Below are 72,089 nucleotides of genomic sequence, written 5' to 3'. Positions count from 1 at the left end.
TAAGGGCTTACATCGTGATTAGTGATTTATGTAAATTGTCTCATTACTGCTTTCCTTTGAGGTAGGTGCTCTTAGTTCCATTTCACTCATTATTTCTATCAGAGTGGAAAACTGAGGCTCAGAGGGATGACACTCACTAGCAATAATGAGAGGCAAGATACATTCTTACAGTGGAAACAAACAGGCCATCTGGAGGAGAGATACAAAATTGGTATTAACATACAGGACAGAAGTGCTTATCTGTGACTAATTCATTAAATTGAGATTTCTGGTAAAATTCATGCAACAGCAGTATGCACAATATCCCAGTAATGGGTATCTATTTTGCATTGTGCTTAATTTCTTCTGTTTATTCTCTAGTCTAGCAAAGATCAGCAAGTGGCAAGTAGGTTAAAAGGATTTTTATTTGAAAAAGTCCTATAAAGCATATATCCACAAGTTTCATGTTGTTAAAATTAGTAATGAATCAATTAGTCCATAGTATTAATTTTTCCTTAATCTTTCTTGATGTTGACCACGGTATTGGCGACTGAAGACAGAAGTTCAAAGTTGGTAACTTTCTGTTTATAAAAATGTGAACACCACACCCTATCATGTATGATTTTGTAAAATGATTTTATTTACTGATTGATGAGATTAGCTGAACCAAACACTATATAAGTATAGTATTGTTCCATGGGCAAAGGGTTCACCTATAATCTTTAGATCCTTTTAGTTACCTTACAAATGCAGATTACAGGAGTCAGTCAGAAAGGCAAATTAAGCGAAATAATGAATCCATTATTATTCTTGGAGGAAAAAGTGCTAGACCAGGTAGAGACTGACTGAGAAACACAGAGGATTCGTAGTTTGAAAGTGTATGATTTTTACATTGGGTTTAATAATGTATGGGGACGTACTACAATATTTTCTACTGTTGAGTAAGAAGGCAACAAACCTTTAGAAAGCATTGTATAATGGGTTAAATAATATTTATGGGTTCATAAGTATTATGCAACCCATTTGAACCAATGGCTACAGTTTCAGATAAACACTAGCTTGTCCTAAGGGTCTTTAAATGTGTCTCCTTTTCTATTTGCTTCTGAAGAACGAAGCCAAACTTTAATGGAGATATTTTTATGTGTGGCTAATTAGCATGAGGCCAAAGAACAGCGCTGTGCTGCTTGCTGTATATATTAGTGCCTTTGCCACTTTTCCTAGCATTAATAAGCATTTTAATATTTTATAAGGCGAGCTCTAAATTATGGAAAGTAAATCTGAACATTATTAATACCCAGTGGGACAGCATTAAAAAAGGGGGACAGCATAAATTACTGTATAACTGAGTACTTAGCTCAAGAAATTGTCATTTCTTACTGATGTTGGAGACCTCAGTGAGGCTTAAGAGAGCCTTTGGGTGTTCCAGAAAATAACGGGTAAGTCATGAATGAATTGAACATGTTGAAAAGGATAAAAACTCATGCCCAATTCAGCATGCTGTTGTATCCAAGAGGAGCAGTTGCAAAAGCTGTCTGAAATCAGAGGGTGCTTTCATACATCACATGTCAGGATTTTCTTTGAGCCTTAAAAAACCGGTATCACTATTTTCAATCATATCTTGACAGGTGCCGGAAAGAGGGCAATACATAGACAGGAAAATACTTCAACACACATTTGGCTCCAAATTGGAGGCAAAGAGTTGAATATAACGATGATGAGACTCATCTTCCAGCTCCACTTGCCATCAGAATATTCATACAAGGACATGCTTAGAGCCATGTGAGTATAATTCATCATCAGTGGGTTGAGACTGAACAGTTACGTGTGTGGCTGGGTACTTCTGTGTTGTGTCTGTAAGGATCAACTCAACATAAATATTTCACAGAAACCGATGAGAAGACTCTTAATTATAACTCCTTTTAATTAAAAATAAAAGCAGGAAAAAAAGTGTATTGATCTCATATATTTCTGCCAGAATCCCTAAAAAAAGCATCTGATCATTTATCTCTCTTCTACATTTCTGTTGCTATCTTCCAATGAAGAATTTTTATTCTATCTCCATTTTAACACCAGAACTCTTCTGTACAATGTAAGAACAGAAACTTCACAACAAAGTGACTGAACCACTGAGCCAGTTTTTTAAAAATTTATTTTATTTTATTGATTTCAGAGAGGAAGGGAGAGGGGGAGAGAGGGAGAACAACAATGATGAGAGAAAATTATAGAGTGGGTGCTTCCTGTATGCCCCACACTGGGGATTAAACCTGCAATCAGGGCCATGACCACTGAGCCACATCAGTTGGGTCTAAGCCAGTTTTTGATTGAACACAGGCATGCATCCAATCACAGTGGACTCCTTAAGAAAAACTTTAGCGCTGTTTCTTTACTAAATAAAAGTGAGATGGTTGGTTTTTCTGGCTCTCTCTCTTTTTTTTAATAGGTAGCAAGAAGAATCCAGGAGGTAATTTTAATATTTTATCTGGAAAATTTATTATAATTAGGTATATTTTCTATATTGTATATTACTGCAAGTGACAGTTTTGCTAAAATTTCTGCCACTACATAACAAGGATCTATTTTTCAGTTTTCAATATCATGTTCTTATTTTCCCCGAAGCCCACAATGACAACTTGTTCATTAAAACTCTGCTCACAGCCTTACAGCTCTTACTAGTAACTCTTTTTAAGACATTTCCATTATGCACCTACCATGAACTTCCAAATTCATGGCCACATATTGCAGACTTTTAAGAAGGAAATCTCCCACCCTTTCCCATACACACAGATATAAAATAAAATTTTATTTTCTATTGCATTAAAAAGTAGAGCACTGTTTTAGTGACTTAAAACAACCACAATTATACATATATTTGCTCATGAATCTGTATTTGGGAAGAGCTTGTCAGGCAAAGATTATGTATACCCCAGGGCTGGCTTGATAGGGGACTAGAGAATCCACAATTTAGATGTCTCATTGGACATTGAGAGTGATTGTTGGCCAGATGCTCAGATGCAGCTAAGGGCTGGGGACTCCATCGGACTTTTCCATATAAGCCTTTCCATGCACTGCTTGCACTTCCTTGGATTTAAAAAAATCAGTGTTCGAAGGGACAGCAACTAGAAACTTTCAATTTTTTTAAGTTAAGAAACAAAACAAAACACTTTCACCTCTATAACATAAATGAGTAGAAAAGCAGTTTAACTTCTTATATTTTTATTAATGCTTCTTGTTCATATTGCTTCAGAAATTTGATAAATGAAGCTCATTATAGTTTGAAATACAGTTGTTAAAACATTGACTCATCATCAGCTCCTGGTTTATAAGTTGATAAGGTAGATAATTCTCAGTCTTGGAACAGTTCTATGAAGTTCATTTTAAAATCTTTATTTATATAAGCACTCTAATAAGGTTACTATCTCCATTGGTCACAAAGGTAGTGTGAGCACAAGAGTAGTGTCTCAACTGTGGACTTCCTTTGGTTTCCTTGAGTTTATTTTCTCCTTAGAAGAGCAATTGCATTACTCTTAGATACATTTTCTATAGTGTTTAGAAATACATTTTAAAACATTATTAAATGCTAATCAAGGTCTTATATATTGATATATCTTAACTACTAGTATAACCATAGAAGTTTGAGGGTTTTCATAATTTCCCATATCTTCATTGAAATATTGATCAAGCGTAACATCAATTATGTTGCAGAGTCAGATATTACTATTCTTATCCAAAACTAAAACACTGCAAACTAAATCAATAACTGATCTTATTGCCATTGTGGTTAAATTGCATATTGAAAGATATAAATGAATTGGTGTGAGAGTCTGCTTGCATTATAACCTTCTAAAATTCCAGGTTTTGACAGGTATTTACTGGAATTTGTGGCCTTAACCTCGATGTTGCTTTCAGTAGGTTCATTTGTAGTGACTTAGGCCACTGCTAATGGATGAAAATCCCCACTGCCTTTTCCCTGCTGTGCAATCTGCTCGTTAATTAGAAGGAAGAATTACATCTTTTGTCTTTAGCTGGATTTTCAGAGAATCAGGGTTTAAAGGTTTATTGGGTCAACTGTAAAAGTAAAATTTAAATTTGAGAGATACTATCTTAATCTTAAAAGGCCAAATTTATGTGTTGCTAAGCAGAAGGCAGTGATGAGCATGACAAGCATAAACTAGGATTCTTTCTTTTCAGCATAGTATTTTCCAGAAATCACAGGACTCTTTCCAGCTGTGTTTTTCATTCTTTTTGTATTGAGGAAAATATGTGACTATTTGAATCTATGAAACTTTTCACCACAATACAATACAATAAAAGGTAAGTGACCATCTGACCATCTGACTGTCTGACCAGCCAGTATACATGATGCACACTGACCACCAGATGACATATGCTCAACGCAGGAGCTGCTGAGCTGTGGTGACTTGGCAGTGGTGGTTCTTGGGTGATGCACCCTGGAACAGGAGAGGTTAATTTCTTTTTAATGTGCACAAATCCATGCACTGGCCACTAGTATAGTATAATAATAATGACACACAAAAATTAAAAACAATTATGAGACTGGGATAATTTCAAGAAGAACTATAATTTAAAAAATGTTAGACTGTGTAGTTTTATTCTAGAATCTATAAAAATGTCGTCTGGCAGTTAACAGGTGCCAATGTGTAGTTTTAATTACATATTGATTAAAAGGACCAATAATTATCACTAATTATTTGGTTACCCTTCAACACCCTGTTTGGGTAGAACTGCTACTTCCCTGAGTTCATTTTATTTTATTTTTTAAATATATTTTCACTGATTTCAGAAAGGAAGAGAGAGAGAAACATCAATGATGATCATTGATTAGCTTGTCTCCTGCACACCCCACACTGAGGATTGAGCCCGCAACCCAGGCATGTGCCCTGACAGGAAATGGAACTGTGACCTCCTGGTGCATAGATTGACGCTCAACCACTGAGCCATGCAGGCTGAGTCTGAGTTTATTTTCTTAAAAGATTAGTAGTCGGAGCTCTTGCATATAACCATAAACATGTTCTTTTTGATATTGACCCGGACTTATGCTTAGTTTTTTTCTTTAACACACTATTTTGTCTGACAGAAATCACCATAACAATTTTTGTCTTCAGTTATAGTTAAAAAAAATATTGCATGCTAATTAAAATTTGCCTGGACATTTTTGATGTGTTCACAGCAATCCAGAGCCATGAGACACAAATGTATGGAAAAATCACTGCTCTAGAAAATATCTCAACACATTTTATAAAAACAGAAAGAGTCCTAAATTTAAATTTGAGTTAAGGAATCTAACATTAGAAAAATATAAGGAAGAAAGGTGACAATGGAAAATTCTATTTGGATTAGTTTTGTGGTGGTGGTGGTTGTTTATAACCTTAAGAAGAGAAAGATGATAAGGAAGGCAAAATTCAATTGGAAAGCAAACCATGGAAAAGAAAACTTGAAACATTTTAAAAATTTAATTTGCTATAATTATTGCTGTCTGCCTTTCCAATTATATAAAAGTTGAACGGCGTAAGAGTAAGTCTTTTTGAGCCATTTATAAGAATGTATTTCTACCAGTGTGATTTCCCCTCCAGCTGTCACAAGCTGAGAGAATATATTCCCTCTTTGCAAATTTAAGAAGTCTGCTGGTAACATGAATGGTGGCAGTAAATAACACCACCACCTGCACTTAAATGAATTTCTGATGTCTTGTTTTTCATTGCTGTCGGTGTATCTCTCCTTAAGAAAATATTCCATCAAACTTATAATGAAAATAATAATGTGGCCATGGTTTATTTATTTCTATTGGTGTAGGATTGAGTTTTTATTATATTAATCAAACAAAAATTGATTTTAGTGTAACAGGTATTTTTGAAACTCTTCAAAAATACTTTTTCAAAATTAATACTTTTATTTATTTTTAATTTTTTGAAATTACAGTTGACATTCAATGTCACATTAGTTTTAGGTGTGCAGCATAGTGGTTAGATATTTATATAACTTATGAATTGCCCAAAATAAGTATTTTAAAAATCTTAGGGTTTTAAAGTCATAAAAATGTTTCAGTATAATATCAACTAAAATAGTGCCTTTTCTTTGATTAACAATTTTGGTGAGAAACAAATTTCCAGGAAAGCCAAGACAGCATGGCTATATATACACCCAGATTTACTCCTAGAGAAATTTTCTGAAAAGAGTAAAATGATCAAAAGGATGAAATCTTTAGCCACTGCCCATCTTCACATAGCTTGGGAGACTACAAGATATGCTATCTGATTAATTAAAATTTATTTTGATTGTAATAATTGTAGGGCCTTTTTTCAAACAAAACATGTTAGTAAACATGCTGCCTTATGTGAGATAAAATTCAAATAATAGCATCTGTGTGCTTAATATTGAATTTACATTCATCTTTCATATTCATGATTCATATCACAAATTCATATTTTATAGGCATGTGACTGAATTAATGAGGATTATTGGTCATAAAATTATTTATAGAATAAAGGGAAAAGTATATTGCTAGCATAGGGGGATAGCATGCCAATCCAATTTTCAGCACTTAGTTGTATGAGTCTTGGGCAAGTTACTTAAAGCCTCTAGTCAGTATCTTCATCTGTAAAATGGTATAATAGTAGTATCTACTTAGTGGGGTTACTATGAAAGTGAATAAGTTAACATTTATAAAGTTCTGAGATAAGGCCTAGCATACAATAAGGGCTAGGTAAGTATTTTTTAAGTGAAATAAATAAATGGGACCAAAAAGTTGGGGAAAATAACTCTTTCTCCTCATTTCAAAAAATATATTTTTAAAATATATTTTATTGATTTTTCACAGAGAAGAAGGGAGAGGGATAGAGAGCTAGAAACATTGATGAAAGAAAAACATTGACCAGCTGTCTCCTGCACAACCCCCACCAGAAATGTGCCCGCAACCAATGTACATGCCCTTGACTGGAATCGAACCTGGGACCTTTTAGTCTGCAGACTGATGCTCTATCCACTTAGCCAAACTGGTTTCGGCTCAAAATATTTCTAATGGTGTCTCTAAAATAAAGCACTGCACTGTTACCCATGAATAGAAATGTAATTCATTAGAAAATTAGTGAATCCATTAAGAACAAGTTTAATGTTCATAATAATTGCATTTCTTATAACAGAGCATTTGTCAAAATGAAAATTGAGTTCAAAGAATATTATAATTACATGACAAATAGGGCAAACAATGAAACAAATACAAGTGCCCAGGCAGAATAAAAATTTGGGCACAGGAAATAATGCTAACTCTCAAAGGGCAAGATGAAAATTTGGTCCCCTCATCCTTCTTGCTTGACTAATTAGCCTTTCTCTTCTAATCACATGTTACTAATACTTTAGGATGCTAGATTACCTCCAGACCAGTTGAGAAAGACAAGTTAGCCTACAGAGAAGGATCATGGGATTTTCCAAACCGTTTCTTAGATAAACCATTGCTCTTTTTTGCAAATAAGGAAACAATAATTTGATCTGCCATTTGTCTTAGAACAAGAACAGAGGCTATATTAAGATGTACTATTTCCACTCAAGTTGTCAATACTACCTAGAATACAGAATCAAAGCAGAGGGAAACAAACCCTCTACACAGCTTGTGTCTTTGAGGCCAGATGCTGGAATTGCGGGTCACTGTGGAGCATCAGGATGACTGGATGATCAAGTGCTAGAATGGTTTGAAACCTGAGCCTGGGGCAGGGGGGCTAAGACTTGGCAATGACCCAATTAAATTCCTACCTCCAGGGGCAAAAGGAACACTCCAACACTGGCGCTGAGCATTCTCAGCTCTGCAAGCAGACAGGAATAAAACAGTGGTTCTCACTTTAAGGCATCAAATTCACCAGGACAGATTGTCTAAACACAATGTGCTAAGCCCCACCTCCTGAGTTTCTGATTCAGGAGGTCTGAGGTGGGGCCTAAGAATTTGCATTCATAACCAGTGCCTAGTGCTTGCTGATGGTGCTGGCCAGGAGCTGCCTTTGAGAAGCACTGAGTGGAGTCATTTCCCATCATGTTGTCCAATAGACTCACTTCCATGGGTCTTCTGGGAAAATAGCAAACCAGGAAAAAATAAATTTTCTGGGGTTACAAAAACTATGAAATTCTGAGTAAATTACTTATTTTCACATAATGTATCATATGCTAATATGATCATAGGAATTTTTAATCTCAAAATATGGTATGTATAATCCATGGACACAGACAATAGTGCAATGCAGGCCTGGGGTGGGGTGGGAACTGAGTGGAGGGAGACAATGGGGGAAAATGAGGAGCATCTGTAATACTCTCAACAAAAAAGATAAAATATATATGGTATGTAATACACAGTGGTTTACAAATCCTTTGACCAGAAAATTTCTTCTGAAAGCCATCTATTTGTATCACCCAGATCTAGCATTTAATGGAACACACTCTAGGGTATTCTTGAAAAGATGGTTTTAAGGTTGCTTGCCGTTCATACATTCTAATGAGATTCAGAATTTCTTCATAGTCTTAGAGGATGTCTGATAAAGGACATATGGTTAAGTAGGAAATTACAAATTCTCTCAAGGGAGTACCTGATTCTGTTACATCTGAGCACTGATTAATTGCTGACTGATGGGCATATAGAGTCTGACCATCTCAGGGGATAATTATAGTGGGACTCATGACAGAATTTAAATTTCTTTTACTCCTGACTGATTTTCAGGCCCCATCTCTCACCACTTTTTAATCTGAATTTTCTGCTCCTGCCAGATTGAACTATTGCTTTTCCCTGGACATCCCATACTCTTAAATCTTGTCTGCCTTTGTATATGCTCCCTCCTTTCCCTTAGCCTGCAATCTTCCTTCTCCTACCTACTTTATCTGCTGGGAATTTTATACTCCGTTAGTCCTTCCTTCTTCTAAGAATAATTCATTCTCTGAAGCTTTCCCTGACTAAATCTCTTTAGCTCCCCAGCACAATATGTCATACTATAAGAATTAGTTTGTCTGTTTTGATCCTAGAGTTCCTTAAGGGCAATGGAAATAAGTATTCTGTCATCCCATGTTTTTAAAAACCAGCATACTGCCCCAATAGTAGCAGATGAATGCCACTACAAGTTTTCTGGCTGGGTAGCCTGTTACAGATTCATTGTAACAGAAACAGAATTTCTGAGAACTTATTCAAACCAGCTTGAATTTATTTACTAGCTTTAGTAGACTGAATAATTGCCCCACAATGATGCCAACTTCCAAGTCCCCAAGACTTGTGGATGTTACTGAAAATGGTAAAAAAGACTTTGAATATGTGAGTAAATTTAGAGGGGGAAATTATCTTGGATTATACCTGGTACAACTCAGCTTGATGTAATTACAATGGTCCTAATTAGAAGAAGGAAGAGGAAAATTTGACTATAGTGATGGCATATCAGTGTAACTTGAGGAATATTTGTCAAGCCATTGTTGACTTTGAAAGTGGAGGATGAGGCCACAAGCCAAGGAATGCAGGTGCTCTCTGGAAATGGGGAAAGGGAAAGAATGAAGGATTATCCCTTAATGCCTTCAAAAGGAATGCAGCTGTGCAGTCTCATTTCAGACTTCTGAACCATAAGATAATAAAATTGTATTACATTAAGTCACTAAGGTTATGGCAATTTGTTTCAGCAGCAATAAGAAACTAGTAAACTGATGGGAACAATATTACAAAACATATGAATAGATCCTCTAAAGAATTAGTATCCCCCAAAGAATCACATATTCTAAATTCCATCATTACAATTATTATAAAGACTAGAGACCGGTGCACAAAATTCATGCACTGGGATGGGGAGTCCTTTCAGCCTAACCTGCACCCTCTCTAATCCAGGATCCCTTGGGGGATGTCTGACTGCCGGTTTAGGTGCAGGATTGGACCTAAACCGGCAGTCGGATATCCCTCTCACAATCTGGGACCACTGGCTCCTTACTGCTCACCTGCTTGCCTGCCTGATCACCCCTAACTGATACCCCCACTGGCCTGGTCATTCCTAACTGTTCCCCCCTGCCCACCAGCCTGGTTGCCCCACACAGCCTGCTGTTCAGTCATTACTGTTATTGTGATGGTGTCCCAGACAATTTGCATATTTCTCTACTATTAGTATACATAGTACCAGAAAATACTTATATATTGCTTACTATAGGTTGAGTGCTTTATTTATTATTTTATTTTATTTTTAAATCCTCACCGGAGGATATGTTTTTATTCATTTCGCAGAGAGAGGGATGTGGTGGTGGGGTGGGGGGAGACATCAATCAGTTGCCTCCCATAAGTGCCCCAACTGGGATCTAACCTGCAACCTGAGTATGTGCCCTGAGTAGGAATTGAACCCTCATCCTTTTGGTATATGGGGCTCTGGCCAACTGAACCACCTGACCGCTGCATGTTGAATGCTTTATGTGTATTAACCATCTGAACTAACTTATATTCAGTATCTCTATTTACTGATGGAGAAAACAAAGCAGTGGTTTTAAGTAGGTTGTACTTGATATACATTACTAAGAGTTTGAGAAATATTTTGCATTAGGTTTGTCTGTTCCAAACCACTGTACTATTTATTACAGCAACATATGACTTTTGTCCACAATTAAGGACAGGGTGGTAGCTACAGTCATGTCCAATTGGTGGCATTATGGTTCCATGTAATGCTCAGAAGTGTGTGGCAGCTTTTAAAACAATTATTATTTTTTTTCTTTATGGCCTAGCTAGAAAGCTGGCTCTTTTAAAAGTAACTTCTATAAAATTTAGTATACATCCATATGTAAAATTTGCATCCTGCACCTTGATATAGATATATACTTTTTAGGGATTACACATAATACAGCCTCGATAAGCTGAATGAATTCTACATGCCTGGAGCACTGACTTGTTTTGAATATAGTCTTGCCACTTCCTTGCGTGACCTGTATATACAAATTTCAGCACTCTTAAAGGCATACATTCTATGATGAACCATGATAATACTTATTGTTAGAAAACATATATTTGAAAGCAAATATTTTAAGTGACTCAAAAAGTACAGTGAGTGAAAGCATGAAAATAAAATAATTACCTAGCATAGTATGTGGAACATAATAGTCATTCAAATACTTGTTAATTAAATAAGATAATCTGAAATATTAGTCAAAGTCAAAGTAACTTCTCGTCCCTTTTACATGCACACACACACACACATCTTCCCCACATACATGTGTTATGAGAATGCATTGTTATACCTTATTCTGTAATTTCTTGTGTATTTTTTGTTTGTTTATTGCTTGTTTGCTTGTGGTTTTTGGTTGATTTTTTCTTAAAAGGACAGTGTGAACTTTCTTTTTCTTATTGCGTATAGTTTTGCTTTATTTTTAAAAGCTCTGCTTCATAGTCCATGGTGTGAATATACCACTATTTAACCAGTCTCATTCTGATGGATGTTCAGATTGACTCCAGTTTTATTGCTAATAAAAGTAATGCTATTACAAAATGCTGTAATCGTCTTTATTCGCTTGAGTGATAATATTCATAGACTAGCCACCTTGAAGTGCAATTCCTGATTCAGAGGTAGGTACACTTAACATCTTTGACAGATTTTTAAGGGCATTTTAACAACAAAATGTCTGCATGAATGGTTGCAATGATTTATATCGACACCAAATTTTTGAGCGTTTCTCCTCCTCTATCCTCTCACTGATTCTGGGTGTGAAAAAAAAAAAATCAAGTTTTTCAACGAGATGAATTTCACATACACTAGAGAGTGTTTCCCAATATTTCCAGACTCGTGAAAGTGATGTTAAAACAAACAAACAAACAAACAAACAAACAAACACAAAACACTGAAGAGGTGGAATGCATTGCACTTGCTCTCAGGCTCCTGTTCTTACTAGGGAAAGAACTCCTAGTAAGCTGTCCTAGTTACTGAAATGTAACACTTTGCAAGTACAAAGTAGCGTATGTGGAACACGCAGGGGAAAGCTGTGGGACTCGAATATCGAGCGCTTTCAGGATTCAGTAGGCGCAGCGACCGATAGGACTGCATTTGTTTGGTGAGAAGGCCCAGTCATCATTATGAAAAGTAAGCTGGGTCCAGGGCAGGTGGAGGAAAGACATTAAACATTTCAGGAGCACGTCTGATGTGGGAAATAGCTGAGCTCGCGGGGCTTACCTGAGGGTTTTATTTCTGTTGCCACCAAACTGCTGTCCTCCGCCAGGAAACTTCTGTGAGGACGATCAAAGAGCAGCCTCCGCGGTGACTTAAACCTGGGTCTCAAACTTCAGCAGGAGCATGGGGGGGGGGGGGGGGCTGACATTCTATTAATTCGTATGAATGCAGGAAGGAAGTCAGAGGTGTGGAGGCCGCCACCAGCTGTAAATAAGAGCTTAGCTGACAGGCAGCCCCCAGCCATGGGCACGTGGAGCCCCAGGCCACGGCTGCGAGGCTGCTCAGAAGCAGCTGGAACACTTCTTGGGTGATGAGTGCCTAAAAGCAAACAAGAAGAAAAAAAATAAACAACTACTAAACCTGTGGAGAACCAGAGCCACAGGCAGCTACCGAATACACACGGTATATTTTGGGGGGAAAATAGGAAATTATACTTAAGAATCATTATTTCTGAGGAAAGGTGTACTAATGCAGTGCATCAAAGTTCTGATGAAAATTTTGGTGGGAGGTGCCCAGCGAGAAAAGCATAAAGATGTTCCTCCCCAGCCCCACCCAGCATGGCTCAGTGGCTAAATATCCACCTGTGAGCCAGGAGGTCACAGGGCAGTTCCAGGTCAGCACACATGTCCACGTTGTGGGTTTGATCCCCAGTTGGGGGTGTGCAGAAGGCAGCCAATCAGTGATTCCCTCTCACCACTAATGTTTCTCTCTCTCTCTCTCTCCTTTCATCTCTGAAATCAATAAAAATATTTCAAAAAATGTCTCTCTCCTTAGGTACCAAGAAAATTGGCACAGGAAGAGGACAAGTATCCTAAACTCCAAGAAAAGTAATACATGAATAAGAAGAATAGCTTCCATAATCAAATTCTATATCTTGCAATCACCTGTTCCAATTGAAAAGAGGGGCATGTACAATGTGATGGTTGGACTATTTAAAATGGAATCACTCATAGGTAGTCCCATGTGTATGATATATATGTGTATATGTAGTATTTGATTATATATATGTATATATATAATATTTGATGTGTGATTCATCACTGGTACTCTTTCTAAATAAATATGGATACATATTTACTTGCCAGGGCAATGATTACTCAGCTGCTCAAGGCCAGTGTATGAGTTCTTCATGCTTCTGCTGAGGAATGTACACCTCCCTCCCTTCAAAATCCATCAACATCTTTCGTTCTTCTGGCATTTACATTCTAACCATGAGTAGCCTTGGAATACACTCCAAACCTTATAGAAAACATTATTTCTTTATCTTTTACTATTCTACTAAAGTTGGCAAAGGGCAACATACTTGAGTTGTGTTTTTATTGAGGATCTGTTACGTTGAGGACGCATGTCACTTCAAAAGATACTAATAAAGAAGACATGGTATGTGCCCTGAAATTAGATAAAATCAAATGGAGACAAACCAGATGCTTTTTTTTTTTTTAAATAGAAAGTTAACACAGGCTGCAATTTAGTGCCAAAAAGATACGGTGCCCTGCAATTACTGCAAGTATGTCAGAAAGGTTGACACCATACTCAGTCAAGTTTAGCTAGTATAGTTCTAAGATCCTATTCTATTTGCGTTTTTAAAAGAATATTACATTTCTAAAGTACAGGTGAAAAAAATTGAAGACAGATGGGTATGAAGAACACATCAAAAGATATATGTACTAATATATGTAATATTTTAAACAATAAAAACTTTTTAAAAAAAGAACACATCAAAAGAGAATGTGGCATGTCTGGGACAGAATGAGGTTATACATCCAGGTTTCTTGATTCCTAGTTCCACCCGAAAATAATAATTAATATTTCCTAAACACAATTACAGTTGTTATCACATTCACTTTGAGCCTGTGGGATATAAAAATTAGCAGATTAAAGGAGAAATATCCACCCAACCGACAGGCAGAGGGCAGATTGGGTCTGCATTGCTGGTTCTTGTCCAGTTCGATCACTCACTGTGTGGCATAGGGCAAAAGACACCCTGCCCAATGCATTCCATCTATACATTTGTAAAAATAATAATCACAGCTCCTAGTCTTGTTGGAGGGTACCTTAAACACACACACATACAAGTGACTGATTTATAACAAGGTCTGGCATGAAGTAATTGCTCAAAGAGCTATTATTCTTATTCTTATCAGAGGAGTCTTCGAGCCACTAAGCTTTCACCAACTCTAGGTGTGTGAATATAAATAGAAAAACGTAATGTAAAACAGTGGTTTTCTTCCAAAACCCGTGGCAAAGGATGCTTCTTATTCAGATTAGAAAACAGAAGTCTGCAGTTTTAGAATTGCAGATAAGTTTTTACTGACTGTAAATAATCTAGAATAGGATAGCTTGGCTAGCCCCCAATTTTCACAAGCTCTTTGACTCATGTTTCCATTTGTAATGTTGCTGGGTCAGCTGTATTATTTACTTTTTTTCTTCTTTATTTCAAAATATAGGGGTCTATTTAATTTTGTACCAAGAAACCAGAAGTGTAATGAAAAAAAAGAGATATAACTACTTTCAGTATTCTCTTATTCTTGCTCTTTTCCTAAAAAATTCCCTCTCTTGAAAGGGATATATATATATATCCCATCTAATAAAAGAGTAATATGCAAATTAATTATCACTCCAACACACAAGATGGCTGCCCCCATGTGAACAAAAGATGGCCACGACAAGATGGCCAGCAGGGGAGGGTAGTTAGAAGGGACCAGGCCTGCAAGGGAGGGTAGTTGGGGGTGACCAAGCCTGCACAGGAGGCTAGTTAGGGGTGACCAGGCTGGCAGAGGAGGGAAGTTGAGGGCGACAGGGCCTGTAGGGAAGGACAGTTGTGGGGGACCCAGGCCTGCAAGGGAGGGCAATTGGGGGTGACCAGGCCTGCAGGGGAGGGCAGTTAGAAGCAAAAGGCTGTCAGGGGTGCAGTTAGGCATCAATCAGGCTGGCAGGGAAGTGGTTAGGGGCAATCAGGAAGGCATGCAGGCAAGCAGTTAGGAGCCAGCAGTCCTGGATTGGGCCTAAATGGGCAGTCGGATATCCCTTGAGGGGTCCCAGATTGGAGAGGGTGCAGGCTGGGCAGAGGGACACACCCCCCCATGCATGAATTTCGTGCGCCAGACCTCTAGTGTGTGTGTGTGTGTGTGTGTGTGTGTGTGTGTGTGTGTGTATTTATCAATGTGTCACTCACTAAAACTTTTGTCTTCCCTTAAAGTTTTCTGAATTAAACTGTGCAAACCAACCACTTTCTACCATTCTACCATTTCTTTTCATGGCTGCTTACTAGGAATAAACTCTAACTAGTAACTTGGATTGCTCTGTTCTCCTCCTGTTGCCTTTTGTGGCCTCCATACCCCAAGACTCCAAGACTTCAACATGGACCCTGTGAGGTCCACCCTCCTCAGCAATGGACCACCCACTCTGTTCCTTTCCTTTAGGTTCTGAAAATCTCTAATAGAGTCATCATCATTCTTCACCAATGAAAAGGCTTCACCAACCAGGGCTTTATTTTGAAGATTCATCTAGGAGCTCAGCAGCAGATGAGTGAGGTAGATAGTCTTCTGCAAGTGGGTCTGTAAGTTACCTTTAGGTCACACTTTGTACAGCTGCACCATTTCCATTTACTCTGTTCTTTTCTAGAACCATCTTTGGCCTCATACAGAATTATGAAACTATTTGTGATGTGTTGGTGACATTATACCTTTTTTTCTACATGAATTTGGAATACTGTAGAAGTTATCTAAAATAATATTAGAGGTCAAATTAAAGAATTTTTAAGAGATTATAAATATATTGCTTGTATCCTTTTAGATGAAATATGTAAGATGCACATTCGATCTTAATGAATTAGTAAAGAACATAATGTCTCGTTTTTCTTTGTGATCTTCTACCATTTTCATTAAACAAGTACAGTTTCATATTTGTGCTAATTTTCTGGCCTAGCAAGTCTTCCCAAACCTCTAAGTAAAACCTCTCTATAACTCAAACTTAAATTCTATGCCTCGTGGAAAGCTTTTTTCACTTTCTGTAGGAGAGCCTATAGCACTCCACAGCATTTTCCACTTATCTCTCCTTTAAGATCTAACATGCCTACTGTCATTATATATTCATTTCCTTTTTCAACAATCGGGCTCTGAGGGGTTTATTTTCCCCATTTCTTGCGCAGAACCTGCTTCAGATGAAATGCTTAACTAATGTCTTATAATAGAAGAATAGCTTTAAGGGAACCATTGAAGGCTTCACTTTTATATAGTTTGCTATATTAGTGGTTTTTTTTAAACATTATTTTCCCCAAGAAACAAATAATAAAACCAACTGTTTTGCACAGGAGTCTGAGATTATCATACACAAGTTGAAAAAGGGAGCTACAATTATGATTGGAGATGAAAATGAGACTTTTAGATCATTGAGAACATTGAACAAAAAGTCTATAGGAATGGCAATCTAAATACCTGGGTTTCAGTCTTTGTTTTGCCTTTAAGTTGCTATCAATAGGTGAATTTTTAAAAATATATATTTTATTGATTTTTTACAGAGAAGAAGAGAGAGGGATAGAGAGTTAGAAACATCGATGAGAGAGAAACATCGATCAGCTGCCTCCTGCACATCCCTTACTGGGGATGTGCCCGCAACCAAGGTACATGCCTTTGACCGGAATTGAACCCAGAACCTTTCAGTTCACAGGCCGGCGCTCTATCCACTGATTCAAACCGGTTTCGGCTAGGTGAATTTTTTTGAAACCAGAAGTTAAATGCCTGGTATAAATTAAAACACTTGAAATTGTAAATAATAGAGAACTTAAACTGTCTTAAATACAAAGGGAAATTTTCTATTCATGTAATTGAAGTCTTAAATGAGGGGTTATTCAGAGGCTTAAAATGTCAACAGAGCCCTGGCCAGCCTGGCTCAGGGGCTGAAGGTTGACCTATGAACCAGGCAGCCAGAGTTTGATTCCTGATCTGGGCACATACTTGGGATGTGGATTCAATCCCTAGTGTGGGGCATGCAGGAGGCAGTCGATCAAATGATTCTCTCTCACTATTTGATCTCTCTCTCTCCCTCTCCCTTCCTCTCTGAAATCATTAAAAATGTCAACAGAGACTGGTTTGGTCATATATTTTAGTTCTAATTTTCAGTATGGTGCACTCATCAATGAAATCTATGACAAAAGTAGCAAGAATACCCAGTGGGGAAAATACAGTCCCTTCAATAAATGGTGTTGGGAAAACTGGAATGCTACCTTCAAAAAAAAAAAATAAAACTAGATGATTTTTTACACTATGTACAAAAATACACTCAAAACATATTAAAGACAAATTTAAGATGTGAAACCATAAAACTCTTAGAAGAAAACAGGCTGTGAACTCTTTGGCATCACGCTTAGCAATATTTTTTAGAGACGTCTTCTCAGGCAAAGATAACAAAAGCAAAGATAAACAAATGAAACTACATCAAACTAAAGAGCTTTGCACAATGAAGGCAATCTATATATACAAAAGCCTAAGTGACTATTACGACTGAACCACCAGAATGACCAGAACGATTGGAAATATCAGTCAATCAGTTGCTATGGTACACACTGACCACCAGGGGGCAGATGCTCAATGCAGGTGCTGCCCTCTGGTGGTCAGTGCACTCCCAAAGCCAACCTCCCAAAGCCAGCCAACCTCCAGTGATCCCTTCCCCCAAAAGGCAGGTCCTGGTCAACAAACCAGCCCAGATTAGGACTGGACAAGATGGCTCCAATAAGGTTTAAAAAAATGATATTGCCCTAACCGGTTTGGCTCAGTGGATAGAGTGCTGGGCTGAGGACTCAAAGGTCCCAGGTTTGATTCCGGTCAAGGGCATGTACCTTGGTTGTGGGCACATCCCCAGTGGTGGGTGTGCAGGAGGCAGCCGATTGATGTTACTCTCTCATTGATGTTTCTAACTCTCTATCCCTCTTCTTTCCTCTCTATAAAAAAATAAAAAACTATATTTAAAAATAAATAAATAAATAAATAATACTGATTTAAAAAAACTACAACCTTTTAAAAAAATCTACAGAAGTAAAAAATATACGTGAACATGTTTCAGTGATGGGCCTTTTTCTGCCTCTGTTTAACCACAAATCCTATACTCTTATTGTTCAGCATTAGAGCTCAAAGTGTATGATCAGCTGAGTTTTAGTACAAATTACATAGTATTAATCTAGTTAAAGGTGTCTAAAAATTTGTCAGATAGCTTAAAAAAAATTGACTGGGTCATTTACAGTGTTATTTGTTTTTACAAAACATGGCATGCCCAAAGAAAAAGTCAGCAGTGAGACGGGGGTGTCAGTACTTTAAAAACATTTTCCTTCCTCTCAGAAGTTATGATTCGCTGGTTCGGGCTGTTTGGAGAACACCAAATGTGTGTTCTTTGACCTCTGTGTAATTTATTTAAACTCCGACCCAATAACGTTAAGCGCAGTTATCATCACAACGCTTCCAGCAACGGTCAGCGATCTGTGAAGATGCACTACACTGTCTCATTGAACCAGAAAGAAGAAAAGAAAAAACCCGGACAGTCTGAAATAAACACAATCTAACTGCCTAACAATTAGCTATCGTATCTTACAAAAACATGTGCGGCACAGCTGTGACCTTTGTTCTAATTAAAACTCCCTGGCAACTGACTCTCCTTCCCCCTACCTACCTCCTTAAACAGCCTTGCACGTGAAATAACTGATTATTTACAAAGCCAGCCCTGTCAAATACCCACTAGGAATGCCATTTCCTTCCCCAAAAGCCTGCCTGTTTTCCATGGCAGGATTTGTGCTCTCACAGTTTTGACTTGTTAAGAGAGATGTCAAAGTCAGGTAGAAGACAAGTCTGAGAATCCCAGAGGAGCCATGAGTAAGAAAAGGGAAAAGAGGGACCCGTCAGGGAGCGGTGTTCTCTGCGTGTCTACACTGACATGGGGGCCTACATGGAGACAGGTGACGAGGGGATGTGGAGGTGCAGCTGGGAAAGAGATGGAATTTGAAAGTTTAACGATAATTCATACCAGTGTTAAGATTATTCTTTGAGCCAAAACCGGTTTGGCTCAGTGGATAGAGCATCGGCCTGTGGACTGAAAGGTCCGAGGTTCGATTCCCGTCAAGGGCATATACCTTGGTTGTGGGCACATCCCCAGTAGGGGGTGTCCAAGAGGCAGCTGATCGATGATTCTCTCTCATTGATGTTTCTAACTCTCTATCCCTCTCTCTTTCTCTCTGTAAAAAACCAATAAAACATATTTAAATAAATAAATAAAATAAAATAAAAGATTATTCTTTAACTAGTGGCCCAATACACGAAATTCATGCATGGGGGCGGGGGGGGGGGGAGTGTTCCTCAGCCCAACCTGAACCCTCTCCAATCTGGGACCCCTCAAAGAATCTTCTACTGCCAGTTTATAGGGACATGCCTCTCATAATCCAGGACTGCTGGCTCCTACACCGCTCACCTATCTGCCTGCCTGGTTGCCCATAGCCACTCTGCCTGTCGGCCTGCTTGCCTTCAACTGCCCCATGCCGCCGCCGGCCTGCTCACCCCCAAATGCCCCCCAGCCAGCCTGATCACCCCCAAATGCTCCTCCTGTCAGTGTGCTTGCTCCCAACTGCCCTTCCTGCTGGCCTGCTCCACCCCACCTCCCCTTCCCACTGGCCTGCTCACCCCCAGCTGCCCCTCTGTTGGCCTGCTCATTCCAAACTGTCCCCCCCCCCACCTCCTGATCACCTCCAAATGACCCCCACTGATGGCCTGCTTACCTCCAACTGGCCCCCTGCTGGTCTGCTCACCTCCAACTCCTCCCTGCTCCCCACCGGCCCCCCCAACCAGTCTGATCACCCCAACTGCTGTCCTATCCTGGCCTGATCACCCACAACTGCCCTTCCCTCTTGGCTTCCAACTGTCTCTACCTCAGCCTAGCCACCATTGCTTTGTCCAGAAGAATGTCTGGAAGATCTCCTGGAAAGTCTCCCAGTCTAATTAGTATATTACCTTTTTATTAGTATAGATAAATGCCTGGTGCAAGGGTGGGGGCTGGCTGGTTTGCCCTGAGCGTGTCCGGGATCAGGGTGGGGGTTCCCTTGGGGTGTCGGGCGGCCTGGGCAAGGGGACGGTGATGGTTTGCAGGCTGGCCAAACCCCAATGGGGTGAGGGTCCCCACTGGGGGTGTGTGACCAGCCTGGGAGAGGGGCTGAGGGCTGTTTGAAGGCTGTCCAAGCCCCCCCAGCCCAGTGGAGACCCTCACCCCATGGGGGTGTGGCCAGCCTGTGTGAGCGGCTGAGGGCTGTTTTCAGGCTGGCCACACCCCCTTCAGGGTGGGGTTTCCCGCTGGGGTGCTTGGCCAGCCTGGGTGAGGGGCTGAGGGCTGTTTTCAGGCTGGCCACACCCCCTTCAGGGTGGGGTTTCCCACTGGGGTGCCTGGCCAGCCTGGGTGAGGGGCTGAGGGCTGTTTGCAGGCTGGCCACACCCTCTTCAGGGTGGGAGTTCCCGCTGGGGTGCCTGGCCAGCCTGGGTGAGGGGCTGAGGGCTGTTTTCAGGCTGGCCACACCCCCTTCAGGGTGGGGTTTCCCACTGGGGTGCCTGGCCAGCCTGGGTGAGGGGCTGAGGGCTGTTTTCAGGCTGGCCACACCCCCTTCAGGGTGGGGTTTCCCACTGGGGTGCCTGGCCAGCCTGGGTGAGGGGCTGAGGGCTGTTTGCAGGCTGGCCACACCCCCTTCAGGGTGGGAGTTCCCGCTGGGGTGCCTGGCCAGCCTGGGTGAGGGGCTGAGGGCTGTTTGCAGGCTGGTCAAGGCTCCCAGCGGGGATCCTTACCCCATGGGGGTGTGGCCAGTCTGGGTAAGGGAATAAGGGCCATTTTCAGGCTGGCCATGCCCCCCAGTGACCCAGGCCCCAGCCCCTCCTTTAGCAGCATCCAGGGCGGATTGTGGGCTTGATCCCCATTGTGGGGTGTGCTGAAGGCAGCCAATCAATGATTTTCTCTCATCATTGATGTTTCCTATCTCTCTCTCTCCCTCTCTCTTCCTCGCTGAAGTCAATATTAAAAAGAAATAAGAAACAAAAAAGAAAGATAAAAGTGAAGAAGTGTCATGGTTATTCAAACAGACCTTATTCTGTGTATTTTGCATGTCTGCTGAAGAGAGGCAATCTCGGAGACTTGGGAGTCTTGCCATCAGGTATGATCCGAACAGAATTAAAAAAAGGAAAAACAAAAAAGAGGCCCTCTCCTTCCATGGAATCTGGCCTTTGGAGCAGCTTCCTGAGAAGTATTATTTGAGGCTCTGATATCAAACCAGTAGTTTCATAAATGGCTGAGATTGTAGGTTAAATAAAGGAGTTGCATTTCTGATGAGTTTCACATCAGGGAACTGTCCCTATCACCCTTAGCAGTTTCAAAAATAGCAACACACACATTCTTTCTATCCAAGAGGTGCCAGAGTGCAGACAGGCTGACCTGCAGCACTCCGCAGCAGCAGCTGGAAATGGAAGAAGTCATGTGCACATCTAACCTAGATTTAAAGCCATTAATTTCCCCTTCAATTCCGGAGCTGTTTTGCCTTTAGTGTCCCCTTTATCTGATATAATAAAGAAAATACTACCTTCAAATGATTTTCTTATTTTTCCACTTATTGTTTAATGTATGTTAGAACATCTACCACATAATAATGCCATGTATGAACTGAAGAAGTAATAGAATATGATACAAAAAAATGGGATAATACATATAAAACTCTTAGTATAGTAGTTGGCACAAACTGGGCATTTACTCAATGTGATTATTATTAAAGATAACAGGGAATTTTAAATCAGGTGACCTGTGTTTGTTCAGCTTTTTTTTTTTTTTTTTTTTTTTTTTTTTTTTTTTTTTTAGTTTTGGCTCCATCTCTTCTTAGTTGGGTGACCTTAGATAGATTTTTTTTTTCCAGCCTTACCTTGGTTTCCTCATGTAAATCGTAAACAAAAGTATGAAAGTAAAAAGTGTAAATCGAGAAAATACAAATTGAAAAATGCAAATATAGAATACATTATGGAGATATCTCAAAAAATTAAAAAATAGAATTGCCTATGTCCCAGAAATTTCACTTCTGTGCATTTATCCAAAGAAATTCAAAACACTAATTTGAAAAGATATCTGCATCTTTTTATTTTTATTATGTTTATTGCAGCATTCTATATAATAAAGAGGCAATATGCAAATTGACCACCATGCCCTCGCACAAGATGGCTGCCCCCATGTTGTCAAAGATGGCTACCCCTATGTGGTCACAAGATGGCTGCCATAAGATGGCCAGCTGGGAAGGGCAATTGTGTGCAATCAGGCCAGCAGGGGAGGGCAGTTGGTAGCAACTGGGCCTTCAGGGGAGGGAGGGCAGTTGGGGGGGACCAGGCCTTCAGGGGAGGGTAGTTGGAGGTGACCAGGCCTGCAGGGAAGGGCAGTTAGGGGTGATCAGGCTGGCAGAGGAGGGCAGTTGGGGGGGACTAGGCCTGAAGAGGAGGGCATTTGGGGGGGACCAGGCCTACAGGGGAGGGTAGTTGGAGGTGACCAGACCTGCAGGGGAGGGAAGTTAAGGACAACCAGACCTGTAGGGGAGGGCAGTTAGAGGTGACTGGGCCTACAGGGGAGGGCACTGGGGGCAACCAGACCTGTAGGGGAGGGCAACTGAGGGCAACTAGGCCAGCAGGGAATGACAGTTAGGGGTGACCAGGCTGGCAGAGGAGGGCAGTTGTGGGGGACTTGGCCCACAGGAATCAGGCCTAAATGGGCAGTCAGACATCCCCCGAGGGGGTCCCAAATTAGAAAGGGTACGGGCTGGGCTGAAAGACCCCACCCTCCAGTGCATAAGTTTCTTATACTGGGCCTCTCGTCTATATAATAAAAGCCTAAGTGACCATTATGGCAGAACAACTAGAATGACCAGTCACTATGATGTGCACTGACCACCAGGGGGCAGATGCTCAATGCAGGAGCTGCTCCCTGGTGGTCAGTGAGCTCCCACACGGGGAGCACTGATCAGCCAGAAGCCTGGCTCACAGCTGGTGAGCGCAGTGGTGGTTGTGGGAGCCTCTTGCACCTCTGTGGCAGTGCTAAGGAGCATCAAGCCGAGCAGTAGGGGGCAGTAAACAGGCGCTGGTAAGGAGAGAAGGGTCCCTGATTGTGAGAGGGATGTCCTAAGGAGCGGGCCTAAGTTAGCAGGTGGACATCCCCCAAGGGATCCTGGACTGTGAGAGTGCAGGCTTGGCTGAGGGACACCCCCATCCTTGGTGCATCAATTTTGTTTACTGGACTTCTAGTTATTTATAATAGCCAAGATATGGAAGCAACCTAAGTGTCCATCAATAGACAACAAGATAAAGAAGATGTGGTACATATATACAATGGAATATTACTTAGCCATAGAAAAGAATAAAATCTTACCATTTGTGACAGCATGGATGGACTTAGATGGTATTGTGCTAAGTGAAGAAAGGTAAGAAGTGAAATTAATTAAATAGGAAACAGAACTAAAATAGCACTAAAAAAGACAAAAGTTGAGTCTTTGCAAAATTTAAAAATAAAGAAACTTTGTGAAATCGCTAAAAACAAACAAACAAACAAACAAATATTAGGAATGAAAAATAGACAAATACAGAGATAGAGGAGATTAGAACATATTAAGGGAATATTATGAACAACTTTATGAAAAAATGTTTGAGAATTTAACAAAAATACATATGTACTAGAGTCCTGATGCATAAAATTCATGTACGGGGGGGGAGGGTGTCCCCTCAGCCCAGCCTGGACCCTCTCCACTCTGGGACCCCTCAGGGGATGTCCAAAACTGGCAGTTGTCCCTCTCAGAATCTGGGACTGCTGGCTCCTAACTGCTCCCGCTGCTAGCTGGTCAACCTCAACTGACCCCCTCTGCCAGCCTGGTTGTCCCTAACTTCCCCTCTTGCCGGCCTAGTCACCCCCAACTGTCTTCCTCTGCTAGTCTGGTTGCCTCTAATTGCCCCTGCCCCCTGCAGGCCTTGTCACTTCCAACTACCCCTCCCCACTGGCCTGGTCACCCCTCACTGTCCCCCTCTGCTGGCTTGTTCACTCCTTACCCTCTACCCCTGCTGGCCCGGTCACCCCACTCAACCTGTTGGTCAGTCATTTGGTCGTACCTCTCTAACCCCTCTGCTGGCCTTGTCACCCCATGCAGCATGCTGTTCAGTTGTTAGTGGGAAGGCGTCCTGACCAATTTGCACATTATCCTTTTATTAGTATAGATACTATTTATGAATCTAAACCTACATGTCTATATGTGGAAATACTTTTAAAATCACAAATCACCATACAAATATAAGCATGGCATGATAATGGAGGGACAAGGTTGGATCACAGAATCCCCCTAATTCAACATTGTCACATTAATTAGTAAAACTGTTGTTGGACTTGGAAAAGGACCTATGCTAGTCTGCCAGACCATTCTGGAAACAAGATTCTTCCACAGTTTCACAGGAAAAGCACATCAGGGATCCACACAGGGAAGGATTTGAGGCACAGTGGTAAGATTTGCTGGAGTGAAAACAAAGGACTGCCTCATCCATGACCAGGTGGCATAGCTCCACTTTGCTTTTGAAGAAGCCCAGCAAGGCTTCTAGGGAGGCAGGCTTGCCCTTGGCCTCACCAGGCCCAGGAGGAGGCCCAGGACCCAGAGCTGCTGTGTCATGACTCAGCATCTGCATCGGAAGCTCCAGGATTCTACCTTACTCTCCTCTCTGCTCTGGCTGTTTCGTGCTGGACTTGGCCCATAGGACTGCCACACACAGGCCTGCAGACCTTTCTTCAGCTTTGATTATATCTCCCTGGGTTCATTCAAACTAACTAATCCTCTTTCTAATTCTTCCTGGGGCTATTCAGGTGCCTCTCCCTATCCAACCCTTTTTCTGGATCTTCCTGTGTTTTGTGCATTTATTCTGTCCTGTCTTTTCCCCAGATTTTCCCAGGCTAGCCTCCCCCCGCCCCCCCCCCCCCCCCCCCCCCCCCCCCCCCCCCCCCCCCCCCCCCCCGCCCGACCCCGCCACTCCCTGCGCTACCTTGGCCTCTATTGCACATGTACCCAGCAGAGGAATTTCCCCTTTGCTGTTTATCCCTCCCTTGGTGATGCAGGTGAAGGGCTGGTTAAACCCTGGGGAGACCGGAAAGCTGTCTTTCCTGTCCGCTGGGGACTTAACTTCCCTTTGGCGAAGGATGCAGCTGTCCCCTGGGGTGTCTGAAACTGGAGCTTCCTACTCAATAGTTAATCTGGCTTAATTAGATGTCTGGCTCCCTTCTCTTTAGCTAATACTTAACTCGCTGCCCACCGCAGCAAAACGAACAGAGTTTTAGAATTATGTTTAAGTTCGAGTGATAAAAGCCTTACATAGTCGTCTACCTAATAAGGTACTATTTATTTTCTCCCACGTGAGAGAACTTTGGTGGGTTCATGGGACTATCAATGCCCAGGCTTATGCCAGCTTTTCAGCTTTTCACCACTTCATCTGAGTGTGACTTTTGTTTTCAGGGTCTAAGTTGACGGCTGGAGTCCTATCACCTCCTGGTGTTAGGTCAGCAGGAGGTAGAAGAGGAGAAAACAATGGCAAAGGTAGCATGACTACTATCACAGCTGCTGCCACATTTGATTTCTGTGATGAGCGGCCTATTACCCTACAGAAGAACAAATGCCTTGCTCTTAGGGAAGAAAGGAAGAAGATGGAATAAGAGTAGACAATTACCATCCTCTGACACAACCAGCAATGGATTCACTGGCAGCATCCACATATGCCAAGTACCTTACAATACACATTTTGAGAAGAAACTGATTCCAGCATGCAGTTTAATCCTCATCCTTCTCTCCACTCCTCAAAGGCCGTAGACAGGGCAGAGAATGAATTGAGAACATTTGAAAACTTCTTAGAATAGGAGCTTAAGAAGGCAATAAGGCAGCCTGGAGAAAGAAAAGCTCCTTAAGAACCCTGTCTTCTCTAAGCCACCAGCAGGATCTCAGGCCCTCAGCAGAGGTGGAAGAACCACCAGGGGGCACTGTGTTCCAGGAGAATGATGAAAAACCTAAGTGTATCCTTCCACAAGAAGAATACACACACCTGAGCTCCGTGACATGAATTCTGCTAAAGACACTTAACACAATCTCAAAAGAGAGAGCAGAGACCTGGCTGTTCAAACAAGACTGCATTCAAACAATGGGGAGCGTTTTCTCTCTAACCGGCCCACACCTTCAGAACACCCATTCGCATGTAATAGCAAAACTCCAGTCCTCAAACTGAGGCTTATGAAAGAGGGTGACTAGTGTCAAGTAAAATCCGTTCTCATATGTAGTGGAAACCAGAAATTCTGGACAAAGCGGCCAGTGTTGAGCATCAGAAAGAAGAAAACAAGTTCCAGTAAACAATTGGAGTTTGAAATTCAGGAAAGGTCACAAAGCATGAGTTACTAGTGCTTCTAAAGGGGTGTAAGTGCATGTGAGTGTAAATGAAGAAGAGGCCCCAAAACGTGAGTCTGGAAGCTCGCAATGCTACAAGGTCAAAGTGAAGGTACAGTACATGAGACAGAAAATAAAGCGCATGTCCTTAAAGCCAAGGGAAGAATGTGTTTCCAGGATGGAAGGATCAATTGTGTTAAAGGCTATGTTGGTGCATGTCAACTAAAACAAATAATTGCCCATGGGATTTAGTAATGTGGAGATCTTTAAAGGGATTTCAGTGGAGTAGAGGAAGAGAAACTGTGATTGGGGTAGATTTAAAAAAACACATTTGCAGACTAAGTAGAGTAAAACTAATATAACATCTAGTGTATTCGGGTGGTAGATGCATTTCTTCACTTCTTTTTCTGAGTGGAGGGTAAATCAATGCGGTCTGAAATTGATAAAGTGTTTAAACACGAAGATTCCATTTATTCGTGTTTTTATTAAGCTTTAATTTTTAGAAAACCTTTTTGTTTTTACAAAGAATAATGAAATCTATCTAAACTATTACCTGAAGTTTAGAAGATTTTACAGCTTTGCTTAAGATTTTTTTTTTTTATGAAACTCAGGTAATATTAATAACCTGTATAATATTACAGCATTTATAGCCTATTTAATTTCTACCTAATATATATATATATATATATATATATATATATATATATATGTATATATATATATATATATATACACACACACACACACACACACACACACACACACACACTGTATTTTCCGGCATATAAGACGAATTTTGAAACGAAAAAAAGTCAACCGAAAATGGCCAGAGTCAGAGAGGCAGTCTATTAAAAAAAGAGCTGGTGTTGCCTCGGAAGTGGGGGGTAGTCTTATACAGCGAATATAGGCCTAAACCTATGTTTTAACTGTAAAATTAGGGGGTCATCTTATACGCTGGAAAATACAGTGTGTGTGTGTGTGTGTGTGTATATATATATATATATATTTTTTTTTTAATATTTTTTTAATATATATATATATATATATTGATTTTGATTTTTTTACAGAGAGGAAGAGAGAGGGATAGAGAATTAGAAACATCAATGAGAGAGAAGAGAAACATCGATCAGCTGCCTCCTGCACACCCCCTACTGGGGATGTAACCGCAACCATGCCCTTGACCGGAATGGAATATGGGACCCTTTAATCTGTAGCAAACCAGTTAGGGCCTACCTAATTTTTTATCTCTCTCTGACTGTGTAGGGCATAAATAAGTTTGTATTTGTTTGTATAGAAAATATTATAATCCTATATAATAAAGACCTAATATGCTAAGTGTCTAGTTGTCCAGTTGGCTGTTCAACCAATCAAAGCATAATATGCTAATGATATGCTAAAACCACTCAACCACTTGCTATGACATGCACTGACCACTAGGGGGAAAATTCTTCAACTGGTAGATGAGCTTGCTGCTGGGGTCCGGCCAATTGGGAATGAGCAAGACAGGCCGGACATGCCCTGGAACCTTCCCTGTCTCTCCCCAGCTGGCCAACCTCCTGTGTCCCTCCCCAGCCCCAATAGTGCACTAGTAAGGTCAGCCTGCACCTGCTTACAATCTGGAACCCTTCAGGGGGTGTTGGAGAGCTGGTTTTGACTGAGGGACCCCACTTTGGCAAGAATTTGCACACCAGGCCTCTAGTTAATAAATAATAATACAAAATAAACTGTGTTTTGTGTACTCACAACTGTAAACTTATTTTTTTTGCCACACACTGTCTAAACAGGTGTATAGAATGATGTTCACTTTTATTTGATTTATTATGCTGGTCCAATAATAAAGAATGAACATTACTTTTAAAAATATATTACTTTTTAACAAAATCTTTGAAAAAAAGATCACAAGGCAAATATTAAACCATGAGGCAAATATATATATGTTATTAAATCCTGCTTCAAGGACCTTTAGGTGAATGAAGCTTAATTTGCTGCCCTTCCAAGTCTTTTCTTATTCCAAATCTGTGTTAACTGCTTGTGCCCAATTAAAAACAGTCAGGATTGTATTCTTGGTTCAGCACTACTACATTTTAACTTTTACCTAATACTGGCTGGATAGTAGTAACGATGGCTAGCCTCTGAACTTGCCAGAACTCTTTTCTGAAAAGGGACATGATTTAAATAGTAGCATTAACTATTGAATCATTTATAAGTGGTACCTAACTCATCCATGTATATTTCTAGTTAAAAAAGAGTTTGTTAATGATCAGTAAATACCTATGACAATTAAATTTCAGCAGAGATATTTTGAAATAGTATACTATGGGTGGGGTAAAGAGCATTATTTGAATTATATTTCTATCTATCATCTATCTATCTATCTATCTATCTATCTATCTATCTATCATCTATCTGGCTAATATGCTAAGTGTCCATCTGGGTAATGACATCATATTGCAACACCTGGCTTCCTCTCCCTAGTGACTAGCCTCCTTGCAGTTTTTTCAGCCCAGGAACATGACTTGCTTTATAGTCAGGTGGAAACATTTCACACTATAACCAAATGTGTGTGAAGAGTTTTTCTGTGCCTCATCTCATTTTATCCTCACAGAAGTCCTGGAATAAGTAGATAGAAGACTTGGTAGAATCCTATTTTCTTTTCATTAGCAGGAAAACAAAGATTTATAAAGCTTAGAAATTTGACCTGACTGAAAAGGAGTAAGAAATTGTGGACCTTGAAAATGACTTCAGGTTTTCTCACTGTGCAGAATATAGTCCAAAACTGCTACAGTTAAATATTTTACCCTTTGTTCTCCTTGAGTGACCTACAATAATCTTCTTCATGTTGATATTTACTGCTATGTTGCTGACAACTACCTAAAAGAGAAGTTGGGGTGCTTCACTGGGCTAGAAAAAGTTTAGCTAAATCAGAAAGCAGGTCTAATTAATAAGTTTATTCTATATCTATAAAAGGCTAAGTTGACTCATGCACATGCAATACATATAAACCCCTCATTGATGCCAATCGCACGCATATGTTTCCATCTGTCATTGTTTATCATAAATTTGGTTGACACTTCTATTATAGAGAAAGGGTGAATAGCAATATTAAAATATTTCTTCCAATTAATTGCCTTTCAATGTGCACGAATTTGTGCACCAGGCCACTAGTTATTATATAAAATCAGCCCAGAGTAGAATCTCTATCAATCTGTTATGTCTATGACAGTACTACTAAAACCTGACACAGTTTCAGGTTAAAGAACCTGAATGTCTAGAAAATATACAAATATCACTGTATTTTTAATTCTCTATTGTGAATATAAAGTAGATCCAATTGTGTGTGAATTATTAAGTACTAGAGGCCCAGTGCACAAACTCGTGCATGGGATGTGTGTCTCTCAGCCCAGCCTGCACCCTCTCAAATCTGGGAGCCCACAAGGGATGTCCAACTATCCGTTTAGGACTGATCCAGGTAGCAAATTGTAGGATCGGGCCTAAACAGGCAGATGGACATCTCTCTCACAATCCAGGACTGCTGGCTCCCAATTACTTGCCTTCCTGCCTTCCTGATTGCTCCTAACTGCTTCTGACTAGCAGCCTGATCACCCCCTAACTACTCCCCTGCCAGCCTGATTGTATCTAACTGCCCTGCCCTGCAGGCCTGGTCACCCCTAATTATCCTCCCTTGCAGGCTCAATCACCTCTAACTGCCCTCCCCTGCAGGCCTGGTCACCCCTAATTGCCCTTCCCTGCAGGCCTGGTCCCCCCCTTAACTGCTCTCTCCTGCAGGCCTGGGTTCCCCCCAACTGCCCTTCCCTGCATGCCCAGTTGCCCCCAACTTCCCTCCGCTGATGGTCTGGTCACCCCTAACTGCCCTCCCCTGCAGGCTTGATCATCCCCAACTGCCCTCCCTTGCTGGCCATCTTGTGGTGGCCATCTTGTGTCCACATGGGGGCAGTCATCTTTGACCACATGAGGGCAACCATCTTGTGTTGGAGTGATGGTCAATTTGCATATTATTATTTTCTTAGATAGGATTAGATAGGCTAGAAGCCTGGTGCATGGGTGGGGGCCAGCTGGTTTGCCCTGAAGGGTGTCCTGGATCAGGGTGGGGGTTCCCTTGGGGTGTGGGGCAGCCTAGGTTAGAGGCCTGTGGTGGTTTTCAGGCTAGCTATGCCCCCCAGCAACCCAAACGGAGGTCCTGATATCTGGGATTTATTTATCTTCTATAATTGAAACTTTGAAGCCTTGAGCAGAGCCAAACCTCCTGCTCTGCTACATGGATGCAGCCATTTTTGTTGAGATTTATTTATCTTCTATAATTGAAACTCTGTATCCTTAAGCAGAGATCAAGGCAAGCCAGGGCTATAGAAACTTGGCTTCTTCCATTGCGGGGCAACTCAAGCCTCCTGCTCTCTCCAGCTCTGTGACTACCACCATTTTTGTTGGGATTTATTTATCTTCTATATTTGAAACTTTTTAGCCTTGAGTGGAAGTCTGGGCCTGCCAGGGCAGGCAGAAAGCTTGGCTTCCTCCATTGCTGGGAAAACCCAAGCCTCTTGCTCTCCATAGCTGCAGCCATCTTGGTTGGGTTAATTTGCATACTCACTCCTGATTGGCTGGTGGGTGTAATGGAGGTACAGTCAATTTGAATATTACTCTTTTATTAGATAGGGTAAGGCAATTCAATAATATAGTTTTTGTTTGTTTGTTTGTTTTTACAGAGAGGAGGAGAGAGGGATAGAGAGCTAGAACTGTCTATGAGAGAGAAACATCAACCAGCTGCCTCTTGCACACCCCTACCTGGGATGTGCCCGCAACCAATGTACATGCCCTTGACTGGAATCGAATCTGGGATCTTTCAGTCCGCAGACCGACGCTCTACCACTGAGCCAAACCGGTTTTGGCTCAATAATATAGTTTTGATATAAGGAATAATTGCCACCAAGCCGAATATAATGAGGGGATATGCTGAAAACTTTGAAAATTAAACACCAGGAAATTTAATTTGCAAGGAGAAATAAAATTAAATTGCATTCAAATTTATTTTTAAAGTTTCTCAGAGCATCACTAATTCAAAATGTATTTATAATATACCTAATGGAGCTAATAGTTTACTTATATGGAGCTAAATGGTTAGTGAGATTTTACTTAAAACTTCTACTGAACATTTTGAGGATAAAAATGTGCCATGGATGTTCCATTACAATTTTTTAATATTTCAAAGGATGACACTTTTAGTTGTAAGTCTTGATAAGTTACTATGGGAACTGCAGAGGTTCTAAGATTTGACAGAAATGAACAAGAGATGAGCAGTGCTGTAAATTGCACAGTAGATGCCAGAAGATTTAGAGACAAACTTTTGTAACAATTTTGAAATAGTCCAAACATTATTGTAAACTCTCATTAAATCCGTTTTCTGGATTTTTCTTCTAATTTACACTCAATATTAAAATGTTAACCTCAAACTTAAATACCAAAAAATTCAATTTTTATTTAAAATATATATCTATACGTTATTCTGTTTCTTTGAGCTTAGAAAATACTATCTAGACTAGGGGTGTCGAACTCAATCAGAGAAGGGGCCAAAATCTAAAATCCAGCCTAAATCGCGGGCCAAATGGTTTACTGAACAGTCATAAACTGTCATTGTGATGGAAACGCAGCAGAGTGCAGTGATGACAGCGCGGTGCAGGCCACATTGCAAGGCCTGGCGGGACGGATTTGGCCCGGGGGCCTTGTGTTTGACACATATGATCTAGACTAAAAAAATAATATCTGACTGACAAAATTCTACATTGATATAAGTGACTAGTCAGAAAAACACTTGACTGTCTTGCCATTTGAAATCAAGATTGAGCACATTATGAAGAGCCCTAAAGTTGCCTTTTGAAGGAGCACTATTTGAAGAAAGAAGGTGTTTTTGTTTTTGTTTTTAAATAGTAAAAATGAACATATTTGTGGCATTTAAAACACATTAAAAACTTATGAAAATATTTTTTTCTGTTTACTATGGAGAATAACCTTTTTTAAGCACCAATGTCGTAAAGACATATGGTGTGCTAGAATTGAATTATAACTCTAGGCTCCATCATATTGAACTTTTGTGTATTCTTTATCTGCTCAGGCTTGCCATTAAATCCCTTTCCCAATAGGTTAGACAGGCTATAAACAACAAAAGTAAGATACAAGCTTCAATAATTTTTCAAATGAAGAGCAATTTCCATATATCATATATCATCAAGTAAATATGCTTTCCCTCGCATTCTCAGATCCACAGTGTCACATGTTTCATGTTCTTTGGATTAAAGACAACTGAAGTCCCCCCCAAAGAGCAACAAAAGAATGCTCAAAGTACTAACTTTTTTATAGTATCTGCAAAATGCTGAGAGTACTAGCAGACTATAGTGTGATCATGTGAATTCTATTTATCTCGCTACTTAATTTCTGCATTCTTCCCAGGTTAAAATTACAAGATTCTTATTTTTTGTTGAAAATACAAACTATTGTCTTTTTTAATAATATAATTTATTCACTAAATAGTACCTCAATCCCAAATACGTATTTTTTTGATCGATGATTAAAACTTATTGCTCCTGTCTAGCCTGTGTGGCTCAATAGTTGAGTGTCTATGAACCAGAAGGTCACGATTCAATTCCCAGTCAGAGCGCATGCTACAGTTATGGGCTTGAGCCCCAGTGTAGGGCATGCAGGAGGTAGTTGACCAATGATTCTCTCTCATCATTGATATTTCTGTCTCTTCCTCTTTGAAATACATTAAACACACACACACACACACACACACACACACACACCACAAAACCCTATTGCTTCCAATCTTAAAAATTCAGTAACCTCGCTAATTAAGAGAAATTCAGCACAAATACTTTATAAGGTAAGAAAGTCTTGCTTTTAAAGGGTAAATTGTTTTTATATTACTCACCAAGCAAAGCATAAATAAATGAAGTGAGCAAACCAGTAGGATATATAGATCCTTCTGGATAATGCAGTATTACAGAAGTGGAAAGAGAAAAGTGGTGAGCAGTCTGTGCCTATTTTTACAAGCTCCGTTTTTATTTAATCACTGTTTTATCTCTCAGAACTAGGAGACATACAGTTTCTAGTTGCTAAGTTGTTGAGTATGCTGATCACGGTTTGGAGATGTAAATAACCATGCCTACTGTGTGCCAAACGTGACAGAATTTAGTTAGGGACTTAACTTGTGTTATGCTGTAATTCCAGCCATAGTCTTATTTTGTGGGCACAGCTATTCCTATTTCACACCTAAGGAAACTGCAATGCTGAGAATGTATTGTTAAAGTGAGCATTAGAATGGAAAATTGGTTCTAATTACAAACTCAGATCCTATCCACTGAACCATGCCCTCTCAATAGTGTGGCATAATGACAGTAGCACTGAACCAGGGATCAACATGCACAACCAGCAATAGTCACGTGATTTTGCAATCTTGCTTTTAAAAGCAAGGTGAATGCTGCAAGTGATAGCACTGGAATAAGGAAGAGGTTTGTTCTACCAGAAGTTGGTCTAAGGAAGAGGTGTTGATCAGTTGTGCCAGATGCTGCAAGAGCTGAAAAAGACAATGTCTAACGAAAGCTCATTACATCTCAAGATCAGAAATTAACTAGCGATTTCTGAAAAGGCAGTTCATCAGAGGCATGGAGACAGCTTTCTGTAGCAGTGGAATAATGAGCGTGCTTAAAACTTCTCCCTGCTGTTTGTTTCAGCAAAGCTGGGTTCAGACATTAGTTCTGATCTCTGTCCCATAGATCAATAGCCTTGAATAAAGTCCTTATTACACATTTAAAAGCTTGGTGCAATCTTTTAATATATATACCGGTATATATTTATTGATTGCAGAGATAAAGGGAGAAGGAGAGAGCTATAGAAACATCAGTGATGAGAGAGAATTATTGATAGGCTGCCTCCTGTACTTCCTACACATGTGCCCTGACCAAGAATCGAATCGTGACCTCCTGGTTCATAGTCAATGCTCAACCACTGAGCTATGCTGGCAGGGCTATTTGGTGAAATTTTTGCTTTGCCTGACCTTATGAGTCCTTGTCTAATATCAAATATTCTCTGATATCTTTGTGGTTACGCAAGTTTCTTTGAGATTTACACTGTAAAAAATTCTTATTCAAGACAATTATATTAGTAACTCTTTAGGCAAAAACTTCACCAGTAAGAATTGGTGGAAATTAGAATATGCAATACTCTGTATTATAAATTTCAGATAAAAAATGATAGAAATAAATCCTGAATCCTGTACCATTGAGCATTTGGGAAAATAACTGAAATTTAGAAAATAAAATAATTCTAAGTCTCAATATATCTTCAAACTCATTACAATTACTTTCTTCAAATCTGTCCTTTGGTTGTACAATTCTTTTTAGTATACCTTTATGCAAGCATACTCAGAGAGGAAAGATACATTTCCCTTCCTTTTTCTTGTCTTTATTTTTGTTTAACTAATATATCAGATTATTAAACCAGCATTGGTCATCTTGCAGACTGAAAACTTATTAACTGATTTGTTTCTTACTTTTCATCTAGATGTTTGAAGTAACTGCTATATTTTCAGCTGGTCTGTCAGAAAGCCAATAGTTAATATTGTTAGATTTTCATGAAATGATTCTTTGCTTGCAATTTGCTCATTTCCTTTGATATCACAGTGGTAGATGGGTTTAATGGATGTTAAAATGCAAGCCTGTCACCAGTCTACTGCAGCTAGTCCGCATGCTGATACTTAAACAGCATTATTAGCAGATTTTCAGAGGTTTTCCCTTTTAGTTTTATAGTGCAACCTTTCTGCTTTTAAGTTTCAGATATTTGCACATTTATGTTTTTTTTACAGAAGCATTTCCCCTTTGAAGAGATGATTCTCAACCTTTGCATAAGTGTGCCCTCTGTTTACTGTCATTTCTGTAGGCAACAGAGATTAGGCTCTTCTGACTGAATAAAAAAAAAGATTTATAGAAAACATTTTTAAACAGACTTATTAACATACTTTTTCTACAAATGTGTGTATTTCCCCCCCCCCCCCAGTCTTTGCTGTGTAAGTGGCTCAGTCAATAAGATTTTATTTTCCATGTAAAAGAAAAAAAAAAAAAGATTAATGAGTTGGTGTTAGAATGCTTGGACATCATAGAACCTGGGGTTTAATTCCTCTCCTCCAAAACCTATTAGCTTCATGACCTTGGACAACTTTACATTTCTTGAGTATTAGTTTCTTTATTTGTAAGGAGAGGTAATTGATGAGGTCATTTCCATTAAACATTTAGCAAAGGGCCTGGGCTCTCAATAAATGTTAATTCTCCCTCCTGTTGGGAGAAGATAACTAGTACCTGCGAGAAAATTAACTGCCTTGATCTTCAAATTGCCCATCCATCTCATCCCTGGAATTAATCATGGAAACTGTCACTTGTGCAGGCGTGAAGAGTTGGTCACCCACACTTAAGATTACGTGGAATGACAGAGGTGTGTTTGCTCTCCCTCCACCCAGCGAGTCTATGATTTGTAACACAGTCCTGGATCGATGACTTTGTCACCATTAAATATCAGTTGTCACATGGAGTTCATTAGACAACACCCTGCGGAATGCCCGGAGCTGCTGAGCCGTGGCAGGTCAGCGGTGGCTCCCTGCTGGGGAGGCTGGGGGCTGAGGGAGAGGAAACACTGTCACTCTCGGAAGGGGAAGGACACACAGGAATGGCTTAGCCTGAGACTGGCCGGCCGGCACACGCTCCAAGCGATGTGTCATCATCACTCCTGACGCATGAGCCGCAGCTCCACGCTCCTGTGGCCAAGAGCAGGCCGCTCACTCTGCAGAGAACCTTGTAGACGACCTAATTGTCTCTCTAACGACTGTAACCATTTTGTTTGAAGAAAGAGAAAAGGAATAAAGGCTTTTTGAATTTCGGGGGGAAGACAATAGGCATTTCAGAGTATTAGGAACCATTTCCTTTTCCTTTTCTTTTTATTAGGTTCTTAGATGCTTTTGTTCCCAAAAGAACATGTTTGCTTTCTTTTTACGTGGTTGAATGGTGAAATAAATGCAGAAAGTGAGAATGAGCTATATAAAACAAACAGAAAGCAACGTACAATCATAAACTTGGGAGATCTTTGTAATAATGGGATTTAAACTGAGATGAGAGCCCAGAGTACTTTCTAGCCTGTCATGTCTAGCTCAGGGCTGGGAACTCGTGGCCCCTGGAAACAGTTGTCTGTTTGTTTTTATTTGTTTGTTTGTAATAGATGAAGGCGTAATACTGAATGAAAGTTTGAATGTCCTAGCGGACTCTCAATTCCAATAATTACAGGCTGTTGTTCCTTGTGATTAAGCCCCTATCCCAGTGTTTGGCAAACTCATTAGTCAACAGAGCGGCAAACCACAACTCGTGAGCCGCATGTGGCTTTTGAGCTACAGTTTGCTGGCCACTGTCCTAGCCCATCTTATTTGCCCAAATAATTAAATTCATGTTAAAAAATCAGAGTTATTATGATGATAAGACAGTTTTGTATAAGCCTATTTTTTTTTGTAGACATGCATTTTCATTTGTCTTTGATACATATCTAAGAATTTCCAGGCCTTATGATAGATATGTGCTTAATTTTTAAAAGGAAATTGATAAACCATTTTCCAAAGTGATTGCACTTTTTTACATTCCCACTAGCAATGTATGAGATTTTCACTTTCTCTTCATCCTGCCTGCTCACATTTGGAGTTGCCAGTTTTTTTTCATTTTAGCTATTCTAGTGTTTATATAATGGTATTTCACTGTGGTTTTAATATGCGTTTCCCTAATGATATTGATGACCTTTTCATGTGATTGTCTGTCATTTATATGCCTTCCTTTGTGAAGTGTTTTAGTCCTTATCCATTTTTAAAAACTACATATTATTATTGATGTGTAGGACTTCTTTGTATATTATAAAAACAAGTCCTTTGACAAATATATCTTTTATTAATATGTTTCTCTCATCTTTGTTTGCCTATTCATTTTTAATGATGCCTTTTGATTAACACAACTTTTTAATTTTGAAGAAGTCTATGCAATTCCTGTTCTTTCTTTCATAGTTCTTCCTATTTGTGATGTAGCAAAATAATGTGTGTCATGAAAATATTTACTGCATATCTTCTAGACATTTTATACTTTTAGCATTTATATTTAAGTTGATGACGCACATCAAGTCAATTTTCAAGTGTACTGTAAGGTAAGTATTGAGGTTCAATTTCTTTCTGTATAAATATTTACTTGTTTCAGCATCATTTAATGGAGACATTCCTTTCTCTCGTGAATTGCATTGACATCCTTGTTAAAATTAAGTGAATATGTTTTCTAAAATGTTTTATTGATCTATTTATTTTTTATGATAATATCGCCTCGTCTTGATTACTACAGCTTTGTAATAATGCTTGAAGTCAGGTAGTACAAGTCCTGAAACTTTGTTTTGTTTATTAAGATTTTTTGTGTGTCTATTCTTGCTCTTTTGCATTATTATATAAATTTTAGAAACAACTAGTCAATTTCTATAAACTCCTGCTGGGATTATGATCATAATTGCAATGAATCTTTATAACAATATACAATACTTTCTTTTTTTTGTTAATCCTAAATAGAGGATATTTTTCCATTAAATTTTTTAAGAGAGTAGAAGGAAGAGGGAGAGATACAGAGAGAGAGAAACATCAGTGTGAGAGAGACACATCGATTGCTTGCCTCCTCCACAGGCTCTTGACCATGACTGGATATCAAACCTACAACCCTCATACATGCCCTTGTCCTGAATTGAACCTGGGACCCTTCAATTTGTGGGCTGATGCTTTCTCCACAGAGCCAGACTGACTAGGGCTATATAGCTATCTTATTGAATCTGTCAATTCATGGCATGTTCTATTTCTCAATTTATTTTGGTCTTCTTTAACTTATCTTATTTCAGTTATGCAACACAGTTCTGAAGATCTACTATGCAGCATAGTGTCCATAGCTAACAATCTGTATTGTATACTTAAAATTTTTTAAGATGGAAGATATTACCACACACACACACACACACACACACACACACACACACAAAATAATGATGATGATAAAGGGGCAGGAGGAAACCTTGGTTGTGATTGGACATGTCTATGACCTTGATGGTAGTGGTTATTCACAGATGCATATAAATATAAAATTATGTGCATTAAATATGTAAAACTCGTACATGTTAATCATATCTCAATAAAGTAGCTTTAATGTATCTAAATTTTAAAAATACATTTCAAAGATACAAAGAAAGAATTTGCAATTCTAAACATTTTAAATTTAACAATCTAAGAAGAGGGAGCAGGGATGGTGATGGGGCTTTATTATTTTCAAGAGGGAGAATTAAACATCTTATTTTTAATTTGTATTTACCATTTACAACCTCCTCTCTGTACTATTATTAAATAGTGACATTATAGTCTTCTAATAATTTCTATGGCTGATTCTATCTTTATATATAAATTGAAGCTATCAAATATCTAGCACATCTACAGCAAAGCAAAGTAATTATCAGAATTACTGTAGAATAACAGAATTACTGAATTTTTAAGTGGGTACATTATTTTTCTTGGAAGAATAATCTTTGAATGTATTATACCAATTGTGAAGGTTAAATCATATTTTTGATTAGCAATGCAAACATATTTTTGTCTGATTTTTACAAATAGTTGTGATGTTGTTATTGCTTTCATTTTAAATGATTAGTATTAAGATAATGATATGAACATTTTGCATATTTTCTTATGAGGTATGCAGTGTTACCCAATCTAAGTCTAAAGAATAGCTTAATGCTAGAGCCTGATGATCTGAATACTTAATTAAGAAAATCATTTGCAAGGTGTAATAAATTTCTCCTATGTTTCAGCCAATCCCATAAATAGCAATCTTATTTACATGACAATTTAAGCCCTTTAGTAATTATTCTATCATCTTCAATAATTTTTTTCCAATCCTATATAATAAAAAGGTAATATGCAAATTGACCATCACTCCAACACACAAGATGGCCACCTCATGTGGTCAAAGATGGCTGCCACAAGATGGCTTGCAGGGGAGGGCAGTTGGGGGTGACCAGGCCTGCAGGGGAAGGCAGTTGGGGGCAACCAGGCCTACAGAGGAGGACAGTTGGAGCAACCAGGCCTGCAGGAGAGAATAGTTAGGGGCAACCAGGCCAGCAGAGAGGGCAGTAGGAGATGACCAGGCCTGCAGAGGAGGGCAGTTAGGGAAAATAGGGCCACTAGGGAAGGGCAGTTAGGGGCAACCAGGCTGGCAATGGAGGGCCGTTAGGGGTGACTGGGCCAGCTGGGGAGGGCAGTTAGGGGTAATCAGGCCAGTAGGGGAGCAGTTAGCTGTCAATCAGGCTGGCAGGAGAGTGGTTAAGGGGTGATCAGGCTGGCAGGCAGGTAAATGGTTGGAAGCCAGCAGTCCTGGATTGTGAGAGTCAGTAGGACATCCCTCAAGGGGTCCCAGATTGAAGAGGGTGCAGGCTGGGCTGAGGGACACCTCCTCATACATGAATTTGGTGCACCTGGCCTCTAGTATAAAATAAAAGGTACCTATGCCCATCATCTAGTGTCAAAGTTTTATTAAGAGGCATGCATTGAAAGATGAAAATTAAACTTCCAGTGTTTAAAATAAGTGTCTCTAATTTTTGAAGTTTTGAGGACAAACCTACCCTAAGGGAATTTTTTTTGATGTATGTCAATCAGTATTTATACTATTATATAATAGTCATCTAAATCTATGGAGGTATACTTGTCCTGCAGAAAACTATATTAAATTTATCGTTTACACTAGTATCTATAAATGTCAGATTTCTGTTTGTTAATTAGATTTTTTTCTATATCATCCTTCCAATCAAATGAGTTAAAACATTTTTTTGTGTGTCAAATTTAAGTCTAGAGTACTTGATGCATACTAATTAATTTTACTTTGTTATAGAAAATGAAGATGGGTTTTTGTATACTTGTGTATGGTAGGGGATAGTCAGCTGCCCCTGGCTGCCATATTTCTTGATGAGGTGACTTGTACCCTGGCATGCTTACTCCTTTAAAGGAGCAAAATATGCCATTTGCAGAGCTGCATACAGCACTCCGTGCTCCTCTCCATGCACGAACACATGCTGTGGGGTACCTCTGCAAAGTTTCTGGAACACAGGGAAAAGAAGCCATTACATGCACAATATCACTGGGCAAAAAAGGTGTGTGTGGAAGATCGGGAGTCCTGGGTAGCTTCTCAAATGGAATCCAAATAGGAAGGGCTGGTTTTCCTCACATTGAGATAAGAAAAATGGAAATTACAAGGTTCTTTGGTTTCTCTCCATTCATCAGCTTCACAGCTGGTTTGTTTGGCTTTTTCCAAGTGATTAGTGTTGCCTTTACAGAAGGACACAATCTTTTATCTAATGTTCAGCTGGACAGGCCTCTGATCAGGCCTCTTTATCATGTCTGCTCCCTGGCTACATGGTGTGTGGCTGATAAGGCACTCTTGCAAGGCACTCTTGCAGGTGGAATTGGGCTAAGACGTCAAGTGGACTCAGGGCCGGGCCACAGGGCATGGAAGCCTGTGTCCTCACACAGATCACATCATTTCACTACCAGCTGAAGGCCTTGTGCTCTTATTCTTCTTTCTAGGGAAACCCATTAATGGAAGGAATCACCTTTTTTTTTTGTTTTTGTTTTTTGTTTTTTAAATCTTTTTTTATTTTATTGATATTTATTTTATTGATATTTTACAGAGAGGAAGGGAGAGAGATAGAGAGCTAGAAACGTCTATGAGAGAGAAACATCGACCAGCTGCCTCTTGCACACCCCCTACCGGGGATGTGCCCGCAACCAATGTACATGCCCCTTGACCGGAATCGAACCTGGGACCTTTCAGTCCGAAGACCAATGCTCTACCACTGAGCCAAACCGGTTTCGGCGGAATCACCTGTTTAAAAGATTGTTACCTCGCCTTCACCAAAATCAGTGTGAGGCAAGGAGGAATAAAGAGATACAGGGGGAGAGAGGGAGAAGGGACAACAGAGAAAGGAGGAGGAGGTTCTGTGAAAGGCAAGGAGCCTTGGATTCTCGTGTCTTCTCTTCCATTTCCCCCCCCAATCTTTTCTTCTGACAACCCAAATCATTTTGATTTTTTGATATCCATCTCATAAATACCAGTAATTTACCCATGAGCCCCTGAAAATACGTTAATTTGTCCAAATCAGAAGAACCATCCTCAGGCCACATCAAGACTGGAATCGGACATACCCACCCCAAATGTGACAGCAAGATAACACCCCTTTAACAGAAAGACCTGCAGGACACTTTCCCAGCCTCCCATCTTGTTCAACATTCAGGTGATCCTGACAGGATTTCAGAGCCTATATTTTCCGTGCTGCTCGGTAGTAACAGTGAATGTGGAGAGGGTAGTTATTCTGGCTAATATTTCAAACAGCAGAGGACTGGAAGGAAGAGTATTGATTTCAGGGTCACTTACCTGACTCTTGTGTGCCCACAGAACTTCAGCCGGTTCACTAAATTCAGGAACTGCCAGACATAGGAAGAGGACACTGACCTTTCTGTCACCTCAGTGGGGCACTTCATTTCAGTCAAGAGATGGGGTGGACCAATCCCCATTTCTGCTAGGATTAGGGTATAGTCTTCCTTTAACCCAATTCCTCTTGTTTTGCTTTTTTTAAAACATACTTTATTGATTTCAGAGAGGCAGGGAGAGGGAGAGAGCGATAGAAACATGGATGATGAGAGAGAACCATTGATTGATTGTTTACTGCACGTTCCCTACTGGAGATTGAGCCTGAAACCTGCGCACGTGTCCTTGACTGGAATCGAACCCAGGTTCTTTTAATTCACAAGCTGATGCTCTATCCACTGAACCAAATCGATGTGTGTGAAAGTGGATAATAATTGTGAGCCTTATGTTGCAATTAGTGAGGACCCAGAGGCTGGCGAACTGCTCTTTATCACTAATTCTGACAGCCTTAGTAAAGGCTCCCAAAGGAACAGTTGTTAATGGAGAAACAAACTAACTCAGTACTGAGCCATATATTCTTAGTTTCTGACTTTTTAATGTAGATAAACTATTGGGCTCTCTTGCATTTCAGCCACTCCAGCTTCAGCCTGGACATCACCTTCATCACAGGCTAAAAGATGGTGCCATTTTATGGCTCAGAGTGTTTTTCTTCCCTCAAGGAGTCAGTCCTGTGCTTCCTGAAAACCATTCCTGGGTGGGAAGGAATATTTAATCCCTGCCACTCCATCTTGGTCGTTGACTAGTAATGTAGACAGGACTTTGCTTACACAATGAAAAGAATCATATTCTCTTAGTGAATAAATTTTCTAAAAATAAGATAGGAAACTTCACAATGTTTTTCATAGATTCAGGATGCACTGCACAGCTATTACTTGGGTTACAAGTTAATCTTGACTGAGAGGGTGGTGTAAAAAAGTTAATATATATATAATATATATATATTTCTTGCTTATATACTTATAAAATCTAACTTAAAGTCTTTCATATATATGTTCTTTTTAGGCATATATATTTTTTATTTTAGGCATAGATATTTATTTTTATTTAATTAATTAATTTATTTTTACATATTTTCTTTTTTATTGTTTGAAGTATTACAAATAATAGTTCATATGTCTCCCCCCCCCCCCCCCCCATTGACCTCCTCCCAGCATCCCCTATCTCCCAGTACATGCCCTTACCTGTATATTATTTAGATGTTTGTTTGTTTTTTAAAATATATTTTATTGATTTTTAACAGAGAGGAAGGGAGAGGTATAGAGAGCTAGAAATGTCTATGAGAGAGAAACATCGTCCAGCTGCCTCCTGCACACCCCATGTACATGCCCTTGACCGGAATCGAACCTGGAACCTTTCAGTTGGCAGACTGATGCTCTACCACTGAGCCAAACTGGCTTTGGCTATTTAGATGTTTTCAAGAGCTGACTTAGTCAAAGAACTTTACATTTTAAATATTGTTTTGATTTTTCTCTGTCTAATTCCCAAGAAATGTAAATGCATTACTCCCCTACTCTCAGTAGATAAGTATCTTTCATGATTAATTCCAATTCGGTTAAAGAGATACTGATTAACTTTTAGAAGAGAAAGCCTTAATAAAAAAGTGCCTGAAAATGGGCATAAGTAACACCCATGCCTAAAATAAGGCATGGAACCCCTTGAGTTCATTCATTTTACAGCATCTTTTTGGTTAATAAGAAAATCAGTTATGGGGAAAGCAATACTGAAGAGTCAACTAACAGCCTAGTTCAAAAGGAAGACAAATCACTCCTGCTGTTACAGAAGTACCTCTTAACATGATTTTGCTTAATTCTGACTCTTCGGCTTAAGCAGAAATTCCAGCAAAACGGAGTGATTCCATTTTAATTATGACCTACTTTCAAGCCTTGTAGATTGGCAGAACTCCATGAACATAATAAGTAGTTGTATCCCCTGGAATACGTTTGAGCTAGCCATAGTTATTGCACACACATTCAATGAATATTTCAAATCAAAGCCGCTTGTTCCATGAATAGGTTAAGTGAAGATCAATTTACATCATTTCACTACTCTTCTCCTGCAGTTCTCAAATGCGAGAGCAAAATGGGTAATTTCTCACTGTAAATAGGGCGAATAAAGATGTTGCAACCCAACCATTTCAATATAAAGGCATTATATATTCTTTCCTAGTCTTGGATTGATTGCCAGACATATGGCTTCTACAGTTATCTTACATTTTAGGTGACTTGCTTATATTGAATTGGGGGACAAGGAGGGTAAAATTTACACATGTCTTTTTCTCAGCAGCTCAGCCAGAAAACAATTCATATTGGAGGAAGTATATTCAAAATAATATGATTTTTAATTTTATTTTTGAGTGTCAATGACCCATGTTATTTCTCTTCTCCTAGTGGATAATTAAGATCTGATTTTCTTACTAGTATGGTAACTAATCACTTCGATGCACATATAAACTGAGATTATAAAGAAAAGTAAGATGAAGTGTTGAGTAAACACTATTTTAGGTAAAATCAATATAAACTGTACACTGAGTTCAATCAAGTGAACTTTTTATTTTATTTTATTTTATTATTTTTTAAAAAATATATTTTTATTGATTTTTAACAGAGAGGAAGGGAGAGAGATAGAGAGCTAGAAACGTCAATGAGAGAGTAACATCGACCAGCTGCCTCTTGCACACCCCCTACCGGGGATGTGCCTGCAACCAAGGTACATGCCCTTGACCAGAATCGAACCCGGGACCTTTCAGTCTGCAGACCGACGCTCTACCACTGAGCCAAACCGGTCTCGGCTCAAGTGAACTTTTAAACAAGAATATAGCTAATCAATAATTACACAAAAATATTTTCATACATCAATGAAGATGAAGAAAAGATTTGGCATGAAAAACTTAAGAATTTACCTGCCTAAAGTTTAACATGATGTCAAGGAAAGTATGCCTGACAACTTTTTATTATAAGCAGATTCTTCTTTTCTCAAAAATGATCAACTAAAGAAAATTGCTTTTCAGTTTTGAATCTTCATTTCAAATCAAGGAGCAAAGCTTAAACGTAATATAAACTCAGTAACCTCTTGTTGAAAAAGCCTCAGCCAGCTGGAATTCTGACCCAGACTTTCTTCACAGACCAGATGACCTTGACTCTGCTTTACTGAGAACTGGACATGATGTTCTGCAATATCTCCCTTTTGCCTTTTTTAAATACCTCTCAATCTATCTGTTTACTCCTATTCTCATAAGTTAGTAACTGAGCTCAGTTGCTATAATGCTAGTAGCTGTCAAACACATTGCCAAGACAATTGTCCTAACACACAGCTAGAGCATGAAAATGACTGATGCAACTCCTCTACTGGCTCCTAACTATTCATGGGTGGATTCCATCATCATAAATGTGATATACAGGGTAGCCTTATCTTTTCTTAACAGATTTTTCATTTGCCTCAATTTTTCCCATATACTAGTACACACAAACACAGCCTCTCTACTCAAGTCACACTGAATGATTGCTTTTTATACAAATCATAGTAATTCTGCCAATTTGGGGGCAGAACACCTTGTGGATTAAACGCCAGAGTATACTAATTTGAAAAAAGTTTTTTAAAACCTTTTGGGAAAAAAAATACTTCTCTGGCTTTGAAAGACCCCCAGAGGGAGACCCTCACTCTGTCCCACGGACAGACGGCGACCCCAATCAACCGCAGGAGGCGTCACTTGATGCAAACAGCAAGAGGCTTTATTCCAGCGCGCTGGGGCTCAACTCGTAACTCACGCAGGAGCAGAGGAGTCGAGCCCCGAGCAGAAAATCTTACAAGTATATATAGGCAAAAACTATGTCGGGAGGGGTTACACCCGGAGGGGGAAGAGGGGAACAAAGGAATTCTAAAAGGGGAGACTGGGTTTGTTAACATATTTTATGACAGGGCTTGCGCTAAGTCAACAGTCCTGTCCGGTAATCTCGCACTCTATTTCACTTTGAACTGTCAAAGCAAGGTTTACTCTGTTATCCTGTTTCTCTTATCTTGTCGGAGTAGACCTTGCTCTGTTTACTCCCTGCTCGGGGCTATTTCCTGAGACAACTTTAAGGGTCCTGTTCCCATCACTGGCGGGGGCCTTGGATAGTTGAGATAACACAGACAGCTTTTAAACATTTTTATTCTTTCATTCCCCCATTTGCTTTTTGGTAAGTTCTAATCATGGAACTTTTGTCTCTATATATTCTTCTCTGAGGCTATCTCCCTGGCTGAGGGACTGGTAGTGCTGCCTGAGTATTAATACCTGTACAGCACTTATTCTCTCCCTGATGAAGGTGACTAGGCGATTTAAGATACAGGGCCCAAAAGTGAGAATTAAAAGCAGTATAATAAGGGGACCCATCAGGGTGGATATGAGGTTGGTGAACCAAGGGCACCGGCTGTACTAACTCTCAAACCACCCTTGATGCGCCTCCCGATCTCGTTGCTTTGTTTCTAATTTTTCTCTAAGTTGGCTGAGGCTCCCCTTTATGACTCCAGCGTAAAAAAATATAGGTCTAAACCCCATCTATTCTGGAGAACAATTTTAGCTAGGGAGCTCAGTGACCCTTCTAACTTGCTGATTGTACTTTCAATAGTGCTAAGGTCAGTATCTATCTGTTGGCTCAATTCTTTTTAGTCCTGGTTCCCCTTAACTAGGGCTGATGTTCCTACAGCCATTGATCCTGCAATTCCAATTCCCAGTAAAAGGGGAATAAGGACTGGAGCCCTCTTAACTGCTATAGCTATTATTAAGGTCATTAACCAGGGGGGCCAGGAAAATAAGTTTTCATACCAATTTCCTTCTTGCCTTCTCTATTCCTCTCTTTCTGCTCTCTTATTACCTTGCACATGTAACTTTACTTAGCCCCAGACTTCCTCACTGGCTAGCAAAAATGTTCTTACAGTTACCAAAACCTCCAGTACCACAGTTCCCATTAGTACTGTCTTCACTGAAGTCCAGTTCCCCTCCTGCAGGCATCAAGTCTCCTCCTGGCCTGTGTGGAGCCCAGGCTAGGGATCTCGCGGGTGAGGCTGCTAGTTGCCAGGATCCAGGTTGTTTTCTGTGCAGGAGCTGGGAGTGGTGTAGCCAGGTCTGGGTGCCATCTACTTCAACAGTCGTGGGCGTGCTCAGGATAACAGTGCAGCATCCCTTTGAGTCCTTGGGCAGCAAATTTCTTTACCCACATTGAGTTCTGGGGCTACAGGGTCTGCGGTGGGCACTGGCAGTGCATCTGGAACAAGCAAACTGCAGAGCCTGTAATGTAAGGCCTTGAGCAAGGAAATGGTTACCATACATGATCCCCTCCCAAAAAGGGGAAACTTGTCCCAGTAAGGGGTACACTTGGCCCTCAAGAGGGCAAAGGACAGGGGGTTGGTCCAATTTTCACCGATTCTAAGACACATTTAGTTAAACCCCCTTCCTCCCGAGTCACACCTACCTGTCCTAAGGCTAGAGCTATACTCTGAGATACCTTAGCTACCAAGGTGGGGCTGTTATCAGATAGTGGGGTATATCTCAACCTAGTCTGAAGTGTCTATAAAAATTAGACCTTAATGCTGGTGGTTTAATCTCTGAAATCCACCTACCAATGCTCTCCTGGGGAGGTTCCCTGGGACCTGAATTCCCAGGGGGGATCCCCTTACCTTGCTTAGCATTTACCTGTGCACAGACAGTACTTCTAGCAACTCTGCCTCAAAGAAGTTCAGAAGGCTTGGTGACACTTAACCTGGTGTCACCGGGCAACTCTGACCTAGAGCCTCTGGGACCAACAGTCTTGTCATCTGGAGGGTACATCAACCATCTGGTCCTTCAGTGGCTTGCTTCTGTTCAGCCAATTCCTTCTGGCTGCAGTTAGTAACCCTCTTTCCTCTGTGGATGGCCCAGTGTCTCCATCAAAGGGCCTGGATTAAGGCCAAAAGTTCTGGAGCTGTTCCCAAATGGTGTGGTCCAGGGTGACTACCACTGCCCCTGCATATCAGGTCCCATCCTGAACGTAACTGCTCCCATCCGTGAACAGTACCTTGTCGTCTGTTACCTCTGTGTAGTCATGAATGGGTTCCATCATCATCATCTGGAAGCAGGCCGGCAGGGTTGTTGGCCAGTGTCTTATGGAACCGGACGCATGGCTGGTCCAGGAGAAGAGCGTGGCACTGGGTGATATTTGACATCCATCTCTCTGGAGCACCTCAAAGGAAGGCCTCAACAGCATGGGGTGTTGTCAGGGCTAGCTCCTGGCCCAGAGTCTGCTTATCTGCCCCCTTCATAGTCTCTTAGACAGATAGGCAATAGGTCTCTTCCAGGAACCTAGAGACTGAGTGAGAATCCCTTTGGCAATGCCCTTTACCTCACTCATATAAAGGTGGAAGGGCTTCGTAACATCTGGCAAGGCTAGGGCAGGTGCTGAGACGAGAGCCTTCTTTAGCTCCTCAAAGGCCTGTTGTTCTACTTCAGTCCAGTTCAGCGGCTGCGTTCCTCCAGTACGTGTTCCTTCTTAGGTCTACAGTCCTTCTTGATGTCCAAGGAAAACAGTCAGTTTGTCTGGTGACTCCCTGGACTGATATCTTCCTAGAGGTCCCATCGGCTCTGTCAAGACTGAATAAACTGCCCAGTGCTCACCAGGAAATTAATAGCTTTGCCTCTTACTTGTGAGGTTACCCTTGGGGGCTTAATTGAAAGGAGCCCTGGTTCTGTCGGTCTTCTTCCTTGAGGTTAAAAAAACCCTTGGAATCTAAGTCTCCCTTTCTTTCAGATCTTCTCTGTCTCTTCTGGCCTCACCTTCTGTCTCTCTCCCTCTCTAATCTCTGTCCTTTCCTGTCTCTTGCTCATGTCTTTCTCCCTCCTTCTCTCACATATATATTTATATTTATACACCTATGTCACTTTTTCTTTCAATCTTTGTTTCTGCTTTTGTCTAAATCCTTCCCTCTCAGACTCCCAGTCTCTTTCTTAAGTCTCTGTTTTGTTCTTTCCCTCTCTCCCAATTTCTCCTTCTCATCACATACATAATTTTCATAAAAACTTTTACTATTTTACATTAGCTTTTAAATCTTCTTTCTATGTCCTTCAAAAATCTATAACCATACCTCAAATCTTCTATTATTTTAGAATATTTAGAAAAGGCAGAGGGAAGAGAGAGCAGGTCTAGCACTCTGTTCCCAGTAGCCGCTTGAATTTTAAACTGCCACATTCTTCCTACAGATAAAGATCTCAGATTCTGATAAGACTGAAAAGGGGAACAGGAGAATTTTAACTGCGCCTTTAAGTCCCCTAATAGAACACGGTGAAAAGTGTCCAAGCAGTCACGGGGGGGTTAAACCATGTTTTTACATTGTTTTAACACAATTCTAAATAAATTATAAACCCTTGTGATGAAGTTTACTTAAATCTATAAAGTAGATACACATGACTGAAACCAAAAATGATTCCTATAGTTTAAACAAAATACAAGATGCAGGTACAAGCTCAATTCAAGCTTATAATGCAATTAGAAATAATAACAACAATGGCATATGAGAAAAGCAAAACAAAACAAATTAATATGGCTATCATTTTTTTTTTTTACATTAAGAGAAAAATATATGACTTGGCCTACTTTTTCACAAGAGGCACACTATAAATTCCCAACAAATTTACTGAGGTCTGTATGAAACAATCTGGATAGGGCTCAAGCATCATATAGATTCCTCATCTGGCAAATGAGAATAAATTAATCCTTGAGATCTTTGATCATTACTGCTTATTCTTAACACATGTAATACAGTTTAGCCTGCCATATTCTAGGCATTTAGTTACTGCAATTAACTTTTTCTAATTTAATTTTTACTTAAGTAGCTATGACTCTGCTTAGCTGATATCAATGACAAAAACTAAACATTGTAAGCAAGGCCATGGAATTACCTGCCACTCCCTGCAGATCACATTAGCATTCAAAAGCAAATGAACACATTCTTTAGCTGAAGACTCCTAGCCTTTACCATTATCAACTAAGTAGTTTCCACCTCATGGTGGGGAATTTCAAAAGCTGCTTATAATGACTTGGGAAACCAGTTTTAATTTATCTGCTGCTTTCAGCTACTCAACTCCTGGAGGTGAATGGAGGCAGCTGCAGCCACATAAAGGGGCGGGCAAGGGAATTTCAGGCCTGACATCGAGTCTTCCTCAGGAGCCTCTAAAACAGGGGGTGCTGAGGGCGCCTGACTTGGCTTCTCTGCTCGCCTGTGGCCGGGCGAGTAAGACGGACCTGGGAGGTCTCTTTCCCAATTTTCCTTTGTCAGGGAGACAACCACACTCCTTCAGCCATCTGGGGTTATCAAAAAGAACATCAATCCAGATATCAGTGTATGGAATTTGGTCCGGATGCCCAGGGCTCCTATAGACTATCCGCCGGACTCCCGTGTAGGGCCCCATGTCTAGGGTCCCTGTTGAAGGCCAAGCAATCCCAAATGTCGGCCACTCCAATTCACAGAGTCTCTGGAGAGTGAAGGCATCTACAGAAACACCGTAGCCTTCACCTCGTTTTTAAGTCCGGAAAATTTTTAACCATGCATTCAAGGGGACTTAGGTGACTCTCCTTTGAGTTTCCTTGTCCCATTTTTCTCTTTCTTCCCAATTTATAAACAGTTAGGCAATAAATAATTCCAAAACAAACCCAAAAGAGTAAAAACAAAAACACTTTTACCAATTCCCACACACTCGATTGCGGCCGCACTCTCTCAACACTCACAACAATACTCATTCAGACCAGAACAACACCTGATTGCCAGGACTCGAACCCGACACCCAATCTGAAGCACAATTAACAGAAATGCCACAGACACGAGGACCCACCATGTCCACCTTGTCCGCCACAAACACACAACAGAATCAGACGGGCGCGATCTTGGCAATCTCTGATCCAACAGTTGAACTCGATCAGCGCCCTTACAGTAGGAGACTGCCAGGCGTCCCTGGCTCTCCTCCTCCCTTGGGGCGTCCCCCAGGGTTGCAACCTGTGGCCCTCCGGGCACGTCTACCGACCACTGTTCGGCCACTCTCACGAGTCGCCGAACGGCTGCGAACTCAGAACCAGATCAGATAACAGAAGTGCGCACACAGAACCAGATCAGATAGCAGAACACAAGACAAAGACAGACAACTTCGGGGTACCCCTTCTTACCTCCAAGGTCGGCTCCGCGGATGAGGGGTGGTCGTCAAATCCCGGACGAGCCCCCAAGATGAAAGACCCCCAGAGGGAGACCCTCACTCTGTCCCACGGACAGACGGCGACCCCAATCAACCGCAGGAGGCGTCACTTGATGCAAACAGCAAGAGGCTTTATTCCAGTGCGCTGGGGCTCAACTCGTAACTCACGCAGGAGCAGAGGAGTCGAGCCCCGAGCAGAAAATCTTACAAGTATATATAGGCAAAAACTATGTCGGGAGGGGTTACACCCGGAGGGGGAAGAGGGGAACAAAGGAATTCTAAAAGGGGAGACTGGGTTTGTTAACATATTTTATGACAGGGCTTGCGCTAAGTCAACAGTCCTGTCCGGTAATCTCGCACTCTATTTCACTTTGAACTGTCAAAGCAAGGTTTACTCTGTTATCCTGTTTCTCTTATCTTGTCGGAGTAGACCTTGCTCTGTTTACTCCCTGCTCGGGGCTATTTCCTGAGACAACTTTAAGGGTCCTGTTCCCATCACTGGCGGGGGCCTTGGATAGTTGAGATAACACAGACAGCTTTTAAACATTTTTATTCTTTCAGCTTGATATAAAAATATTTATGACAAATTAAAATGAATTTATAGATATTACTTCTTAGTCCCTCTTGCTGACTCAAGATACCTTGGGTACAATTTTATAAATATCTTCATTTCTTTAGTGTATTTTTAAAAATATATTTTTATTGATTCTAGAGAGGAAGGGACAGGGAGAGAGAGAGAGAGAGAAATATCAATGATGAGAGAGAACCATTCATCAGCTGCCTCCTGAACATTCCCCTATTAGAGATCAAACCTGCAACCCCAAGCATGTGTCCTGACCAGGAATCGAACTGTGGCCTCCTGGTTTATGGGTCGACACTCAGCCGAAACAGGTTTGGCTCAATGGATAGAGCGTTGGTTGCCAGGGCACATCCCCAGTAGGGGGTGTGCAGGAGGCAGCTGATCGATGATTCTCTCTCATCAATGTTTCTAACTCTCTATCCCTCTCTCTTCCTCTCTGTAAAAAATCAATAAAATATATTTTAAATAAAATAATAAAAATATAGGTCGACACTCAACCGGGGAGCCATGCTGGCCAGACTATTTAGTGTATTTTATTGCTGAGAAAATGGTTTTACCCTAAACAAATTAGTGTCTTTTCTCATGAACATTTCTTGTAAACTCTATTGGAAAAATATTAAATTAACAGGTTTAGTTAAAAAAAAAAAAAAAAAGCTCAATATTAACATGATTGCTGATAGAAAGCTAGTGGGCTCCTCTCCTTTTTCCTCTTTCTGCCAAGTGCCACCATGTGTGTGTTGGTCCTGAGGACTCATTTCCTTGCTGAGACTTGCTGAGAGGGAGAGGAAAGGGAGAGGAGAGAGCAAGAGCTGCTGAGTCTTGTCACAGCAAGAAATTGCTTTTGCAAATGCCTTTGATGAACTTCGATCTCTTTCCCACTTTGCAGAAATCAGAAAGTTACTCTGTAATTATCAACAGTCAGAGCTCTGTGGAGTTACCTTTCCTTCTCAGAGAAAAGCAGGGATTAAATGCAACATCCCTTCACTTTTAGGAAAGAAACATTTATTTTATTCCTCTTTTTATTGTCAACTTTAAAATTTCTTCTCTTGAATGTTTTTTTTTTTTCTTTATTGATCTGAAACTTCTTTTAACCTTTACACATCTTATCTCTTAGTCAAGCTTCTAATCCTTAGCCTGCGGTTATTGCTTTTATTTATGAAAATTCCTTGGTGCAGATAAAGTATATACTGATATGAGAGACCCGGGCTGCATGTAGGTGAGCTGTGATCTTATGTGCAGTAATTCACTAATCAATTATCTACATGTTTTAGCACTGAGGCTCAGCCAGTGGCCTGAGACCAGCCACAACTAGTCATGGGGATTCAGACATTTTCTCCAGCTACTATAATTTCCACTGTAGGAGCCCCTTTCTCGTCCTGCATGGTTCAGGGTTCCAGTTCAGGGTTCGGGTGCTGGAGAAGGACCAGAAAAGTATTAATTTGGGAATATTGGGGGCCAAGCGGAAGCCCACCTCTAGTGGGAGGACTACAAGCTGCTCTGGTTTAGCTATCCCCTTTATTGAGGCTATGGGAAACACCCTTAGCCCTTAAGCAGGAAATAATACAAATTTACATAAGACAAGCAGAGGTGTAGGCTGCTTCAACTAACAATGCCTCAACTCAATGGTGAGTGGTTAGAGCAATTCAGGTTGTTGACCAGCCTTCCTCAGCTTCCTGTCCACATCTCTCTATTAGTGAAATAGTGATTGGTTTCCGGCATTCCACAATCTGCTTTATACATATTATGATTTGTAAGGTGTCATTTACTTTCCTTCTGAGTCTCAATATTTACTTTATCACACGTATTAAAATTTATAACAATAATTCTGCTTGCATAGAATATTGCCCCAGATACCTGCTGCATCATAGTATTTCTTTAGAAATCTATTGCTTTCAAGAAAAAGAAATCTCTTCAAATAAAAGTTTGTCAGTTTTTAAGCCAGATGCTTATGAGAATACCAAACTGTCCTTGTATTTCAACCTGCAGTAAATTGAATTCAGGGCTGATAATGATTTTGCACATAGAAGGCTGCCTCTTGGAAATAAGCATCTTTTTGAAGCATCTGCAATCTGTCATTTGAAAAAGACAGCTCTTTCCCTTTGCCTCTAGTCCTTGCATATCAATCTAATCTCAAGGTATTGCCTCAAAGTTGTACTTCCAGTGGAAGTATTTTAACTATAGATCCATGAAAATAAAATTATTATAATTATAAAAAATACTCAAGAGACCATTTAATTGAATTCATTCTGATTAGATCTTTAGAAGTTTGAAGGGTAGGGAAGGTAAAGGGGACACAGGAGTCTGGTAAAGTGAATGATCTCTTATTTCTTGCCTTAGTTTGCAAGGTACTGTTTTGACAGCAAGCCACTGATAAATAAAAGTATAGAAACAGATGCGAAAGTGTGAACCAGGGCAGAGGAAAACAAGAAACATTGCAACAAGCTGAGTTTTCACTGACAGCAATTTTTGTTTATTTTTCACCACACGTGGCTCCCAGATGAAATTATAATCTTTGTTTTTTCCATTTGTGGCTCATTTTATTTTCATGGGAAACTCAAAAATTAGCACAAGTGGTGAAAAAGCCTCAAGCTTCATAGAGCCCAGTCTTTACATCAGAGCAATATTTTTGTTTCAGATCCCCAGAACTATCCTAAACAAACAAAACCTGAGGTGATAACTTAATGCTTTATTCTTCAGAAAAATTAGTGGTAATAAAGAATCCTCATAGTTTTTTTTTTTTTTTTTTTAAATAACGCTTTTATGAGAAACATTGCCCACTTTAAAACATGTTCTCACACACTGCTACCATCTGACAGTAGCAATGAGCTCTACATGCAATCTATGTGGTCTTTCCCCCAAACTGAAGCTCTTAAATAAAAATTCTACATTAAAGATCAAGATTTTTTTAAATCATCAATTAATTTTGTATGTATTCAATTTCTTTCTGTAAATGTTATATAAGCCAGATTTTTATAATATTTACATTGTAATCTGTTTGGATGGAAACAGTCACTTCCTATTGTTTCATACTGAGTGGGCCAGCCAGCAAAAATCTTCTTTCCCACCACTCAGAGGCGGTCGGATACCTGCGTTTCAAGATGGTTTCCCCCAACTTTTGGCTTTGCCTTTCAGTTATATTATAGATTTAGTGTTGCTTTTGATAATTCTATTATTATGGATGATTACATTATCAATATCATTCCAATATATTGATCAACTTATTTTATTACCAATAGGTATTGATAATTTTTGTTATAATTAATAACATAATAATAAAAGGTAATAATGGTAATGAACACCAGTACATGAATACTTGCAATGGGACAACCATTATACTGATTATATATGATGTTTTAGTTAACACTTAAAATGATCCTATGAAATATATATTTTCTTTCTTTTTTTTTTAAATTTGGAAACTGAGAATTAGAAAGATTAATTAATATGCCCCAAGTTGCTCATTTTATAAGTAGCTGTATAGGATTTATTTATTTAAACAGTTAAAAAATATAAATATTTTTATTGATTTTAGAGAGGGAAGGAGAGAGAAACATCAATGATAAGAGATAATCATTAATTGGCTGCCTCCTGTATGCCCCACACTGGGGATCAAACTCACAACCCAGGCAGCCCTCACCAGGAATCGAACCATGACCTCCTGGTTCATAGGTCAATGCTCAACCATTAAACCATGCAAGCTGGGCTGCTGTATAGGATTTGAATGCAGTTTTTTTTGATGTGCTATGGTGCCTTGTTTGCCTTTCCTTTTAAAATTTTTAGTTTTTTTTTTTTTTAAATCCTTTACTAGAGGCCTGGTGCATGAAATTCATGCACAGGGGCACATCCCTCAGCCAGGTCTTACCCTCTCCAATCTGGGACTCCTCAGGGAATGTCTGACTGCTGGTTTAGGCCCAATCCTGGCAGTCGGACATCCCTCTCATAATCTGGGCTGGCTCATAAACTGCTCACCTGCCTGTCTACCTGATTGCTTCTAACCACCTCTGCCTGCTGGCCTGATAGCCCCTAATTGCTTCTGCCTGCTGGCCTGATAGCCCTCAACTGCCCTCCCCTGCAGGCCTGATCTTCCCTAACTGCCTTCCCCTGCCAGCCTGATTGCCCCCAACTGCCCTCCCCTAATGGCCTGATTGCCCCCAACTGCCCTCCCCTGACAGCATGATCACCCCTTAACTGCTTGTTCCCCCATGATGACCTGAACTCACCCTTAACTGCTTGCTTCCCTGCAAGCCTGATCTCCCGTAACTGCCTCTGTCTCTGCCCCCAACACCGTGACTTTGTGTAGAAGTCCAAAAGATGTCCAGTTGACCCAGTCTAATTAGCATATTATGCTTTTATTAGATTGATGTTTTATAACATAGGAAGGGATGAATATATATGATAATTTCCAGTAAATTTTGTTCATAGTAAACATAAGTTGATTCTGAGTTTAAGAGATAATTGAAATAGGAAATAAAGATTCTGCCAAAGGCAGAAATCTCCCAGAAAAATAAAATTTTACACAAAAATGGAAAGCTAGAAAAATGCATCAGAAATTTTTTTGTGCTTTTAAAATCACCATATTAAAGAGTGCAATTTAAAACAATTTTTATTTATTTTTCATGATGACTTATTCACTTATTTTTGTACTTCTAATATACAAAACATTCTAACGGACATTTAAAATGAAACAAAAATGCATTAAACATGATTCCTCAAGTAACACATTTCTGTGGGAGGGATCAGACAAGAGAACACACATGTCACCGTGTAACACTTCTCTCTGACGGCGATAAGTGCCTTTGATAATCAGAAGTAGAAGGGTTGGGTCATCATAAAAACAAAGGGTTTCTACATTTATTCATTACTTTTCCTATTTCTACTGAATTGAGGATTGAAAAAATAATCTGCAAGAATACGGTTTTTCCAGTTACGACCTACAGATGGTGTGAGTACAGAAGAGGTAAGATTATAGTGAGGAAAGAGTGCTGAGTTCTCACAAAGCACCATGAATAGGATGCTTTCCCAGCACTATACCATTCTCTTTTATTTCTTGCCACTAAAATGAAGTCTATTTCCTTGCAGAACACTTGTTTTTCTACTTCATTCTCTTATCTCCTACTTAAAAATAGCCACCATTATCCCCACTTCCAAGGCCAGAAATCAAATGAGTTGAAATGGAAAAAAACACGCAGCATATGCCATGTTTCAAATAGTTGTATACTTCAGTTCAGTTTTGCTAAAAAAGATTACTTTTGAAAGAGATAAAGTGCTGGCGTGCTCAGATATGAGTCACACTTCACAGGTGATGGCAATTTTCTAATCGCACAAACAGAAAGCAAATCCCTTAAGTATTGTTAAACTCCCTCTCCCTGCATTGTACCTTTCAAGATGTAGCCTCTCCCTCCCATGTTTTTTCCATTAATCCTTACCCAAGGATACTTTTCCATTTGCTTTTAGAGAGTGGGAGGGAGAGAGACTTACAGAGTGAAACATAGCTGTGAGAAAGACACGTCAATCAGTTGCCTCCCACACCCCCCCCATCCTGGGGCCGGGGATTGAACCTGCAACCAAGGTACATTGACCAGAATTGAACCGGGGACCCTTCAGTCCATGGGCCAATGCTCTATCCACTGAGACAAACCAGCTAGGACAAGATGTAATCCTTTTTGAATATTAAACCCTGCTGTGATAACAATCATGTTTATCTCACAGAGGCTCTGATAAATAAACATAAATTGCATTTAATAGTTAGAGAAAGAATTAGAAAATGTGAAATGTATGTGTAAAGATAAAGATAATTGTTCTTTAAGTGTTTGTCCATATTTAAGAACAATATCTTTATTTAAAACCAAATGTTTTTGTTTGATTACTGCAATTTCAAAAAAAAATATTTGTGAATGACCCATGTTACAGATAACAATTAGCTATAAATAGCCCAGTGGTTGTAAGAATAGACTCTGGGTATATAACACTTGGATTTGAATCAAACTCTTTTATTCCTAGACTTGTGACCCAAGACAAATTACTCAACCCATTTGTATATCAGTTTATTTATTTGTAAAATGGGAAAAACAGCGATGCCTATCTTAGAGAAATGTTAGGTTTAAGTTATTAAACACGTGTTGCTTAATGACTACCTCGTAGCAGTTATAGGTATTATATAAATCATATCTATTACTAATGTTTACATTGCCCTCAATATTATTAACAAATTATACAGAAAACTAAACACCCTAATCTTGTAACATTCTCAAGGTTCTAGTCTCAAAGAGAGTGGCAGTTTCTAAATTTTGTGTTTTGCCTGTTTATTTATACATATAACAGTTTGATAATACAAGAAGCATATAAACAGAAGCCTGGTGAGCCATACTAATGCTTTGACTGCAAACAAGACTGCAGTGTAGTGATAGATGATATATGTGATATTTCAAACTTGATAAGAATAAACATGCTGAAAATTATAATATAGTATTACGGAGCATAGTACACTGATATATTTTATTGCATTGCATACAGATAGATCTTCATTTTTCAAATATAGAAGGTGAAATGAAAATAATACATCCAAGAAGTCTAGGTAATTAAAATGAACTTGAAAGTATGCAGCAGATAGAAATAACCTTATTTCAATTCAAGTCAGAACTTTATTAAAGTATAAGAAGGAAGTAAATACATGAGTGATTGTTCCATCCCCAATAAATATTTATTTCACAGGTAACAACAGAAATGATACATGGTCTTGAGACCTGCCTCCTTACGCTAACTACAGTGATCTCTGTTGCCGGAATTAAAAGGATGCCAGGCAGTACAGACAGTTTAAGGGGATTTCTTTTACCTGAAGGGCCACTGTGAATTTCAACAGAGAATCTTTTCTATAAATCAGAGAGTCAGGTAATAAAACATGGAATATGTTTAAGTCACTCTTTTCTAAATGCCCTACTTGTTAGAATCACTTGGGGAGAAATTTGGAAAATGCAGAATTCTCATTCCCTCCTTGAGTGAATTTTCTTAAAAATATTCAAAAATTATTTTGTGAATGCTTTAACCCAGTGGTCAGCAAACTCATTAGTCAACAGAGCCAAATATCAACAGTACGATTGAAATTTCTTTTGAGAGCCAACTTTTTAAAACTTAACCTTCTTCAAACGCCAGTTCTTCAAAATAGACTCACCCAGGCCATGGTATTTTGTGGAAGAGCCACACTCAAGGGGCCAAAGAGCCACGTGTGGCTCGCGAGCTGCAGTTTGCAGACCACGGCTCTAGGGTATCACAGATAATTATGTGAAAACCAAAGCAATTGCACTTCATAGAGCATGATTCTGTGGTTTTATTCTTGACTAGAGGCCAGGTGCATAAAATTCGGGGCAGGGGGGAGTCCCTTAGCCCAGCCTGCACCCTCTTGCAGTCTTGGGGGATGTCCACCTGCGAGACATCCCTTGCGCAGCCCAGGACCACTCGCTCTTTACTGCCCTGCCCGCCTGCAGCGGAGGCAAGAGAGGCCAGCTTTAGCCCGTTAGCCATAAAAAATCCTGCGAACCTAGATTCAGCTGTGCCAAGAGAATGCTCCTCTGGAATCAAAATTATACTAAGCTATTGTTTGTCACTGCAAGGTATACTAAAAATACATTTAACCTGATAACCCCATTCATTTTTTATTTGTAATAAGTAAGAATAAAAGGACAATGTTCTTAGATGATCTTCTCAAAGTACATGTATGTAACACTGATTTTTTTAGAGCCTGGGTGGTTCAATGATAGTGGTTCCAAATTTACAACATACTTTAAATATGACTGTTTGTGCATTTGTATTTTGCATGCATATCTCCGTATCTCTAATCAAAGACTCTATCTCGCCTCTCAGTGTGGAATGCATACTCTCCTTGGACCACTGATATCGTCAAGAGTCTGAAGCTGTTTACTAAAAATATGATGCTTGTTTTCTGCCTGATGTGTAATCACTGGCAGATTTCTAACTGGTGTTAAAGGTGTTTACCACCTCACTCTACATATTTACAAACATGATTTGGTTTATACATATTCAGTTATTCTTCCACTTGGATGGATGTCTCCATAATGTTGATTTACAGGTGCAGGGGTAAAGAAATATGTGTCTGCCTGGGAATCAAAGTAACACACGACTTAAGTATTAAATTTCAATTTTGATTGCAAGTTTGTTTCCAAGTAGCGTTCCTTATTTAATAGAAACATAATTTACAAAATGGCAGTGTGCCTGTGATTTTATAAAGTTCGGTAAGGATAAGTTTAAAGGAGATGCATATAAAAGTGCAAATGTAACTAAAGAAATCTTGGGGGAATGGTATATATAGGATTCTGCTAAAACAAACAAACAAACAAACATAAAACGTAGCTTATAGTAAATTACAACCTGAATTTTAGTCTCACAAAATTCACTGAAAAACGAAAAGAGTAAGCATGACATTGAGAGACAGTGAAAACCAGAATCCTGACAGGGCCCATCTATCAAAGGTCTGAGGATACCTTTGTTTCCATGATGACTGCGCGCAGAATGAAACATTTTAGAAAATGTAGGACAATGTTGGCTTACCGTCGGGCCCTCACCATCAGTGACTACTCTTTATCTTAAAGGAATGTTAAGTTTTATATAATGCTACATCTACCTTCTGCATCCTGGGAATGTGCCAGCTGCATTAATCATTTCTTATAATCCTCCCTCCACCCACTTTCCTCTTTTTCTTTCCATTCTCTCTTTTCTTCCTGAACACTTCATAGAACCCTGACCGCTCACAATTTTCATAACGTTGGGAGTCTGTGTCTTGCCTTTCTTTAGTCACTGCAAGAGGCCCTCTTAAGGTTGTCAGATAAAAATAAAAGACGCCAGTGAAATTTGGGTTTCAGATAAGCATATGAAGAAATTTTTTTTTTTTTTTTTAGTGTAAGTATGTCCTATGCTGTATGGGGGATCCACTTAGAGTGAAAGTATGAATTCTTTACTTTCCCACAATTCAAATTTAACCCGGAGTCCTTTGTTTTATTTGCTAATTGTGACAGCTATTCCTTGAAGGCCATTCCCAAATGCAGAGTGGAAAGGCCACCCAGAGCAGGCCCCAACCATGACATACATGTACTTATGAATGACTTTCCCCAGGAGAGGGTGTTTCAAATGATAATTACTATTCTTTTGTGGAAGAAGCAGAAATGGTTGCAACACCTTAGATAAAACCTAGGGTAATGTCTCATTATTTTTAATGAGAATTTTTAAAAATATACATTTTTATTGATTCCAGAGAGAAAGGGAGAGGGGCAGAGAAATAGAAACATCAATGATGACAGAAAATCGGCTGCCTCGTGCACGCCCCACTCTGGGGATGGAGCTTGCAGCCCTGGCATGTGCCGTGACCAGAAATCAAACTGTGACCTCCTGGTTCATAGGCTGGTGCTCAACCACTGAACCACACTGGCTGGGCATTAATTAACATTTTTGATGACCGTCATTTGATAAAAGGGCAGTCTCAGTTCAGTAATTACTATGTTCAATCTAGAATAAGGATCAAATAGCTACAGTCTTTCATTTTTTTCACATTCTTATTTGTTTATTTATGTTATTTTTATTGTTGACACTATTACAGATGTCCTCAATGCCTATAACTTTTAAAATATAAATATATTTTATATATTATTGATTTTTTTTTTTACAGAGAGGAAGGAAGAGGGATAGAGTGTTAGGATCAATGAGAGAGAAACATCAATCAGCTGTCTCCTGCACAGCCCCTGCTGAGGATGTGCCAGTAACCAAGGTATATGCTTTTGACCAGAATCAATTCTGGGACCTTCAGTGAACAGGCCGATACTCTATCCACTGAGCCTAACCAGTTAGGGCTAGTTTTTTAATTTATGGCTTCACTCCTTCTCTAGCCTAGGCTTTCTGAAGACTACCCTCCTCAGGTACAAAGGAAAGAGAGCTTCTCCATTTGTCTACCTCCTTCCCATTCAAAGGGCTTCTTTGGTTTGAATATGGGTGGGGTGGGGCCAGTGGAGGAAAAGAAATGGATGTAGGGGGTGAAACATTTGTGAATTTTCCAGTGCTAAGTGGTCTGGCCATAGATTCTCTGGGGCTGGCACATGTTCTAGTCAGGGACTTTAAAGAACACTTTGAGACTCCTTGGTTGATATGAATTTCTAACCTTAAGCCCTCCATGTCACTGGATCTCCATCTGTCTAGTTGTTTCCTTGTACCTGACCCTTGAGGACGAGGCGAGACATTGTCTACTCTGAGCTTCTTTCTTCTGTTCTTTCTTTACTTCTAGGTGGTCTTTTTGGGGAACAATATGTGAAACTCAAAGTGCGCCTCATTCTCTTAACTCAAATGTTAGGCTCTTAATGTGAGTAGACATTGTGAATTCAGGTTAAAATAAGTAACTAAGACAGTGCCCTTGGGTATAAAGCAGATTGTCACTGACCCATGATTTAGTCTAATGAAAATGTATTTGGATAGCCTCAGCTCCATTTCTGAGTCCATAGCTTTTGCAAAAGGGGCGAGAACAGAAATATATTATGTGTTAGTGCTTACGTATACACAGACCCATTTCTAAAGAAAGAATACTTACTAGTAGATGGCATCATAATATATAGGTCAGGACTTGATCCATTTGCCCTTTATTCTAGGAAAGGGAAGAATTCAGAGAGTAAAAATACCAAACAGAGCATTGGCATGCATAGCAGGATGCCGGCATTAACAAAATTTACAATGTTTTTGAAGAGAAATAATAAGTACTTCTCTGCAGCTTCAGAAGCAATGTATAACACAGCATGATGAAAAATGGTATTTTAATTTTTATGCGTGACCTTCACCAGAGGTGTTAATCCTGTGCTAGACCCTATAATTCTCCAACAATTTGAGGTGAAAGAAAAATGATATTCTGGGTCTTTCATAGAAAGATCATATATTTTGGCAAATCTAGAGACTGGGAGAAACTATTCATGTATTAAAGAGCAAGGACCAACTGGCAAAATCCAACTGTTTTGCAACAGAATAAGACAGTAAACAATGGATTATTCTATCAAGTTATACATTTAAGAGCATATCCTGCCTTTAAAAATAGATTAAAATATAAATTATTATATTTTACCACACACACCTGAGACATTGTTGCAGTGATTAAATTTCTGAAGATATTTAAAATCCTCAAAGCATTTGCCAACAGTCAACGTTTTTACAAAAGGTGAATTTAAAGGGCGGATGGGAGCTTCAAGTTAGATGGGAAAGTCAGGTTTACACGTAAGAGATGCTAGTGCTGAGAGACCTACTGTGAGACTTGAAAGAGGAGGACAGTAAAAGGTCACTGTAGGGATTAGAGTAGGAAACCAGTCAACAGGATTGCTTAGAATTACCCTTATATCAAAAGTATCACGAAACAGGATGTGAGGGCCTGAGGAGTTTGCAATGCAAGTGGCAGATGGTCAGGATAACCTGAGGAATGGAAAGAAAGGAAAAAGACAGTAATTGGAATCTTGGAATCATGGAGAAAGTAATAAGGGTGATACAGGCACTGTTTTTATGGAAGGTCTCCTGGTGATTTTAACGTGAACTTAGGGTTGATAACCACTGTCTAGTTGAGAATAAAAATGAATGTGAAAAATGTCTCTCCCTCAACAGACAGAGAAAACTCAAACTGTTGGCTTTTTTTTTTTTTTTTTTTTTTTTGAGAAAATGGAAGGGAAGGGGAGAAACACAGAGAGAGAAACATCGGTTGATTGGTTGCTTCCCACATGGGTATCAGGATCGAGCCTGCAACCAAGGTACGTGTCCTTGACCTGAATCAAACCCGGGACCCTTCAGTCTGCAGGCCGAGACTCTATCCACTGAGTCAAACTGGCTAGTGCTCACACTGTTTGCTTCTAAATCTCTGATATACCTAAGATATATCCTCTTTCCCCAGGATGAGTGCTGATATCAAGGTCATAAGGGAAATTAATCAGAGAGACACACAAGTCACCTCAAGCTTGGTTATCTTAAAGACACTGGTGCATGAATGCCAGATGAAGATCAGGAACTCCAACTTAGGCCATTTGAGAAAATTAATAGAGCAAGCCATCTTATATTGTTTAAGAAAGAGAATAAATTTATATTAAGTCTTTCTAAGTATGCTCTTTCATATCATATAGAAACAAAATATAAAACATTTTTTTTTAGCCCCAACTGGTTGGGCTCAGTGGATAAAGCATTGGCCTGCAGACTCAAAGTTCCGGGTTTGATTCTGGTCTGGGGCATGTACCTTGGTTGTGGGCACATCCCCAGTAAGAGGTGTGCAGGAGGCAGCTGATCGATGTTTCTCTCTCATCGATGTTTCTAATTCTCTATTCCTGTCCCTTCCTCTCTGTAAAAAAAATCAATAAAATATATTAAAATTTTTTTTAATCCCCTCTCCAAAAATAAATAAATACACACATAAATAAATAAGTAATCCCTCTCCAGGACTTGGAGCTTAAATTCAGCTTCCCCTTGAGCATAGGGTGGGCTGGGTGACTGACTTCTACCAAACAGAGCACAGAAAGGAAACACCTGTCGGACATGACCTTAGGTAAGGGTGAAGGTCAGTGGTATAAGGAATGTTGGTTTCGTCTACTCTCTGACCTAAGGGGATGAAATGGGCACCTTCCCCCTGGAATCATGAGAAACATCACTCAAAGCCAGATCGATGGACATCCTACAAAATGCATGGCTGGTAGTCCTGAAAAGTTACAGAAATGTAAAAAATATATTAAAAACTGTAAAAACAAACAAAAGTGTGAAAGTTCTGAAGAGGAAGGAGAGACAGAGAAGCGGTCACAGACCAGAGGAGAGTAAGGAGACCTGCAATTCAATGTCACGTGGCATCCTGGATTAGATCTTGGGAGAGAAACCTGGGGTAAGCTGAGTGAAATCAGTAACTTAGTTATTAGTATTCTACTCGAGTTAACTTCTTAGTTTTGACAAGTGAGCTGTGGTTGGTTATATATTAGGTTAATAGCAGGGGAAGTTGGATGAGGGAATAGGGAACTTTCTGTACTACCTTTATAGCTTATCACTAAAAAAAAATTTCAAAATTAAGAGTTTTTTACTAAACAATAATATTCTCACTATTTTTATTTATTTATTTTATTTTTAAAAAGATATTTTTTTTATTGATTTTTCACAGAGAAGAAGAGAGAGGGACAGATAGTTAGAAACATCGACTCAGCTGCCTCTTGCACAACCCTCACTGGGGATGTGCCCACAACCCAGGCACATGCCCTTGACCAGAATCGAACCTAGGACCCCTCAGGTCGATGCTCCACCCACTGAGCCAAACTGGTTTTGGCTATTCTCACTATTTTTAAATACAGGAGTATGCTTAAAGATCAAGCAGAGGTTACATACTTGAATTTTACAGTGCCTATAATTTAACCTTTGGAGCAGATAGTGATGGTGTTTACTGAAAGAAAGAATATTTTGAATTGTTAATGCTTAGCACTGTTTAGTTTAGAGTAGCTGCTAAATAAACACTTGATGCATGAATAATCGGATTATATTTGATATCTTTTTAAGTTGCACATTCAGCACTCAGGGCTCTTTCTTTATTATTTATCCACATAATCTGGATCATCAGGCTTCATTCTGAAGGTGTACTAACTATCAGAAACAAATAGTGCTCTTTCGCATGAATACATGCTCACGCCTTTGTGAAAATAACTTAAGCAACACAATATTTAGGATCATTATGTTTAGAAATCAATATAAAATCTCAATAAGTTTTAAACAAATGAACTAATTATATGTGTTTTTTTTAAAGAACACTTTTCCCCAGAATGTATACTAATCACAAATTTATTTCCAGGCATAAAGGAAGAAAGTGATTATTTCTAATAATTTATTATTCTTACCTTGGAGTAAATCCCGTAGAAGGATAACCCTGCCATGAACCAACTCGATATTAAAATCTTTCCCTGTGTTTTGGTATTATATACCAGCAGCTTCTTTGTGTGTTTCGGTTGTCGCAGGCTTTTAATAAAAGTAAAGCTTTGGCTCATAATTTCCCTCTAGACTTGTTCTCATTACGGATGGAAAAAATGGGGAGATTAAAAACATATAATGCATCAGCAGCTGGACCTTCCCCCACCCCACCCATTGTTCATTTGGGGAGGTAATTAACAGAACTTTTTGTAATTCTCCCTTGCTTTTTTATATATCAGGTTTATTTCTTTGCTTGTTCTTTGTAAAAGAAAATTAGCATTGAATTTTTCAATCCTCTTTAGACACTATTTGCAACATAATCTGAAAGCATGGGAAAAAATTTCCAGAGTGATTTGTATTTTTTATACACAATTTTAAGCAGTTATGAGGACATTACTGCTTCGTATTTTTTAAAGTTTTCTGGGTTTTGCCATATCCAAGATATACTTTTAAGTCATGAAAAGAAAATGGTCGGTCCCCTTGAAAGCCAATGTGTCAGCAAAAATACTTAAATTGCAAGAAAGCTAAAACTGTTAGACTACCAGCTTAAAGAAATTTAACAAAAACTAATTAAACTATTAAGTAGTAAGGTAAGGAACTCAGCAGTGCAGACAGTCTAGGGCACATGTGTCAAACACAAGGCCCGCGGGTCAAATCCGTCCCGCCAGGCCTTGCAATGTGGCCCGCACCGCGCTGTCATCACTGCACTCTGCTGCGTTTCCATCACAATGACAGTTTATGACTGTTCAGTAAACCATTCGGCCTGCGATTTAGGCTGGATTTTAGATTTTGGCCCCTTCTCTGATTGAGTTCGACACCCCTAGTCTAGGGGAACCTATCATGTTACAAATATGTAGTTTCTTTTTAACTAGCAACTAGAAATCCCAGGTAACTTGTTCACAGTTGGAAGTTAAGATTCATGAGATGAAGATTGAGAAGGCAGATGGTACTAAGAAGGTTTGTTATGCCAAGAATTCTTTTTTTAAATGGATTTGTCATGTGTTTAAGCCCAAAACTATTTTTTTTTGCTTCTTTTTATTCTTAAATGTTAACCTCAAAACAGACAAATAAATAAGAAAAAAAAAAAGAAAAAAAAAGAAGGGAAAGGTGGTTTGAGCATGATATGAACACCTGGAGATCAGCTTTGAGATGACTCTAGGAGAGAGGACAGAACATTCCAGCTGATTGATGTTTCTCTCTCATCAATGTTTCTAACTTTCTACCCCTCTCCCTTCCTCTCTGTGAAAAAACAATAAAATATATTTAAAAAAAAAAAGAGAGAGAGAGAGAGAGAGGACAGAACATTAAATCCTGAGAAGACCTTGGCCCACAGAGCTCTGTGGTTTCATACTGAGAAAAGTTGGCATCAACCTAAGCCCTCCCAGGAAGGTGCCTTGTTTTATTGGCTCCCAACAGACCAATTAAAAGCTGGCGTCTGGGTGTCCTCATTGCCCAAATGCTTAGAGAACTAGGAGACAAGGGAGCAATGGAATCACTGTCTGCTGCATCTAGACCAGAAATCCCGAGGGGTCGAGAGCACTTCACCTTCTGAACCCTGGGAGGTAGCCACCAGCGAAGATGGAACTCAGTAACATCTGTGAGCTTACAGAGAAAGGAGGCATCACATTAAGGTTCTACCCATTAGAGTGAGGGAATTTAGGTAGAGCAAACTACACACATCCAATGAAATAAAGTTGTGGGGGACATATATGGAAGACTGAGTAAAAACAACAACAACAATATTAGAATCACTTCACATTCAAAGTGTAGAATGGACAGAATGTTTTGGAACCTAAAATATAATTCCCCACTAAAGAGTTAAATAAAATAATTCAAGGAAAAACAATGAATTTTGAGTTCTAATTAATGGCCCAAAATATCAAGTACAAAATATATCTTAAAGCACTGAGAAAAAGAAAAAAGACAAATATAGTGGAAGATATAGTAATGTGGACAGTGGATCCAGAAGACTAGAGTTCTGGGAAGAAGCAAATAATTAAAAAAAGTTAAAATCCAGAAACTATTAAAAAAGACAGGTCAATAAAATTGTATTTAGTAAGAGTTTATTGTGAATAGAACAATTCACGAAGTGGGAGGTTTCAAATCAACAGTGGAATGAAGCTCGGGGGCACGCACTAGGAAAACTTCTACAGTGGAAATCTGGACGCTTTCTAAGCTTTATAATGATTAGTGACAGCATTGAGATTTTTTCCAGGACAGGTGACTGGTTAAAAGTGGTTATCTTAAAATACAGCTAAAAGTGCAGCTAAATAATTAATATTCTACATATCCTCCTCAAATTTTAGAAAAGCTCAAACTTTTTAGTACCTCATAGCTAATCTTCTCTACCTTAAAGCATCAGACTCCATCCTTAATGCTTTTCAATAGTCCTGGGTCATAGAAACGCTTTACCTCTGACAATGAATTGCTACCTCTCTTTATCATTACCCTGATCCATGATAGCATAAGATCAAGTAACATCCTTAAGATATAAAAGCTAGCTATTTTCTGGGGTGGAGCCGGAGGAAAGGAGTTGCTAACAACAGCTTATTGCTTTCTTAATAACTCTTTTTGTGGGATGTGAGTAGGATCAATGAATCTAATTTGCTCAGAAGGAAGCTCTGAACAAATTGGGAGCCTTGGCATTTAGGAATGTGCTTTCTATTGGTCTCCAATTCCCTGCAGAATATAATAGAGGGAAGCTTCCATGAATTGGAATGTATGGAGTGTGGTGATTAACAAAACATTTGGATTTTAATATTTACTAATTTTTTAATTTTTTATTTTTTGCCATCTTAATCTTAATGATACATTGTAGTCAAAATGTACTTAATCTCTCCTTGGTGCTTGGTTACTATCTATCCCTAGATTTACTGCTCTTAATTTTAGAGCTGAATGTATATTGATTCCAAGATAGCCTAAAAAGTTACCTAAAATATATTATCACGGAGTTGTAAAACATTTTTCAATTAAAGAAGGATAAGGATCCTGCAGAAATTATAGAGAAGAATTATGTGTTTGTGAACAAAACTATGGACTTCTCCAGGGAAAGTGTCTTAGTAGGCTTTATTTTCGGTTTGTGACTCCTGGTGGGGTCATAGAGACAGAGAAGCCACATGGATTTGGTGGCCTTTTCTAAAAGCAGGTTTTCCTTCTTTTTGTTTTCAAAGAAGTCTGCAGTCCTTCTCCCTGCGGACTTCTTTGAAAAGAAGTTTTAGGAAGAACAGACCATTTGTACAACATTGGGAATGGCCAATCATCCTTGCTCTGGTTTTAACCCAAGGACCACTGGATGACTGTCTCTCACAGAAAGCCCCTGAGCTCATGTGTTGGACCCGGCCAGCATGCAGAGAAAGGGGCTGGAAAGCGATGACAAAGGTAAGACAAGGAATGTAGAGGCACCTCTCAAAAATAGATGAGTTTTCTATGCTTCTGGGGAACAGTGGAAAAGGCTGGCTGGGGTTAAACAATCATCGTGATACTTAAGTTTAAAAAGGAAGAGGATTGAGTCTTAAGAACTGGAATGACACTTTTAATTACAAGATATGACAGAGAAAAAATGAACCATCAGACTGAACTGTCGCTAAAGATGACTGCCACTCACCAGAAAAGGATTGAGGGGTGGATAACAGACCAGAGTTGGTAGGAGTTATTGGAAAAATAACACTGTTCCATGATTATACCCCCAAGAGTCAACTATTCAGTCAAACTGATTATACTTATTTGCACACTCTCTATTTGCCCTAAAAACGAGTGTCAAAACAATGCTGATTAATTGCAGTCTGGTGAAGGGGTTCTATTTCCTAGAGGTTTTATTGGTCATTGATGTGTGGAGATGGCACCTTGAATATATAGGCTAATTGTTTCCATTATTCATGGAATAAACTAAGACCTCGGCAAGGAAAGAATGTAGCTATTTAGATTTAATGCTAGCAAACATCTATAAAAAATTATGACACTGGGGGAAAGAGTTGAATTAAATATAAAACGAGTAAAACTTTATAGGTCAGCATTGTGGATGTATGTGAGAGCCTAATGATATTTTTAAGCAATCTTCAGGTAAATGAGCTAAATAAGAAACATATTTTTAAAATGTGTTTATCAGCTAATATAGCACCAAATGACTCAATTTAAAACCTAAGGTAAAAGATGCATTGGTAATATATTCTGGACCAGATTTTTTTTTTTAATATTTTACTATTTTTGATCTAAATTCAATAAATATTTTGAACCCCAATGATAAAATTGTATCATACTAGCGTAACTCCTTGATAGTTCAGGACATCTCATTTCAAAGCATTTATTTTGATAGCCCCATGAATCTACTCATTCCTACTGTTTCAGGTATCCTAGTTTTCAGGTAAACCTGCTTCTAGCAAGGTCTTTTATTTAGGTATTTTAGCTATTATATCTATAGTCCTATATAATAAAAGGCTAATATGCAAATCGACCAAATAGCGGAATGACCAGTTGCTATGATGTGCACTGACCACTAGAGGGAAGATGCTCAATGCAGGAGCACAGCGGCAGTGGTGAGAGCCTCTCCTGCCTCCACAGCAGTGCTAAGGATTCCAACTGATGGCTTAGGCCCTCTCCTCAGAGGGAGTGGATCTAAGCTGTCAGTCGGACGTCCCCCAAGGGCTCCCGGACTGTGAGAGAGCATGGGCTGGGCTGAGGGACCCTCTAGAGTGCACAAATATCATGCACAGGGCCTCTAGTTTTAATATGAGGTTCTCTACCAAAATCCCACCTTATGCCTAGGTTCACAAATGCTACTCTAGAAATGCTTATTCAAATAAGTTAATGTTAATAATAATCATAGAAAAGGATTAAGTAAAACTATTTTCTTGCAATTTCCTAATTTATTATATCTGTTGACATGCAATAATTCCCAAATTATGAATTTCTCAGTGATAATGCTTTTATATAAAATATTTTAAAATAAAAAAATAGAAACATAAAGGTTTGCCATTATGACTTGGTGAAGGATAGCAACTTGTACATCATTCTTTGTAGTAAGGATCTGTACTTTAGTAATTCATTTTTAAGTGTATACTAGTACTATAATACTTATAATTTTTCAAGATACATTTCTACAGATATACTACTTTATCTTCAGTGTAACCAATATTATCTATGGTGTAAAGACATTTTAAAAAAGCCTCAATAGAATTTATTATTGAATTTTCTCTGATAACTTCATTTAAATTAAATAAAGCCAATGGGAAAAATGAAAGAATTATCCTAAACAATTAGAAATAATTTACCAAAGTTCACTGGAATAAAAGTGTGCAACTTGGGGCAATCATAGGAATAAGAGATATTTTATTAATAGTGTTTAGTTAGAAATTTGTAAAGCAAGAAGACTTTCTAAAATAATTTTAAAAATAGGGTAGTCCAACTGTGGTTTTTTTTTTTTTTTGTTTTGTTTTTTACATAATCATAATTCGAGTTTGAAAATGATCAGAAACAATATAATAATGGTTAACATAATTGAGCCGTCCTTATGTGCTAGGCAATGTAATAAGTGTTTGCATGCATTTGCACATTTACTCTAACAATGGCCTTATGAGTAGATGCAGAGATGTGCAAGAGTAGGCTTGCACTGGCTTCTGAGAGTCAATAGTTACAATTTTAGGAATTTTCTACATCAGTTGCTATCAAGTTGTATTCATTTGAATGTGGCCATGATAGAATTGTTTATTCCGAAGAAATCAATTAAATTGCAAAATATGGTTTGTCAAACATTTACCAGCATGTCACTGGATAGATGCTAATGTCATCCCTGTTTTACAAATGAGGAGACTGAGACATAGAGGGGTTAAGTTTCCTAAAGACTCAAAACTAAAAACACATGGTAGATGTAGATTCAATCCAAGTGGTCTGCTCTTCTGCCTCTATATGTAGGAGACTTAAGACATTCTGAGAAAAGATCTAGTCAATTTAGCCTATAGTTAACTCATTGCAGAGAAATCTGCCTTCCCATTCTCTGTGGATGGCAGTTGTTGCCAACGCACGGTAAGACCTTCCTGCCACTCAGACTAAGGTTCCACCGGAAAGGTAGTTGGTTCATTCCAGGGCTGTGCTATTCCACTCAGGCTTCCTTCTCAAGGTCATAGTTTAGGGCAGCGTTCTCTCTCTGGTGGAAGATGACAACAGCTGAATCTAGGTTTACTTCCTCAAATCTATTATTTTCCCTGCAGCCAGC

At 39.5% G+C, this 72,089-nt stretch overlaps 1 long non-coding RNA gene across 1 annotated transcript; it reads right to left on the bottom strand.

Annotated features, from left to right (window-relative positions):
* Positions 1-17,019: 17,019 nt before the first annotated feature.
* Positions 17,020-46,031, bottom strand: LOC118705928. The gene is made up of 3 exons (XR_004983859.2): positions 45,822-46,031; positions 21,549-21,555; positions 17,020-17,032 (listed from the first exon to the last, which is right to left on the bottom strand). It is a non-coding gene; the product is annotated as an uncharacterized LOC118705928 (long non-coding RNA).
* Between the last annotated feature and the right edge of the window lie 26,058 nt (positions 46,032-72,089).

The sequence above is a fragment of the Pipistrellus kuhlii genome, unplaced genomic scaffold (assembly GCF_014108245.1).
Source record: "Pipistrellus kuhlii isolate mPipKuh1 unplaced genomic scaffold, mPipKuh1.p scaffold_m20_p_5, whole genome shotgun sequence".
NCBI classification, from domain to species: Eukaryota; Metazoa; Chordata; class Mammalia; order Chiroptera; family Vespertilionidae; genus Pipistrellus; species Pipistrellus kuhlii.
This window is presented reverse-complemented; position numbering and strand designations above follow the sequence as displayed.